General features: G+C 35.7%; 1 protein-coding gene across 1 annotated transcript; it reads right to left on the bottom strand.

Moving 5' to 3' along the window:
- Window positions 1–31,257: 31,257 nt before the first annotated feature.
- Window positions 31,258–33,966, bottom strand: LOC126668379 (uncharacterized). The gene is made up of 3 exons (XM_050361585.1): window positions 32,021–33,966; window positions 31,847–31,942; window positions 31,258–31,765 (listed from the first exon to the last, which is right to left on the bottom strand). Exons 1-3 carry the CDS (start codon window positions 33,964–33,966, stop codon window positions 31,258–31,260), a joined length of 2,550 nt encoding a protein of 849 aa, XP_050217542.1.
- Window positions 33,967–72,089: the final 38,123 nt, after the last annotated feature.

The raw sequence follows: 72,089 nt of genomic DNA, 5'->3' as shown, positions 1-72,089 counted from the left end.
AATTCAAACATTTTCCCATTTCAGCGATTTAAGCCAAACGTTTACAAACGTTACGAAACAAATCCAAATGTTTCCCCTTTTTTGCGATTGAAGCCAAACGTTTACAAACACTGCGAAACAAATCCAAATGTTTTCCCTTTTTAGCGATTTAAGCCAAAAATTTACAAACATTACGAAACAAATCCACGCGTTTCCCAAACGTTTCACCTTTTTAGCGATGTAAGTCAAACATTTACAAAAGTTACGAAATAAATCCAAATGTTTCCCTATTTTAGCGGTTTAAGCCAAACGTTTAACCTTTTTAGCGATATAAGCCAAACGTTTACAAATGTTATGAGACAAATCCAAACCTTTCACCTTTTTAGCGATTGAAGCCAAATGTTTACAAATGTTACGACACAAATCCAAGCGTTACACCTTTTTAGCAATTTAAGCCAAAGGTTTAGAAACGTTACAAAACAAATCCAAACGTTTCACCTTTTTAGCGATTTAAGCCAAACGTTTACAAACGTTGCGAAACAAAACCAAACGTTCAAAACGTTACAAAATAAATCCAAACGTTTCACATTTTTAGCGATTCAAGCCAAACGTTTACTAACATTACGAAACAAAACCAATTGTTTACAAACGTTACGGAACAAATCCAAATGTATCACCTTTTTAGCAATTTAAGCTAAACATTTACAAACGTTATGGAACAAATCCAAACGTTTCCCATTTTTGGCGATTTAAGCCAAACGTTTACAAACGTTACAAAAGAAATTCAAACATTTCACCCTTTTAGCGATATAAGCCAAACGTTTACTAACATTGCGAAACAAAACCAAACGTTTCATCTTTTTAGCGATTTAAGCCAAACGTTTACAACGTTACGAAACAAATCCAAACGTTACGGAACAAAAACAAACTTTTTAAATTTTTAGCAATTTAAGCCAAACGTTTACAAACGTTACGAAACAAATCCAAATGTTTCACCCTTTTAGCGATTGAAGCCAAACGTTAACAAATATTAAGAAAAAAGCCAAACCTTTCCCCATTTTAGCGATTTAAGCCAAATGTTTACAAACATTACGAAACAAATCCAATTGTTTGCAAAAGTTACGAAACAAATTTAAACATTTCCCCATTTTTGAGATTTAAGCCAAACATTTACAAAGTTAAGAAACAAATCCAAACGTTTGACCTTTTTAGCAATTTAAGCCAAACATTTACAAACATTACGAAACAAATCCAAATGTTTCCCCTTTTCTGCGATTGAAGCCAAATGTTTACAAACATTACGAAACAAATCCAAACGTTTCCCCTTTTTAGCGATTTAAGCCAAACGTTTACAAACATTACGAAACAAATCCATGCGTTTCCCAAACGTTTCACCTTTTTAGCGATGTAAGTCAAACATTTACAAAAGTTACGAAACAAATCCAAATGTTTCCCCATTTTAGCGATTTAAGCCAAACATTTCACCTTCTTAGTGATATAAGCCAAACGTTTACAAATGTTATGAGACAAATCCAAACGTTTCACCTTTTGAGCGATTGAAGCCAAACGTTTACAAATGTTACGACACAAATCCAAACGTTTCACCTTTTTAGCAATTTAAGCCAAAGGTTTAGAAACGTTACGAAAAAAATCCAAACGTTTCATCTTTTTAGCGATTTAAGCCACGCGTTTAAAAACGTTACGAAACAAAACCAAACGTTTAAAATGTTACAAAACAAATCCAAACGTTTCACATTTTTAGCGGTTCAAGCCAAACGTTTACTAACATTACGAAACAAAACTAATTGTTTACAAACGTTGTGAAACAAATCCAAATGTATCACCTTTTTAGCAATTTAAGCCAAACATTTACAAACGTTACGAAACAAATCCAAATTTTTCCCTTTTTTAGCGATTTAAGCCAAACGTTTACAAAAGTTACAAAAGTGATAAACAGATAAACGAACCAAGGACAGCAAAGGCCAATCCACAGCACATCTCGGACCCACCGAGATATGTCAAACATAACGTGATAAACAGATAAACGAACCGAGGACAGCAAAGGCCGACTCACAGCATATCTCGGACTCACCAAGATACATCAAACACAACTAATAAGGATAAACCGGAACAAGCCAACATCACAAACCGATCAGAGCGACAACCTAAAATGAGCATATCTCGGAAGTCACCTAGCACAACCAATCCGAACACACGGGACAAATCTGTCAGAACGTACCCTGACATTCCAGACAAAACATCTGCACAGACAAAGAGAATGAAGTCAGACCTGTCGGCCCAGACAAAGAGAAACAAAAACATTAGTATAAAAGGCAAAAGGAAAATAGGTAAAAAGGTTAATTCTCTTTTTCTCTCAACTCATAACTACCTTTCACTTCTTATTCTTTCTCTCACTAAGAAAGTTACTGATTAGACCGTCGGAGTGGTTTGCCGGAATCCCCTTCCGGCATCCTTTTCACGGTTGTTTTGTACTTTGTAGGTACGGCCTTGAAGTATCCATCGTAGCTGAGCACCACTTGAGATCACAAGTTATCATTTGGCGCCGTCTGTGGGAAGGAAAATAAGAAAGCTTCCCCCTTTCTATCCTTCTGGAAACTAATAGGATGAGCAGAGTAGAAGGAGATGATCCCGCAATCGGAGACAATAACACGCAAAGCAGTAGAACGGGAGAGGGGCTCAACGCTCCGCCGAGAAGAGCTACCGGCGAAAGCTCGTTTTGCCCGGTCACTACATCGAGGGAAGGTATTCACCCGGGCCCTATGTCAGGGGTTACCACTCATTACCCGTGGGGAATGCCATCGTCGGGTAACATTCCCCCAACATCATACTCCACCCCTACGCACCAAACCACTCAAAAAATTTTAAGACCGGGCGTAACCCCCATCAACCTCGCATTCACCCCAAGCACCACCCCCGCACCCAGACAAACCACCACAGAAATCCAAAATCCTACGCCAGCACAAATCCAAGAATACATCGAGTTTCATACTCGGCAACTAGCTTTCCTTCAACAGGTACAACAGGTCCATACTCGGCCAACAGCCCCAACTGCAACTCAGGATAACACTACCACTCCACCATACATACCGACCGCACCACCTTACCCACAGGAATTCTACCAAGGCCAAACAACACCTGAGGAAGCAAACCGCGAGAAAAATCCACGAGAACAAAACCCAGAGCCGGCGCAGACCGGACATAAAACTCCAGAGGGACATAAAAAGACACCAAAACGGGTTGAGATCGAAGAGAGCGTGCACAGCTCGGGTGCTGATTCACCAAAGAAAAAGAACCTGGAGCAAGAAATCACCGAAAGGGTCAGAACCGAGATGGAAAAATGTAGAAGGAAAGAGCCAAGAAACACAAGCTTCCTGAACATCGGAAACCCACTGTCGGCCGAAATACGAGAAGAACCCTTCCCTTTAAACTACAAAACACCGCAGTTAGACGATTACAATGGAACAGGGGACCCGATCACACACTTGAGTTGTTTCCAAGTGGTCATGATGGTACAATGTTTGTCCGAGGCGGCCGTCTGCAAACTCTTCCCAACTACCCTAAAAGGACCAGCTGCCATATGGTATCAAAGCCTAAAAGAAGGCTCTATTCGAAGCTTCGACGAGCTGGCAAGAGCTTTCCGAACACATTTCCCACCAAGCATACAACGGAAGAAAAAGTCCAGTGACTTAAAACTTTGCTACCAGAAACCAGGAGAAAGTCTGCAGAGTTATATCGGCCGATTCAATGCAGAAGCGGTCGAAGTGGGAAATTTGAATGATGATACTGTGATAGATGCAATGAAAGACAACACAACAATGATGGCCTTCCGGGATAACCTGATAACAAACCCAGTACAAACTTACTCGCAGCTTATGGACCGAGCCTGGAACTATATAAATTTGGACGAAGAACAACGGCGAAAAGCCACACAAACTACAGCACCGTTCCGCACACCGAGGCCCAACTTCGATCAAAGTGCCAGGCACGACAGATTCGGACCAAGAAACCAACAACAAGTCGGTCCACAGCGAGCAGACCCACATCGACTAGTAAAAGTAGAAGACCAAGCCTTCATTCCACTCAATACACCGAGATCACACATCCAAACTACAATATGAGGGAGACAGAAAAAATATTGTCAGTTCCACGACGGCCATGGCCATGTCACCGACGAATGCGGAAGTCTGAAGAAAGAAATCGACCGTTTGGTACAAGTCGGTCGGTTAAAAGACTTTGTGGCACAGAGCAAAAATTACAACTCAGGAGGAAGAAACCAAAGGGATAACAATGGAAAAAGAGAGGAAGCACCGCCACCAAAAAGACAAAACGTGTCAGGAATAATTAACACCGTAGCACGCGGAATGACGGACCCAGAATACAAGCGAGGAAGACGCAAAAGGCAGAAGATGGTGATGAACATATCAATGGCTAAAGCTATACCAGAAGTAAAGTTCGGCACAACTGACGGGGAAGGAATAGATTTTCCCCACCAGGATCCGCTGGTAATCTCGGGTTTGATAGAAAATTTCTGGGTAATGAGATAGCTGGTAGACGAAGGAAGCTCAGTTAACCTCATCACGAAACAGGCATATCTCGGAATCGGCTGCTCAATACTGAACCTTAAACCAGTCAAAACCCCCCTAGTTGGCCTAGGGGGAACACCGGTACAAACCGAAGGAGTAGCGGAATTAATGGTAGAGCTGGGGAAAGAAAACGGATCCACAGAAGGAGGCCTGGTCGGTATCACTAAGAAATTTAAAACACTGTTCATGGTTGTTGATATGCCGCTTGCTTACAACGTCATACTCGGCAGACCTATGTTATATAGTACGGGAGCTGTCACATGCATTAAATACTTGTGCATGAAAATACCAACCGAGGAAGGAGTGGTAACAGTTAGGGGAAGACAAGACATAGCCAAGCAGTGCTACCTGGTATCAATGAGAGCAGTATCAGAAACCCTAGCCATTGAAACAATGGAGATACCAGACTCGGATGAAGGCAAGCTCGAACCACACGGAAAGATGGAAAGAGTCAGTCTGGCAGGTATAACACCAAGATTGGTCCAGATAAGCGCAGAACTACCTAAACCAATAAAACATGAGATAACCGACATGCTGATCAGAAACGAAGTTGAATTCGTTAATACCCCAGGCGAAATAGAAGGGGTCGACCCGGCAATAATATCACATAAACTCAATGTCGACCCAAAACACAAACCAGTCAAACAAAAGAAAAGAGCCTTCGCAATAGACAGACAGATCGCCATCAAAACCGAGGTAGACAAACTACTAGCAGCAGGCTTCATCAGAAGAGTATATTACCCTGAGTGGCTATCCAATGTCGTGCTCATAAAAAAGCCGAATGGAAAGTGGAGACTGTGCATAGATTTCACAGACCTAAACCGAGCATGCCCCAAAGACAGCTATCCCTTGCCAAGCATTGACCAGCTGGTCGACTCAACCAGCGGCTACGAAGTCTACTCGTTCGTAGACGCAGCCCACGGATACCACCAAATTCCAATGCACAAAGATGATGAAGAAAAAACAAGCTTTGTAACCGAAAATGGCACATACTGCTACAAACAAATGCCATTCGGACTAAAAAATGCAGGGGCAACATATCAGCGTCTAATGAATTTCGTGTTCAAAGACCAGATTGGTCGTAACATGGAAGTCTATGTAGACGACATCATCGTCAAGTCCAAAAAAGTAGAAGATCATGCGAGAGACTTGGAAGAAGTCTTCACAAAGCTAAAAAAATACAAACTCAAGCTAAATCCGGACAAGTGCGCATTCGGAGTCCCAGCAGGAAAATTCCTAGGATACCTCATCTCCCAAAAAGGTATCGAGGTAAATCCGGAAAAAACAAAGGCAATTCTAGATATGAAGGCGCCAAAATCAGCTAAAGAAGTTCAGAAGCTAAATGGAAGAATCACGGCCCTTGGTCGATTCGTGTCCAACTCGGCCAAAAGGTGTCTCCCATTCTTTAAAACATTGAGAAATGTGAAAAAATTCGAGTGGACCGAGGAATGTCAACAATCTTTCGAAGAACTCAAGAAATTCCTGAGTTCACCACCATTGCTCGGAAGACCTGAAACCGGAGAAGTATTATACCTATACCTAAGTGTCACAAATGAAACAGTGGCATCGGTACTGGTGAAGGAGGAATTGACCGAGCAAAAGCCGGTATATTACACAAGCAAGGTGTTAAAAGGTCCTGAGATCCGATACAGCAAAATTGAGAAATTTGCACTCGCATTGGTCTTAACAGTGGAAAATCTAAAAAGATACTTTCAGGCTCACACCGTTATAGTCCGAACAAACCAACCCCTACGAAAAGCACTGGCAAGACCGGAAACATCAGGACGGCTAATCAACTGGTCAGTCATGATAGGATCATACGACATCAAATATGAGCCGCGAACAGCAATGAAAGCCCAGATCCTAGCCGACTTTGTAGCAGAAACAACAACACACGACCAACCCACCGAAGTAGACAAGGGTCTGTTTAGCTGGACACTGCAAGTCGATGGGGCATCAAATATAACCGGGGCAGGAGCGGGCATAATACTAAGAGGACCACACAAAATCAAAATGCAACACTCGATCCACCTAAATTTTCCAGCAACCAACAATGCAGCAGAGTATGAGGCTTTGATAAATGGATTAAGGATGGCAACGGTAGTCAAGACTGAATATGTCAAAATCCAGAGTGACTCTCAGCTAGTGGTTAATCAGGTACTTGGGTTATACGAAGTAAAGGACCCGGAAATGAAAAAATACGTAGACCGAGTGAAAGAGCTACTTGCAAAAATTACCGAAGAAGGTGGGAAATGGGAGTTAGAGCAAATCCCCAGAGAAGAAAACACAGAAGCAGACACACTAGCAAAGGCAGGGGCATCCAGAGAAACAATGTCGAGCACACCATGCTCAGTTCAAAATTTCAGTAGTATCCAGAATCCCGAAGTCACATTCCTCATCAACCCTTTAGACCAGTGGATGGAACACATCATTTCATACATCGAGAATGGGAGTCTGCCCGAGGACAACAAAGAAGCAAAGAAAGTAAAACGCCGAGCACCACACTTCTCATACCGAGACGGGATTCTATACAAAAAAGCCTTCTCACACCCCTGGTCCAGATGCCCCACAGTGGAAGAAGGGAAATATGTATTGGCCGAGATACACGAAGGTGTATGTGGAAGTCACATCTCACATCTAGCTCTCTACCGAAAAGCTGTTTTACAAGGATACTACTGGCCGACACTGGCACAAGACGCAGCAAATCTGGTGCAAAAATGTGAAAAATGTCAATACCACCAAAACGTCCACCATCAGCCAACAGCGGAACAAAACCCAATAGTAAGCCCTTGGCCATTTAGCATGTGGGGAATAGACATTGTCGGGCCTTTTCCAACTGCAAGTAAGCAGCGAAAATTCCTGATAGTAGCAGTCGACCACTTCTCAAAATGGGTAGAAGCCGAAGCTGTGTCCACCATAACAGAAGCGCGAGTTCGAAGCTTCGTCCGAAGAGAAATAATTTGTCGTTTTGGGATCCCAAAAACCATCATAACCGACAATGGAAAGCAATTCGACAACAAAAACTTCAGAGAATTCTGCATTGAAAAAGGAATTGACCTAAGGTTCACTTCGGTCACCCACCCACATAGCAACGGAATGACAGAAGTCACCAATCGGACCATTGTTAATGGCCTGAAAAAGAGCCTCGACGAAGCTAAGGGTCGATGGGCTGATGAGCTACATAACGTACTATGGTCATACAGAACCACTCCAAAAGCTGGCACAGGAAGAACACCATACAGCTTGACCTATGGGTGCGAAGCAATGGTGCCAGTCGAAATCGGCATGCCCACCATCAGAGTACAATACTTCGACGAACAACAAAACGAAGAAAACACCAAAATTTGCCTCGATTTACTAGAAGAGAGAAGAGATCAAGCATTAATGCACATCGAAGCATACAAACAAAGGATGGCAACATATCATAACAAACGAGTCAAACCCAGAGTTCTCAAAAGATTCTACCAGTAGACAACATTCAGGTTATCGAGTCTGTCAGGGGTTTTTTCACTTGCATTTAGTCCAAAGTCGGCTGTAGGCCCAAAATGCAAGTTTTTCCCCTATCAATAAAAGAAAAAGAAAAAACAAAAACGAGGTGTGCAACACCATAGCTTAAAAAAGACTTAAAGCAATCGCTTTATCCGAACAAAGCAATAGCTTAAACAGATCTAAAGCAATCGCTTTATCCGAACAAAGCAATAGCTTAAAAAAGACTTAAAGCAATCGCTTTATCCGAATAAAGCAATAGCTTAAACAGATCTAAAGCAATCGCTTTATCCGAATAAAGCAATAGCTTAAAAAAGACTAAAAGCAATCGCTTTATCCGAACAAAGCAATAGCTTAAACAGATCTAAAGCAATCGCTTAATCCGAACAAAGCAATAGCTTAAACAGATCTAAAGCAATCGCTTTATCCGAACAAAGCAATAGCTTAAAAAAGACTTAAAGCAATCGCTTTATCCGAACAAAGCAATAGCTTAAACAGATCTAAAGCAATCGCTTTATCCGAACAAAGCAATAGCTTAAACAGATCTAAAGCAATCGCTTTATCCGAACAAAGCAATAGCTTAAAACGATTTATAGCAATAGCTTAAAACGACTTAAAGCAATCGCTTTCTCCGAACAAACCCATAACCTAAAACAATATAGAAACACAGAAAAAATATATAACCAAGCGAAAACCGAGCACAAAGATAAAACAAAAAGGAAGGAAATATATATATATATATATAACACTGGGAATAATCCGAACAAAAAGTTGATTTATTACAAGGCCTAATCTATTACAGCCCGAGAAATATCATCGGGCAACTGCACACCATTTCCAGACAAAGAACCACCACCCTCGCTCAATCCAGCTTCTTCATAATGACTCACATCAAGCTGGCCGAGCACCGAAGGAGCAATAGTTGTCTGACCAGTCCTCTGATCACTAGCAACTTGGGCGTTCTCTTGATCTATCCGATCAAAATCCTTGCTCAGCTCGGCTATCATTTCAGTAGCCGCATCAGACACTTCGGCCTTCTTACGCATCAACACCTCATACATAGCGGTTACGTCCAGATAAAGACATTCCGGATCAGCATCAGGAAGCAACAGAGGCCCCACTCTCTCTTTCAAGTCATCCTCCAGAAGGTCAGTCAATTGACCGAACTCAGCAGTAACCTCGGTGCGAACAGCCTTCATAGCTTTCTCAAGCTCCTCCGAAGATAACCGCTTCTGCTCAGCCAAAACCGTATCATGCTGCTCTCTTTGCTTGATAAGCTCCAACTCATGTTTTTGTTTTAGTTCAACTCGAGCCTCGGTCAAACTAGCCACTTCTTTCTTCAGATCGGCAATCTGCGCATTATACTCATTGATATGATTATCAAGCACAGATTTAACGTTGGCTCGAGCAATCTGCTCAGACTCCAAAGCAGCAGCAGCAGACTCAGCTTTCTCCCGATCAGCGGATGCCTGATTGACTAAATCGTCCTGAACCGAACGAGCACCGAGCAGGTGGTTGATCAACTGTCAAAAATAAAAACCACGATCAGCACAAACCGCATAAAAATATATATAAATAAAGACAAAAATTTATACCTGAAAGGCCAAAGAACAACCCCCATCAATGAAGTCCCGAGGATGAACAATCTTCATACCATCCACGTCTTTCGGAAGAGAACAAAGACGGGCCAAGGAAAGAGCGGTGGGATAATTCTCAACAGTGTCTGCCGACGTCTTCCTCTTCAAATACCGAGCAATGACAGAAGAAGTCAAAGTCGGGTCAGCTATAGTCTCGGCAGGGACTTCAACGGGATCCACAGCCTTACCTTTCCCCTTCCGAGACAGACCTTTATCAGCCAGCGATAAATCAGCATCAAAAACCGGGACAGATACTGACTCGACTCCCGGTCCAGCAGCCGCCACACCAGCATTAAAAGCTAAAACAACAGGTTCATTCGGCCTCTCGTCACCAGACGCATCCTGAAAAGCGTCAATCTCGGCGGATAACGGGTCAACACCCTGATCAGAAGGCCTTTTGCCAACGGTCTTCCCCCTCTTTCGTTTCTTCTCAGCAAGAGGAGGCACCGCGTCTAAGTTTACACCGAGACCGCCAGCCTTAAGAACATCAGCCATCTTCGGCTGAGAGGCATCCACAGCTCGGGACGTCTGCCCCTTAGTTGGTCTAGCTCGCCTCCCGGCAGTAAAAGCAGCCATATCCATCGCTACAAAAACAAATAAAAAAATAAAATAAAACCACCGATGAATAACATAACGACATACGTATACTTAATCAAATACAGCAGACAAACAAAAAATACAAAAATAAAAACTGAGAACAACCTTTGCGATTAGGATTAAACTTTACAATCCTCAACCGAGGAATGAGCTCCTCGGTATTCACAGGGCCGATCTGCCCCAATAAAACCTGAAGACGAGCATGTGCTGTTTCTCAGATCTTATCCCTCCTAATGAAAGTATGCTCCGGAGATACACATGACCAGCAACGAGGCAGTTCGGTAAAAGCCGAGGGATGCCTAAGTCTAAACCAGTCCACCCTAAAACGTTTAAGGGACGTGGTAACATTCTCAACTATTCGCCTAGGCTCTGACATAAGAATTTTAAAATAAGCAAAGTCAAACTCGCCATTAAAAACTAGACCGTACATACTAGCAAAAAATTTAACCGAGAAAGGTATCTTATTTTTTAAACAAAGAGCCCGAACGGTAAAGAAATGCCTAATACCGTTCGGATGAAATTGACTCAAAGGCATCTGATACCACCGAAGCAGATCAACAAGGTCGGTCTGAAAGGGAATCCTAACACCGGAGTGAAGATGCTCCACACAAACAATTACATACCCCGGGTCAACAGGGGCGTTTATGGTTATACCCGGAGGAGCAACTCTAAAGTGTAACCGTCCGGAATCCTAAGTTTCGATCCTAAATAGTCCAAATAGTGTTGGGTAAGCTCGGCAAACGTAGTCTCCATCATCACCCTCCTAACAGCCGCAGTTTTTGACTTCCTAGGTCTAACACGCCTAGGCCGAGCATAAGAAGTCGCTTCCGAGCATACCAGATCATCTAACCTATTTTCACCAACAATACCATCTTCGGTATCCTCGACAGGATCACTATCACTACTACTAAGGTCCTCATCAATATTCATATCTAGGTCTCGCTCGGACAGGTTCTGAGAATCTTCTTCGCCCGACATTTATTCACTAAAGGCAAAAAAGAAAAACAGATAATCAAAAGAAATAAACCCTAAGTATACAAAGAACAACGAACAAACAAACAAAAACAGAGACAAACAAAGGCACAAACTAAAAACAGATCAAACGGAACAAAAGTGGGAAAACTTACAATTAAATCTTGAAGAACAGCAAGAACAGCAAGAACAGCAAGAAAAGCAAAGAACGGTGAGAAGAGACAAAGGGGAGAGCAAAAGAAAAACAAGAGGAAAGAAAATAAGCGAATAAACAAAGAAAGGTTTTTATAGAAACCGAACAAGGGCAACTGAAGAGTCACCTCAAAAAACGAACCAAATCCAAAGGACACATCAATAAATGTGCTAGTGGGGGACAACATCTGTGGCACAAACAGCAAAAAAGACAACACGTGTAACAAAAGCGCCGGCAATAAATACATGCAATAAAAGCAAAACACACACGGACATAAATTTTTTGGACATAAATATCCAACACGCCAGGGGGGGACTTGTGATAAACAGATAAACGGACCAAGGACAGCAAAGGCCAATCCACAGCACATCTCGGACCCACTGAGATATGTCAAACATAACGTGATAAACAGATAAACGAACCGAGGACAGCAAAGGCCGACTCACAGCATATCTCGGACTCACCAAGATACATCAAACACAACTAATAAGGATAAACCGGAACAAGCCAACATCACAAACCGATCAGAGCAACAACCTAAAATGAGCATATCTCGGAAGTCACCTAGCACAACCAATCCGAACACACGGGACAAATCTGTCAGAACGTACCCTGACATTCCAGACAAAACATCTGCACAGACAAAGAGAATGAAGTCAGACCTGTCGGCCCAGACAAAGAGAAACAAAGACATTAGTATAAAAGGCAAAAGGAAAATAGGTAAAAAGGTTAATTCTCTTTTTCTCTCAACTCATAACTACCTTTCACTTCTTATTCTTTCTCTCACTAAGAAAGTTACTGATTAGACCGTCGGAGTGGTTTGCCGGAATCCCCTTCCGGCATCCTTTTCACGGTTGTTTTGTACTTTGTAGGTACGGCGTTGAAGTATCCATCGGAGCTGAGCACCACTTGAGATCCCAAGTTATCAAAAACAAATCCAAACATTTCACCCTTTTAGCGATATAAGCCAAACGTTTACTAACATTGCGAAACAAAACCAAACGTTTCATCTTTTTGGCGATTTAAGCCAAACGTTACAAAAGAAATTCAAACGTTTCACCTTTTTAGCGATATAAGCCAAATGTTTACAAAAGTTGCGAAACAAAACGAAACGTTTCCCCTTTTTGGTGATTTAAGCCAAACGTTTATAGACGTTACGAAACAAATCCAAAGGTTTCACCTTTTTAGCGATTTAAGCTAAACGTTTACAAACGCTACGAAACAAATCCAAACGTTTCAGCTTTTTAGCGATTTAAGCCAAAAGTTACAAACGCTACAAAACAAATACAAGAGTTTCACCTTTTTAGCGATAAGCCAAATGTTTAAAAACGTTACGAAACAAATCCAAACGTTTCACCTTTTTGGCGATTTAAGCCACGGTTACAAACGTTACAAAACGAATCCAAACATTTCATCTTTTTAGAGATTTAAGCCAAACATTTACAAACGTTACGAAACAAAATAGAATGTTTCACCTTTTTTGTGATTTAAATCAAATGTTTACAAACATTACGAAAAAACAAAACGTTTAATACGTTATGAAACAAATCCAAGCGTTTCACATTTTTAGCAATTTAAGTGAAACGTTTATAAACGTTGCAATACAAATCCAAACGTTTCACCTTTTTAGCGATTTAAGCCAAACGTTTACAAACGTTGCGAAATAAATCCAAACGTTTCACCTTTTTAGCGATTTAAGCCAAATATTACAAATGTTAGGAAACAAATCCAAACATTATGAAACAAACCAAACGATTACAAACGTTACGAAACAAATCCAAGCGTTTCATCTATTGAGCAATTTAAGCCAAACGTTTACAAATGTTACGAAACAAATCCAAGTGTTTAATATTTTAAGCAATTTAAGCAAAACGTTTACAAACGCTACCAAATAAAACCAAACGTTTCACCTTTTTAGCGATTTAAGCCAAACATTTACAAACGCCTCGAAACAAATCCAAACGTTTCCCCATTTTAGCGATTTAAGCCAAAACAAATCCAAACGTTTACGAACGTTACGAAACAAATCCAAATGATTCACATTTTTAGCGATTGAGGCCAAACGTTTACCATATATAGCAATTTAAGACAAACATTACGAAACAAAACCAAGCGTTTCATCTTTTTTGCGATTTACGGCAAACGTTTAAAAACGTTACGAAACAAATCCAAACGTTCAACCTTTTTAGGGATTGAAGCCAAACGTTTACGAACGGTACAAACAAATCCAAACGTTTCATATTTTTAGCGATTTAAGCCGAACATTTACAAACGCTACGAAACAAATCCAAACCTCTCACCTTTTTAGCGATTTATGCCAAACGTTTACAAACGTTACGAACAAATCAAAACTTTTACAAACATTACGGAACAAAAAAATAAATTTAACATTTTTAGCAACTTAAGCCAAACGTTTGCAAACGATACGAAACAAATCCAAACGTTAACCCTTTTTAGCGATTTACGGCAGACGTTTATAAACGTTGCGAAACGAAACCAAACGATTGCAAACGTTGCGAAACAAATCCAAAAGTTTACAAAGGTTACGAAACAAATCAAAACGTTTCCCCATTTTAGCGATTTATGCCAAACGTTTACAGACGTTACGAAACAAAACCAAATGTTTCCCCTTTTTAGCGATTTAAGGTAAACGTTTACAAACGTTATGAAACAAATCAAAACGTTTTCCCAGTTTATCGATTTAAGCCAAACGTTTAAAAACATTATGAAACAAATCCAAGCGTTTCCCTTTTTTTGCGATTGAAGCCAAACGTTTACAAACGTTACGAAACAAATCCAAACGTTTCACCCTTTTAGCGATATAAGTCAAACGTTTACAGACGTTACGAAACAAATCCAAATATTTTCCCATTTTAGCGATTTAAGACAAACGTTTAAAACGTTACGAAACAATTCCAAACGTTTCACCTTTTTAGCGATTTATGCCAAACGTTTACAAACTTTACGAAACAAATCCAAATGTTTCACCTTTTTAGCGATTGAAGCCAAACGTTTACAAATGTTACGAAACAAATCCAAACATTTCACCTTTTTAGCAATTTAAGCCAAGGGTTTACAAACGTTACGAAACAAATCCAAACATTTCACCTGTTCAGCGATTTAAGCCAAACGTTTACAAACGTTGCGAAACAAAGCCAAAGGTTTAAAACGTAACAAAACAAATCCAAACGTTTCCAATTTTTAGAGATCTAAGCCAAACGTTTACAAACGTTACGAAACAAAACCAAACGTTTCACCTTTTTTGCTATTTAAGCCGAACGTTTACAAACGTTACGAAAAAAAAACCAAACATTTCACATTTTTAGTGATTTAAGCCGAACGTTTACAAACGGTACGAAACAAATCCAAACGTTTCGCCTTTTTAGAGATTCAAGCCAAATGTTTACAAACGCTACGAACCAAATCCAAGCGTTTCACCTTTTTAGCAATTGAAACCAAACGTTTACAAACGTTACGAAACAAAACCAAATGTTTCACCTTTTTAGCGATTTAAGCCAAACGTTTACATACGTTATAAAAAAAATCTAAACGTTTCCCCTTTTTAGCGATTTAAGCCAAACTTTTACAAACGTTACGAAACAAATCAAACGTTTTACCTTTTTAGCAATTTAAATCCATACGTTTCACCTCTTTAGCGATTTAAGAAAAACGTTTACAAACGTTACGTAACAAATCCAAACGGTTCACCTTTTTAGCGATTTAAGCCAAACGTTTTAACTTTTTAGAGATTTAAGCTAAACCTTTACAAACGTTACGAAACAAATCCAAATGTTTCACCTTTTTAGCGATTTTAGCCAAACGTTTACAAACGTTACGAAACTAATCCTAATGTTTAAAACGTTACGAAACCCTTTTTAGAAATTTAAGCCAAACGTTTACAAACGTTACGAAACAAATCCAAACGTTTCACCTTGTTAGCGATTTAAAACAAACGTTTACAAATGTTACGAAACAAATCCAAACGTTTCACTTTTTTAGCGATATAAGCCAAACATTTACAAACATTAAGAAACAAAACCAAACGTTTCACATTTTCATCGATTTAAGCCAAACGTTAATAGACTATACGAAACAAATCCAAATGTTTCACAATTTTAGCAATTTAAGCAAAAATTTTACAAACATTACGAAATAAATTCAAACTTTTCACCTTTTTAGCGATTTAAGCCAAAAGTTACAAACGTTACGAAACAAATCCAAGCGTTTCACCTTTTTAGTGATATAAGCCAAACGTTTAAAAATGTTACGAAACAAATCCAAACGTTAAACTTTTTTTGGCGATTTAAGCCAAACGTTTACAAACGTTACGAAACAAATCCAAACGTTTCACCTTTTTAGCGATTTAAGCCAAACGTTTACAAACGTTACGAAACAAAACAGGACGTTTCACCTCTTTTGCAATTTAATTCTACGAAACAAATCCAAACGTTTCACCTAGTTAGCAATTTAAGCCAAACGTTTATAAACGTTGCGAAACAAATCCAAACATTTCACCTTTTTAGCGATTTAAGCCAAATGTTTACAACATTACGAAGCAAATCCAAACGTTTCACCTTTTTAGCGATTTAAGCCAAACGTTTAAAAACGTTACGAAACAAATTCACACATAAGGAAACAAAACCAAAAGATTACGAACGTTACGAAACAAATCCAAGCATTTCACCTTTTTAGCAATTTCAGCCAAACGTTTACAAACGTTACAAAACAAATCCAAGCGTTTCAGCTTTTTACCAATTTAAACCAAACGTTTAGAAATGTTACGAAACAAAACCAAACGTTTCACCTTTTTAGCGATTGAAGCCAAACGTTTACAAACCTTACAAAACCAATCTAATCGTTTCACCTTTTTAGCGATATAAGCCAAACGTTTACAAACTTTACGAAACAATTACAAACGTTTCACCCTTTTTAGCAATTTAAATCCAAATGTTTCACCTCTTTAATGATTTAAGCCAAACGTTTACAAACGTTACGTAACAAATCCAAATGTTTCACCTATTTAGCGATTTAAGCCAAACGTTTACAAACGTTACGAAACTAATCCAAACGTTTAAAACGTTACGAAACCCTTTTTACCAATTTAAGCCAAACGTTTACAAACGTTACGAAACAAATCCAAATGTTTCACCTTTTTAGCGATTTAAAACAAATGTTTACAAATGTTACGAAATAAATCCAAATGTTTCACCTTTTTAGTGATATAAGCCAAACGTTTACAAACATTACGAAACAAAACCAAACGTTTCCCCTTTTTACCCATTTAAGCCAAACATTTATAGATTATTCGAAATAAATCCAAAGGTTTCACCTTTTTAGCGATTTAAGCCAAACTTTTACAAACGTTACGAAACAAATCCAAACGTTTCACCTTTTGGCGATTTAAGCCAAAAGTTACGAACGTTACGAAACAAATCCAAGCGTTTCACCTTTATTGCAATTTAAGCCAAACATTTAAAAACGTTAGGAAACAAATCCAAATATTTCACCTTTTTTGGAAATTCAAGCCACACGTTTACAAACGTTACGGAACAAATCCAAATGTTTCAGCTTTTTAGCGATTTAAGCCAAACGTTTACAAACGTTATGAAACAAAATAGGACGTTTCACCTTTTTTGCGATTTAAGGCAAACGTTTACAAACATTACGAAACAAAACCAAATGTTTAAAACGTTATGAAACAAATCCAAGCTTTTCATCTTTTTAGCAATTTAAGCCAAATGTTTATAAACGTTGCGAAATAAATCCAAATATTTCACCTTTTTAGCCATTTAAGCCAAACTTTTACAACGTTACGAAACAAATCCAAACGTTTCACCTTTTTAGCGATTTAAGACAAACACTTACAAAGGTTACGAAATAAATCCAAACGTTACGAAACAAAACCAAAAGCTAATGTCACGAACAAATCCAAGCATTTCACCTTTTAAGCAATTTAAGCCAAAGGTTTACAAACGTTACGAAACAAATCCGAATGTTTCCCCATTTTAACGATTTAAGCCAAACGTTCAAAATGTTACGAAACAAATCCAAACGTTTCACCCCTTTAGCGATTTAAGCCAAATGTTTACAAACGTTACAAAAAAATTCCAAACGTTTCACATTTTTAGCGATTAAAGCCAAACGTTTCAAACGTTACGAAACAAATCCAAACAAAACTAGGAGTTTCAACTTTTTAGCGATTTAAGCCAAACGTGTACAAACTATACGAAACAAATCCGAACGTTTCACCTTTTTAGCGATTTAAGCCAAACGCTTACAAACAGTACGAAACAAATCCAATTGTTTCACCTTTTTAGCGATTTAATCCAAACGCTTACAAACGATACGAAACAAATCCAAACGTTTCGCCTTTTTAGCGATTAAAGCCAAACATTTACAAACGTTTATTAATGTAATGAAACAAATCCAAACGGTTACAAACATTACGGAACAAAAACAAAGTTTTCACATTTTTAGAAATTTAAGTAAAACGTTTACAAACGTTACGAAACAAATCTAAACGTTTCACCTTTTTAGTATTTGAAGCCAAACGTTTACAAACGTTAAGAAAACAAATCCAAACGTTTCCCCATTTTAGTGATTTAAGCCAGACATTTATAAACGTTACGAAACAAAACCAAACATTTACAAACGTTAAGAAAAAAATCCAAGTGTTACAAACGTTACGAAACAAATCCAAACGTTTCCCCATTTTAGCGATTTAAGCCAAACGTTAACAAACGTTATGAAACAAATCCAAACGTTTCACCTTTTTAGCGATTTAAGCCAAACGTTTACAAACGTTGTGAAACAAATCCAAAAGTTTCCCTATTTTAGCTTAGCCAAACGTTTACAAACGTTATGAAACAAATCCAAATGTTTCCCCTTTTTTGCGATTGAAGCCAAACATTTAAAAACACTACGAAATAAATCCAAACGTTTCACCTTTTTTAGCGATTTAAGCCAAACGTTTACAAACGTTACGAAACAAATCCAACCGTTTCAATGTTTAAGCAATATAAGCCAAACGTGTACAAACGTAACGAAACAAATCCAAACGTTTTACCTTTTTAGATATTTAAGTCAAATGTTTACAAACGTTACGAAACAAATCCAAGTGTTTCCCCATTATAGAAATTTAAGCAAAAAGTTTAAAAGGTTACGAAACAAATCCAAACGTTTCACGTTTTTTGCGATTTAAGCCAAACGCTTACAAACGTTATGAAACAAATCCAAACGATTCACCTTTTTAGCGATTGAAGCCAAACGTTTACAAATATTACGAAACAAATCCAAACGTTTCACCTTTTAAGCAATTAAAGCCAAAGGTTTACAAACGTTACAAAGCAAATCCAAATGTTTCACATTTTTAGTGATTTAAGCCAAACGTTTAAAAAAATTACGAAACAAAACCAATCGTTTACAAACGTTATGAAACAAATCCAAACGTTTCCCCTTTTTAGCAATTTAAGCCAAACATTTACAAACTATACGGAACAAATCCAGACGTTTTTCCTTTTTAGCGATTTAAGCCGAACTTTTACAAACGTTACGAAACAAAACCAAATATTTCACCCTTTTAGATATTTAAGCTGAACATTTACAAACGTTACGAAAAAAACCAAACGTTTAACCTTTTTAGAGATTTAAGCTGAATGTTTACAAACGTTAAGAAATAAATCCAAATGTTTCACATTTTAAGCGATTCAAGCCAAATGTTTACAAACGCTACGAAATAAATCCAAGCGTTTCACCTTTTTAGTAATTTAAACAAAACGTTTACAAACGTTACAAAACAAAACCAAATGTTTCACCTTTTTAGCGATTTAAGCCAAACGTTTACAAACATTTGAAAACAAATCTAAACGTTTCACCTTTTTAGCTATTTAAGCCAAACGTTTACAAACGTTACGAAACAAATCCAAACATTTCACCTTTTTAGCAATTTAATTCCAGACGTTTCACCTCTTTAGCGATTTAAGGCAAACGTTTACAAACGTTTCGTAACAAATCCAAACGTTTACAAACGTTTCGTAACAAATCCAAACGTTTCAACTTTTTAGCGATTTAAGCCAAACTTTTCACCCTTTTAGCGATTTAAGCCAAACGTTTGCCAACGTTACGAAACAAATCCAAATATTTAACCTTATCAGCGATTTAAGCCAAACGTTTACAAACGTTACGAAACTAATCCAAACGCTTATAACATTATGAAACCTTTTTTAGCAATTTAAGCGAAACGTTTATAAATGTTACAAAACAAATCAAAACGTTTCACCTTTTTATCGATTTAAAACAAACGTTACGAATAATATCCAAACGTTTCACCTTTTTAGCGATTTAAGCCAAAAGTTTACAAACGTTACGAAACAAAACCAAATGTTTCACCTTTTTAGCAATTTAAGCTAAACGTTTACAGACGTTACATAACAAATCCAAACATATCACCTTATTAGCGATTTAACCAAAATGTTTACAAACGTTACGAAGCAAATTCAAACGTTTCACCTTTTTAGCGATTTAAGTAAAAAGTTTACAAACGTTACGAAACAAATCCAAGCGTTTCACATTTTTAGTGATTCAAGCCAAACGTTTAAAAACCTTACGAAACAAATCCAAACGTTTCACCTTTTTAGCAATTTAAGCCCAAGGTTTAGAAACGTTATGAAACAAATCCAACATTTCACCTTTTTAGCGATTTAAGCCAAATGATTACAAACTTTGCGAAACAAATCCAAACATTTCACCTTTGTTTGTGATATAAGCCAAACAGTTACAAACACTATGAATCAAATCCAAGTGTTTAACCTTTTTAGCAATTTAGGCCATACGTGTATAAACGTTGCGAACAAATCCAAACGTTTTCCCTTTTTAGCGATTTAAGCCAAACGTTACGAAACAAATCCAAACGTTTCACCTTTTTAGCAATTTAAGCCAAACGTTTACAAACATTTCTGAAAAAAATTCATGTGTTTCACCTTTTTAGCAATTTAAGCAAAACGTTTACAAACGTTACGAAAAAAAAACAAATGTTTCACCTTTTTAGCGATTTAAGCCAAACATTTACAAACGTCACGAAACAAATCCAAACGTTTCCCCATTTTAGCCATATTAGGCAAACGTTTAAAACGTTACGAAACAAATCCAAACGTTTCACCTTTTCAACGATTTAAGCCAAACGTTTACAAACATTACGAAACAAATCCAAACATTTCACCTTTTTTAGCGATTGAAGCCAAACGTTTGTAAACATTACAAAACAAATCCAAACGTTTCCCATATTTAGCGATTGAAGCCAAACGCTTACAAACGTTACGAAACAAATCCAAACGTTTCCAATATTTAGCAATTTAAGCCAAACGTTTACAAATGTTACGAAACAAAGCCAAGCTTTTCACCTTTTTAGCAATTTAAGCCAAATGTTTATAAATATTACGAAACAAATCCAAACGATTCACCTTCTTAGCGATTTAAGCCAAACGTTTACAAACGCTACGAAATAAATCCAAACGTTTCCTCTTTTTAGCGATTTAAGCCAAACGTTTACAAACGTTGCGAAACAAATCCAAACGCTTCCCCTTATTAGCGAGTTAAGCCAAATAATTGCAAAGGTTACGAAACAAATCCAAACGTTTCACCTTTTTAGCGATTTAAGCCAAACGTTTACAAACGTTATGAAACAAAACCAAACATTTGAAACGTTATGAAACAAATTCAAACGTTTCACATTTTTAGCGACTTAAGCCAAACCTTTACAAATGTTACGAAACAAAACCAAGCGTTTCAAGTTTTTAGCAATTTAAGCCAAACCTTTACAGACATTACAAAACAAATCCAAGCGTTTCACCTTTTTAGCAATTTAAGCTAGACGTTTACAAACGTTACGAAACAAATTTAAGCGATTGACCTTGTTTAGCTATTTAAGCCAAATGTTTACAAACAGTACGAAACAAATCCAAAAGTTTCGCCTTTTTAGCGATTTAAGTCAAACGTTTACAAAAGTTACGAAACAAATCCAAATGTTTCACCTTGTTAGCGATTTAACCTAAGCGTCTACAAATGTTACAGAACAAATCCAAACGTTTCACCTTTTTAGCGAATTAAACCAAACGTTACGAAATAAAACAAAACGTTGAACCTCATAAGCGATTAAAGCCAAACATTTACAAATGTTACGAAACAAATCCAAACGTTTCACCTTTTTCGCGATTTAAGCCAAACGTTGACAAACGTTACGAAACAAAACCAAACATTTAAAACGTTACGAAACAAATTCAAACGTTTCACATTTTTAGCGATTTAAGCCAAACGTTTACAAACGTTACGAAACAAAAAAAAACGTTTCACCTTTTTAGCGATTTAAGCCAAACGTTTACAAACGTTACGAAACAAATCCAAATGTTTCCCCATTTTAGCGATATTAGGCAAACGTTTAAAACTTTACGAAATAAATCCAAACGTTTCACCTTTTTAACAATTTAAGCCAAACGTTTGAAAACGTTACAAAACAAATCCAAACGTTTCACATTTTTAGCGATTGACGCCAAATGTTTACAAACGTTACAAAACAAATCCAAATGTTTTCCATATTTTGCGATTGAAGCCAAACGCTTACAAACGTTACGAAACAAGTCCAAACGTTTCCCATATTTAGAAATTTAAGCCAAACGTTTACAAACGTTACGAAACAAAACCAAGCTTTTTACCTTTTTAGCAATTTAATCCAAACGTTTACAAATATTACGAAACAAATCCAAACGTTTCACCTTTTTAGCGATTTAAGCCAAACATTTACAAACGCTACGAAATAAATTCAAACGTTTTTTTAGCGATTTAAGCCAAACGTTTACGAACGTTACGAAACAAATCCAAACGTTTCACCTTATTAGCTATTTAAGCCAAATGTTTGCAAATGTTGCGAAACAAATACAAATGTTTCACCTTTTTAGCGATTTAAGCCAAATGTTTGCAAACATTACGAAACAAATCCAAACGTTTCACCTTTTTGGCGATTTAAGCCAAACGTTTACAAATGTTACAAAATAAATCCAAACGTTTCACCTTTTTAGCGATTTAAGCCAAACATTTACAAACGTTACAAAACCAGTCCAAACGTTTCACCTTTTTAGCGATTTAAGCTAAACGTTTACAAACGTTACGAAACAAAACCAAACATTTAAAACGTTACGAAGCAAATTCAAACGTTTCACATTTTTAGCGATTTAGGCCAAACATTTACAAACGTTATGAAAGAAAACCAAGCGTTTCAACTTTTTAGCAATTTAAGCCAAACGTTTACAAACATTACAAAACAAATCCAAGAGTTTCACCTTTTTTGCAATTTAAGCAGACGTTTACAAACATTACAAAACAAATCCAAGCGTTTGACCTTTTTAGCGATTTAAGCCAAACATTTACAAACATTACGAAACAAATTTAAACCTTTCACCTTTTTAGCGATTTAAGCCAAACGTTTACAAACGTTACTAAACGAATCCAAACGTTTTACCTTTTTAGTGAATTAAGCCAAACGTTTACAAATGTCACAAAACAAATCCAAACGTTTCACCTTTTTAGCGAATTAAGCCAAACGTTTACAAACATTACGAAACAAAACAAAACGTTGAACCTCATAAGGATTTAAGCCAAACGTTTACAAATTTTACGAAACAAATCCAAATGTTTCGTCTTTTTAGCATTTAATCCAATCCAAACGTTTCACCTTTTTAGCGATTTAAGCCAAACGTTTACAAACGCTACGATACAAAATCAAACGTTTAAAACGTTATGAAACAAATCCAAACGTTTCATAATTTTAGCGATTTAAGCCAAACCTTTACAAATTTTACGAAACAAAAGCAAGTGTTTAACCTTTTTAGAAATTTATGACAAACGTATACTAACGTTACGAAACAAATCCAAGTGTTTCACCTTTTTAGCAATTTAAGCCAAATGTTTACCAACGTTCCAAAAGAAATCCAAATGTTTCACCTTTTAAACAATTGAAGCAAAACGTTTACAAACGTTACGAAACAAATCCAAAGGCTTCACCTTTTTAGCGATTTTAGCCAAACATTTACAAACGTTACGAAACAAATCCAAATGTTTTACCTTTTTAGCGATTTAAGCAAAACGTTTACAAACATTACGAAAAAATCCAAGTGTTTCACCTTTTTAGCAATTTAAGCCAAAGGTTTAGAAACGTCACAAAACAAATATAAACGTTTCACCTTTTTAGCGATTTAAGCCAAACGTTTACAAACGTTGCTAAACAAAAATAAGCCTTTCATCTTTTTAGCAATTTAAGCCAAACGTTTACAAACGTTTACAAACATTACGAAACAAATCCAAACGTTTCAACTTTTTAGCGATTTAAGCCAAACTCTTACAAACGTTACGAAACAAATCCAAACGTTTCACCTTTTTAGCGATTTAAGCCAAACGTTTACAAACGTTATAAAACAAAACCAAACATTTAAAACGTTACGAAACAAATTCAAGCGTTTCACATTTTTAGCGATTTAAGCCAAACGTTTACAAACGTTATGAAACAAAACAAAGTGTTTGACCTTTTTAGCAATTTAACCCAAACGTTTACAAACGTTACAAAACAAATCTAAACGTTTAAAACGTTACGAAACAAATCTAAATGTTTCATATTTTTAGCTATTTAAGCCACACCATTACAAATATTACGAAACAAAACCAAGTGTTGCACCTTTTTAGAAATTTATGACAAGCGTTTACAAACGTTTTTTTATCAATTTAAGCCAAACGTTTACAAATGTTCCGAAACAAATTCAAGTGTTTCACCTTTTTAGAAATTTAAGCAAAACGTTAACAAACGTTATGAAACAAATTCAAAGGTTTCACCTTTTTAGAGATTTTAGCCAAATGTTTACAATCGTTACGAAATAAATCCAAACTTCTCACCATTTTAGCGACTTAAGCCAAACATTTACAAATATTACGAAACGAATCCAAACGTTTCTGTAATAACTTTGAAAATGTTAGAGCATTGGATCGTGCCACGGATCCTGAAATTTTGAAATTTGGAGTAAGTAGGTCGGGATTGGACACCGACATAAGAATTTTTAAGGATATGTTAAGAAATAATAATAATTTAAAAGAGAAATTATTATTATTAAGAACAAGTAAGGACTTGTCGGATAAAGTAAGGACTTGTCGGATAAAGATTTAACTCATTTATGTGTTTAGTGGTAAGATGGCAAAAGGATAAGGGCTTAAGAGGAGTTTTTCACATCTACCTTATATGTATTAAGATAGCTAAAGGTTAAAACAAAAATAAAATAAAAGAAAGCAAAAATACCTTACCCTTTCTTCCTCTCCAATACGTGTATCACCATCACCATCATCATCAAGTTTCAAGCTCTTAACCTCCATCTGTTTGCTTGAATTAACATCAAAAGACCTAGGTGAACTCTTTTCCTCTATTAATTTCAAAGTTCGTTGGATGTTTTTGAAGTTTTGATGATGAACAAACTTCGGTCTTTGATGATGTTTTGGGGGTATGAGCTTTAAGTTGAATTCTAGTATGGTTTAGATGTATAATTTGAGTATGAATTGCTTAGGAGTGGTTCAGCCATGGACAAAGCTTTGATTAAACTTGATAATTATGGCTTAGGCATTAACTTGATGATGATAGAGCTGTAAATAAGTTATTTATGATGAGTTTTTGGATTGAATAAGTTGTTTGAAGGTTGCTGGAAATCTTGCGTGCAGAACAGGGGTATTGCGAAGGCGATATCTCGAGCTACAAAGCTCCGAATTACGTTCCATTTAATGGTACCGAAACCTAAGGGTGTTAGCTAAAACTTTCCAGTTTTGAGATTCTGTTGATTCGGCCTCCAAGTGGCTTAAATAAATCGAACCATTTTATTGCGCGTAGCAGTTTTACGTATGGACAGCTTAAGTTTAAAAGGTTTTCAAAATGATTTTAAAGGTTTTCAATGATGGTTTTGAGATATGGAAAATGTGTCGATAATAAGTTTTGAAAGCCGAATGGAGTTTGGTTATTTTATGTTTGTAAAATGATTTAAAGAAGTACAAAAAACAAGGTTTAAGTAAAACGTTTTGAATATGAGTTTGTTATGTTTTGAAATGAGGTTTCTCATAAGGGTTTGATATATGGTTTTTTAATACGGAAAGTGTATAAAAGATACATTTGGATAGCAATATGATATTGCTATAGAGATAAGCTATATCGAGTTAGTTTGATATTCGTGTTAGATACGACTAGTATAGCAAGTCGAATTCGTGCCTTGTTTGAATATGGTATCTATCGAGTTAAGTATTAACTCGATATCTTTGTGATAGGTTTATCAGATTAATCTGTTAGCAGACAAGGAGTTCAGGGAGCTTACGCTATTAGTAAAGTTCTTGAATTAGCATTGTGAGTTGCACTTTACTTTCGTTTATTATATATTAAAGTTATTTTATATATGTATATCGTTATATGCATCGCATTATATATGATTGATTGAAATATTATATATTTTATTAAGTTTTTATATATGAGAGACTAGTATGAGATTCGAAAAATCTAGCTACCTATTGGGTATCAATAGGCTGTGTGATCACCAGTATCGAGTCAGTCTAGTGTGTTTGCATATGAGATATGAACATGAATATGTATATGAATTTCGAAGTTGGACAATGAATTCGATACGAGCGAGCACTCGGTTACAGTGTAACCTGGAGTCCCCGTATCTAGTGAGTTAGACACACACTTTGAGGTTAAGAGATTGGTCGCGATCGACGTGGCAGAGTGCGAACACTCCCGGGTCGGACCAGATCTATCAGTATGATTTGAATATTTGTAAGTTGTGTCATATTTTAGAATATTTGTTTCAAATGCATCAAGTAATTGCTTATATATATATATATATATATATATATATATATATATTCATATTATAACTTGATTTGAGATGCGATCTTATGTTTTTACAATACCGTTAGCAACTTGCAAGCTCACTCAGTATTTTCCCAAATACTGACCCCTCACTATTGTGTTTCAAGAAATCGGAATCGGATCAGACAGACCATCTCCTTTGTGTCGGAAGTCTATTGACTTGCACGAAGTACAAGTCCTTAGGGTTGCAGTAGTCAGTAGGTGTCGAAGTAAGATTAATGAATTGAATTCAAACGGTATTTTGTATAATAAACTCTGATATAATCTTATAAATAAGTTGTTAATAAAGATGAAGTGTTATCCGTTTGAAGTTAGTACCAATTGCTTTGAGAGGAATTGGCTATGACTATGACTAAAAACAGGGCTGTGCTGGATATGAGATATCGCTCAGTAAGACCCTGGTTTCTAAGAATTGTTTCGCAAACGTTTTCAGAAAAGGAATACGATATTTTTGATATTTGAATTATATTACTTGATACGGGTCAAACTACAATGGTCGCCCGTATTGTTTTCATGCACAAGTAGCAAATGTAAGCTCAAAGGACCTCAGGCTGGTTCAGCCTGGAAGCCACTCCAATGCATAAGTCAATGAGGGTTTTTTGGTAAGTAGATGAATGTTGATGTATTTAAGTTTGATTTGTGCGTACCTCTATCAGAATTCCGTGGTTTCTATTTATAATGAACTTATGGCGGTTGCTGCCTGGTAGTTCGTGGGTTTATCCCACGAACTCTGATAATGGTTAGGGCACGTTTCCCGATTATTCCGGGTAGTGGGTGTGAGAGGCCAGAGTGGATGAGGTCAGCTTAACAGCTGAGTTGGAGAAGTCTGATCAAGACAGTATGGGCGATTCTTGTATTGCCTCGGGCGAAGAGTCTTTCGGAGATTCGGTGGGCGAGCTTAGCATTCTCTAGGCGATGCTTGGAGTTCGGATATTCGTAGGTCGGTATCAGATGTCCCCCCCAGGTGATCTTGTTAAGTCAAAGACATGAAGCGCCAATTTTCAAAATTCAAATTTCCAAAATTTTTCAAAATGGTTTGAATTTCAAACGTTTTTCAACGGTTACGAATTTTAAGCGTCTCAATTCATATAAATGGACGCGACCCTTGGATTTTCCCATTAATTGATTGATTGTTTCGAGGAGTTTTCTGCCACTAGGTAATTGAGTGCCCTATATCTGACTTGACATATTAAAGAGGTAATGTTTTTCAATTTTTCATTCTTGCTCTCTTTTTTCACTTTGCTAGTTTAATCCTTTTTGTCAATTGTCTTTTCCAGCCAGGCCTTCTTCAAGTAATTTAGTTCCAGACATTCCTCTGTCATCAGTAAGTAACTTAGTTGTTTTTGTTTGTCTTCTTGTACTCCTTTTCCTTCATTTTTTTTTGCTCCAGTCTCGTTTAGTGTTTAAGGATGTCTCCTTTGAAGGTTTCTTCGTCCACTTCTTCTTCTTCTTCTTCTTCTTCTTCTTCTTCTTCTTCTGAGAGTTCTTCTAGTGATTCCACCTATCCTGCTCTTCTTGCAATCCTGGTTGACTTGGTTTCTAACGAGGAAGGGTTATCCCAAAGGGTGGTTCCTGACAGCGAGGAGGGTGTGTCCGTTGCGGAGGATATTGACAAGTTATTGGGGGTTAATAATAGAGAACCTGAAGGCGAGGTTCTTTTAGAAGGTGATGACGATGGCGAAATGGGCGATGATGAAGAGGATGATGAGGATTTTGTTTTCAAAAAACGTAAATCATCTTTTGGGACGTCCTCTAATAAGAAAAAGCCTTTGTTCGAATGGACTGTCGACTTGGGCCAGAGAGCCCTTGTATGGATTAGGGCGAGGTACGAGATTCCTTCTTCTATCGGGCTTTGGATTCCATCTGAAGGTTCTGCTGTTGACTAGATCCTGGATGATGACGAACAATTGATCTTTATTGAAGATCTTGAGGTAGGCTTAAGGCTACCACTTGATGGCTTCACACAGATGGTGTTTGACAATTTTAAGATCCCTTTAGGTCAGCTTCATTCTAATGCCCATCACCATTTGACAGGGATTTTCATTTGTGGGCTCCATTTGAAGAGGGAGGTCGGTTATGATATCGTTCGGTCTATTTATTCTCTTGGAAGGAAGAAAAGCGATGAGTTCTTCTATCTACAACCTGGCTGATCTCTCTTTAGTGGTCTTCCCAATTCTATGAAGCGGTGGAAAGGTTGCTTTGTTATTGCCAAGAACAAAGGGGGTTGGGGCTCCATTCCAAATGTATTTTTGGAAGGGCCAAGGAAGCCGGAGAAGGTGAAGTTGAGCGAGGCTGATCAAGAGACGTTGCTTCTGCTTCGAAGTCGTGCTAAGGTGCATGTGGTGAACTTGATTGCCTCCTATTTTGGCTGGGATAAAGGTGTTTCTTCCAAGAGAAATAAGAGAGTAAAGGGTGAAAATAAGGGGAAGAGGAAGAAGAAGAATAATGATAAAAAGGAGACTTCGCCTAGTTGTGAAGACGAGTTCTATGACGGAGGCGAACCACCTCTTTCTTCTCCCCTTATTAATTCTTCTATGCCTTCTAGTTCTTCTGGTACCTTTTTTGTGCCATGAAGTCTCTATTTTTCTTAAATTTCGATTTTTATTTCCTAATCTTCGTTTGTTTTCTTTGCTTTCTCCGTGTCGGACTTTAAGGAACTTCAACAGAAGGTCATGGATGGCAGAAGAGCTCGGAGAGAAAAAGAGGCTTGAGAAAAGGAGGCCGCTGCCCAAGCTGTCCTTGTAAAACCCTCCGATGCTAAGAGGGAGGCTGTCAAGAAGGTGGGCGAAGCTCCCTCTAAGGCCGGAGATAAGCCACCTTCTTCTAGGAAGGATGATGGTTCCGCCGTAGTTCCTCCTACTTCTTCCAGGGTAGTGCTTCCTGGTTTCAAGATTAAAGATCCTCCTCCTCCTCCTTCTCTTACCTCTTATACGGGCAAGGAAAAGGATAAAATGGTGGATGTTCCCCCAAAGGAGAAGCAGTCTAAGGCTACTCCTCCTCCTCAAGGTGTCTTGACCGCCTCCTCAGGTTCAAAGAGGCGAGCTCCTTCATCCGGGGGTGACGATGCTGTTGAGGAGGGTCCTTCTATGAAGAAGCCTCGGAGGGACATAATGGTTACTCAGGTCGACCTACTCCTTCAGAAATATGGGATAAATGCAACCATATGTTGTCCTTCCGTGGCTACTGACATTTTTAGGGGCTCCTGTTGTCCTTCTGATGTTGGTTATTATTTAAAGAGGCTAGACAACGTGTTGATTGATGACTGTTTCACTGGCCTGCTGAGGGTGATTATTTCCTCTTTTCTCTGTTTTTTTTTAAACTTAATTTTTATTTTTAGACTGCTTTAGCCCTCCGTCAATATCGTTCCAACCGTCTTAACGATGATGAGATGCAAGTGAAGATAAAGACGGAGTACAAGATTTTGAAGGGGAAGTATGACTCCCTTCATACTGAGCATGGCACATGCGCCCTCAAGCAAAGCTCTCTTCTTGCTGATGTGGATAGACTGTCCAAGGAGAGGGAGGATGCCGTTAAACAGCAACTGGCTCTTACAGAAGTGGTCGCCCGTTTAAAAAAGAAAAATACCAGTTTGGCGGCAGAGGTGATGGTGTAGGGGACTGATTATAACGATCTGAAAAAAGAGTTCGACACCACCGTTTCGGCTCTTACCGAGAAGCTGTCTCGTTGCTGAGAGGAAGCTTTACTTAAAGCAAGGCAGACTGGCTCGTGAGAAGGAGAGGCTTCGCCGAAACACAAACCAGCTTGCTAATGATCTGACTGACTTCACTGAAGCTATTGTGGAGACATATTTAGAGCGTCATCCTGAAGGTGACGCCAACTTTTTGTATGGCTTTCCCTCCGGGGTCAACAGTGAAAGTGAGCCAGACTCTCCTGAAGATTTGTTTGTTTCCTTCAAGGCGGAGAAAGGCGATACTGCTGCTGTGGGATCTGCTGATGTTGGCGAGCAGCCAGTTAAAGCTGCTTATGAGTCTATTCAGGTCGATGAGAAGCCACTCCCTTTGTCTTCTGTTCTTGGTTTGGGTGGGAGTCCTGAAGAGAAAGACTTCGGTTTGATTATCTCTTCTGAGCGTCCTTTTGCTGCTCTGGATCTGCTCGATCGTCCCTTTGACATAGACTCTATTCCTCCTGGGACTGATCCACTTAGTCTTGCCGGTATCCCTTTCTCCCACCCGTTCTGGCAATCTTGTCACTATTGTTTCTTCTTCAGCCAGGCGGAGTTCGCAGGAGGGATTATCTGATCCGGCTGCTTTCGAAAAGGATAAGGAGACTAACCAGGAAAAGATTGAGCAGGAGACCAAGCTTTAGGCCTTTCTTTTATTATGTATTATATATTTCTTTTGTACATGAACTTTGTTTTTCCTTGTAATATTTCTGGGGGCGTATTTTACCCTCTCTTTAATATACGTTTCTCGTTGTTATGCTTGTTTTGCATTCGTTATTTTGAGAAATGCTTGTTTGTTATTTGCTTCGGATTTTGTTGAATCCTTTTTGTTTGGTGCCGGTCTGTACTTTGTAGGGGTAGAACTCGTCAGTTCTCCCTCTTGGAAAAATCTGTTTTTTTTCTTCTCTTTTTTTTATATATCAATGATAATTATGACGAGGAGACAATATTTGTGAATCTTCCTTGTTCAAGAAAGGGTAAGTTAAAATACTTGGTGATGGGATATCACTTGGCGAAATTCAAATACAATACTGTGATGAAGTATCACTTGGAGAAATTCAAATACACACATTGTGATGAAGTATCACTTAGGGAATTTTTAAATACGTGCTCTTAAAGAAAATGAAATTTAGGAAATAATAGCTAACATGTTAGGTGACAAATTAACTTTGCTAGATTTTCCTTAGATTGTTGGCGTTCCATGTCCTGGGTATGATCCTTCCCATAGAGTTGGTGAGCTTGAACGTCCCTTCCTTAATAACCTCGCTGATGGTGTAAGGTCCTTCCCAGTTTTGTTGTAGCTTCCCGCTCCCTGCTTCTCCTTTCTTGACTTCGGTCTTCCTCATGACTAGATCGCCTAGTCTGAATTTTCTTTTCTTCACATGGCAGTTGAAATGTTTGGCCATCTTTTGTCTGTAAGCTTCCATCCTGATATCTGATTTGTTGATCTTTTCGACTAAGAGGTCCAGATTGTTCCTGAGTTCGGCTTCATTTTCTTCTAAGCTCAGCTGACTGTCTTCGGTTCTTGGTGTAGGTGCGCCTATCTCTACCGGAATTACAGCCTCCGTTCTATAGGCTAGGGCGAATGGAGTTTCACCCGTTGATTCTCTTGGGGTGGTACAATAGTTCCATAGGACACTGTAGAGTTCTTCTACCCATCTTACTTGGTATTCATCTAGCCTTCTTTTCAATCCAGCCAGTAAGATTCTGTTGGCCACTTCGATTTGCCCATTTTATTGTGGATAGTAAACTGAAGTGAACCTTAAGTCGATCTGATATTCTGCACAGAACTTCCTGAATTTTGCTGAGTCGAACTGCTTTCCGTTGTCTGTGATCAGCACCTTTGGTATTCCGAACCTGCACAAGATAGATCTAAAGAAAAAGTTAGTTATTCTTTGTTGGGTGATTTTTGCCAGAGGTTCTGCTTTTATTCACTTAGTGAAGTGGTCGATTGCCACCACTAGGAACTTTCTCTGTCCCGTGGCTGGAGGGAGAGGTCCCAAGATATCCATTCCCCACTGGGCGAATGGCCATGCACTGCCGATTGGCTTCATTTCTGATGCTTGTTTTCTGGGCACCAAAGCATGTTGTTGGCAAGGCCAGCACCCTTTTACAAGTGTTGTTGCTTGTTCTTTCATTATAGGCCAGTAATAGCCTTGTAACAGGGCCTTCCTGACCAGAGTTGATGCTCCGTCGTGTGCTCCGCAGGTCCCCTCGTGTAGTTCTTTCATGATGTACTCTCCATCTTCTTTGTTAACACACTTCAGACAAGGATGGGTGGATGACCGTTTATAGAGCTGGCCATTGTCTATGCCGAATTTGGATGACAGTATCACTATCTTTCTGGCGTCTTTTCTGTCTTCGGGGAGTACTCCATTAGCCAAGTATGCCGTGATGGGAGTCATCCGGGTTTCTTCTCCATCCACCATTAGCACTTCTCCTTCTTCCCTTTCCTCTTGAAAGCTGGGTTGTCGCTTGATTTCGTGGGGGATGTTCTTCATTGATTCGTAATTCTTTGTTGCGGCCCATTTCGCCAATTCATCTGCTCTTCCATTCATTGCCCTGGGTATTTGTTGTAGCGACCAGGATCGCCCATTGTTGACGAAGAAAGTTTTGGCTTGCTTGGCGTACTTCTTCAGTGTCCTTTCTTTTACTTCAAAACTCCCTGAGACTTGGTTCATGACCAGCTGTGAATCACTGTATATCTGAGCTTCTGAAATATTGAGTTCTTCACATAATTGCAATCCTTTCATGAGTGCCTCATATTCTGCGACGTTGTTGGAAGCTGGGAATTCGAGCCTAGCAGAGTATTCCATTTGGACCCTCCCTAGTCCTTTTAGTACGACTTTGATCCCTGCTCCTTCTCCACACACTGCTCCGTCGACATGTTTTTCCCAGAGGTTCTTCTTGCTTTCTATTGGTTCTGTAAACGTTAACTCTGCGAAGAAGTCGGATAGTGCCTGAGCCTTTAGGGCTTTTCGGGCTTCGTAGATAACGCCCAAGCTTCCTATCTTGACAGCCCACTCTACTATACATCCGCTTGTTTCTGCCTTCCGGAGGATTTTTCGTAATGGTTGGTCAGTTCGTACGATGACCTGGTTCCCCTCAAAGTAATGCCGGAGTTTAATTGTGGTGGTGTATACACATAACGCCAGTTTCTCCGACTTTGGGTATCTTAACTCTGCATTCCTAAGCACCTTGCTAATGTAGTAGATCGGGAATTGTTCCCCTTCTTTCTCAAATACTAGTACTCCCGCTATTGTTTCATCAGAACAAGAGATATATAAATATAATACGTCGCCCGGATCTAGTCTCGCCAAAAGTGGAGGTGACGAAAGGAAGCTTTTCAATTCATCAAACGTCGTCTGGCATTCTGCTGTCCATGTAAAGTTCTTGATCTGTTTCAGCGTCTTGAAGAAAGGTAGGCATCGCTTCGCTGAGCAGGACATGAATCGACCTAGGGCGGTGATTCGCCCGTTGAGTTTCTTTGCTTCGTGTATGCTCCGGGGCGGTGTCATTTTTAGGACTGCTTCGATTTTGTCTGGGTTGGCTTCGATCCCGCGTTGAGAGACCATATATCCCAAAAACTTGCCCGCTGGTACTCCGAATACACACTTCTCCGGATTTATCTTTAATTGGTACCTTTGTAGTGTCTCTAGGACTACCTTCACATCTGCCGGATGATCTTCTGTCCTGACGCTCTTAATAATCATGTCGTCCACGTAAACCTCCATGTGCTTTCCGATCTGATCTTTGAATATGGAGTTCACCAGTCGCTGATATGTGGCTCCTGCATTTTTTAAGCCGAATGGCATCATTCTATAACAAAATAATCCCTGCTCTGTTACAAAAGCCGTTTTTTCCTGATCTTCTGATGCCATGGGTATTTGATGATATCATGCTTTGGCGTCTAGGAACGCATATAGGGCGTGGCCTACTGTGGAGTCCACTAGTTGATCGATGCTTGGCAGCGGGAAGCTATCCTTGGGACATGCCTTGTTAAGATCTGTGAAGTCTACACACATTCGATAAGTGCCATTGGACTTTTTCACCATTACTACGTTTGCCACCCATTTGGGATAATATGCATCTTTGATCAGGTTTGCTTCTTTTAACTTAACGATTTCTTCTGCAATAGCTAGCTGTTTTTTGGGTGAGTTTCTTCTCTTCTTTTGTACCACGGGTTTTGAATCGGGAGTGATGTTTAATCGATGGCATATGACATCTGGGTTTACCCCGATCAGTTCGTCTGTGGTCGTGGCAAAGGAATCTCCAAGTGCTCTGAGATTTTCTGTCAGAGATCGTTTGATTCCTGCCTCTAGCTCGTCTCCTACCACTATCTCTTTTCCTGGGGACAGTTCTATCTTCGAGGTTAGTCCATAATGTTCCGCCCTCTCTGTCTTTTCTGGAGGTTCCACTGTTAACACTGGCAAAGTTACGTGAACCTTTCTGAGAGCCGTGAAGTATGCCTGCTCCATTACATGCAAATGGATGCACAGGTGTCATGTAAAAGCGGCCTTCCGAGAATCGCGTTATAGGCGAAGTCCATATTGACTATCATGAATTCCGGTCAGACTTCTTTATAGACATCTCCATCCCCCAGTTGGATATTTATTTCCAATGATCCTTCCACGTGTAAAGATTTGCCGCCGAGTCCCACCAGTGGAGTGGATACGCGTGTCAAATTATCCCTTTTTAGTCCGATTCTATTAAATTACACCTTCATCGTGATCATGTTTACCGAGCTTCCAGTGTCTACAAGCATCCGGGATACTTCGAAATTATTGAGCCGCCCCTTTACCATTAGGGCGTCCTCATGGGGGAGTGATAAGCCATAGCTGCCACCTTCTGAAAAAGATACGCTTCCGAACTTCTTTATGTCTGGTGCACCTGGGCTGACAGAGTAGACCGTTCTAGCTGCTTTCTTTCTGGTAGTATTGCTGTCTCCTCCAGTGTATCCACCCATTATTACGTTAACCACGCCTGCCGGCTCCGGCCTGGGCCTTCTGGTAGTTTCTTCCTTTCGTTCCTTCTTTCTTTCTACTTCGGCCTCTTTGGCTTCGGTATCCCTTTTCACGAACTGGGAAAGGGACCCCTTTTCTATTAGCTTTTCTATCTCCTCCTTCAGATGCCAACATTCGTCTGTGGTGTGGCCGTTGTCTCTGTGGAATTTGCAGTATTTGCTGTTGTCTCTTTTGCTGGCTGATGCAACATTCATTTTCCTTGGCCATCTGACTTTCACCCGGTTGTCTTTCACCCAAAATAATACGTTGGTTCTGGTAGTGTTTAGGGGGGTGTAACGCCTATCTTCGTCCGTTTTTCTCTTGTTTCTGAAACGGTCGTTGCCTTTCTCTCCGAATCTTCTTCCGTTGGGCGATCTATCTTCATTCCTTTTTTCTGAAAATGATCGTTCTTCTACCCGTCCTCCGTGTCGGCTTTCTATCTCTCTCTGGCCGTCATCCACTCTAATTTGAGTATGTGCGATGGTCATTAGTGTAGTGAATGATCTTGGTGATTTGGCCAGCAGTTCTTTCCGCATATCGGAATTGGTTGTTCCGTTGAGTAACGTTGTATAGGCGATCTCTTGGCTCAGGTCTTCTATTTGCATGGCCTCCTTGTTGAACCTCTCTACATATTTCCTTAGTGTCTCTCCGTCTCCCTGCATGATAGCTAGCAGATCTGCGTACAACTTCTTCTGAGGGATGCATGCTACGAATCTAGCCTGAAATAGTCCTGAGAATTGTTTGAATGTTAGCACCGATCATGGCTTTAAGATTTGGTAACATTCCTGCGCCAGACCTTTCAGGGTAGTAGGAAAAAGCTTGCAGAATACATGATTCAGGTTTGTCTAAACGTTGATTACTGCTTAGAATTTATGAACATGGCTTTTGGGGCAGCCAGTCCCGTCATAGGATTCAAGATTTGGAGGATATTTGAATTTTGCAGGGAATTCGTGAGAGATGATGAAATCCGCAAGGGGTGAGTCACTTCGAAGAGAAATGTCTACGTCTTCACATCTTATTCCGAGCCTGCTCATGACTTGACGGACTTTTTCCTCTAGATGTTCTTCTCTATCTTTGGGGGTGCGTTGTTCGTCCATCCAGTGTTCATCATCCAAGATTGTTATGGGGGCGCTTTGTTTCTTTATGGAATTTTCTGGCGCTTCTTCTTGCCGCATTGTTCCTTCCCCTTATCTATGGGCGATGTCGACTTCTGTGCTGATAATTTCCCCGATTCCGGCCCTTGCGATTGTTGCGATACTGTCTGTTTGATGTTGTTGAGTAGACTGGTGATATCTAGGAAAGCTTTGAACATCGCCTGATTGCTGACTGGTTCTTCATTAGGTGTTCCTGTAATCGGCGCGTCTGTCTTACCGCCTGCGGGTCACTAGTTTCTCCTTCTTCACTGCCAGAAGGGAACAGATTTAAGGCAGGCAGCTCCATTTCCCCGTCTCCTCTGTTGGTGACCGGTGGGGCATTATCTCCCGGAGGATCCATTCTTGAAAAGAAAACTATAAAAATATCAATAAGGAACGACAAAACTAGTAAGTTCCACGTTCACCGCACCAAATGATACAGGTCAAACTACAAAGGTCGCCCGTATTGTTTTCCTGCACAAGTAGCAAATGTAAGCTCAAAGGACCTCAGGCTGGTTCTGCATGGAAGCCATTCCGATACTTAAGTCAATGAGGGTTTTTTGGTAAGTAGATGAGTGTTGATGTATTTAAGTCTGATTTGTGCGTACCTCTATCAGCATTCTGTGGCTTCTATTTATAATGAACTTATGGCGGTTGCTGCCTGGTAGTTCGTGGGTTTATCCCACGAACTCTGATAATAGTTAGGGCACGTTTCCCGATTATTTCGGGTAGTGGGTGTGAGAGGCCAGAGTGGATGAGGTCAGCTTAACAGCTGAGTGGGAGAAGTCTGATCAAGACAGTATGGGCGATTCTTGTATTGCCTTGGGCGAAGAGTCTTTCCGAGATTCAGTGGGCGAGCTTAGCATTCTCTAGACGATGCTTGGAGTTCGGATATTCGTAGGTCGGTATCATTACTTAAAGAAGATTTCTGATAATGTATTATATCTATACTATATATTAAAGCACGGATGGGGGTGAGGGAACAGGCAAATTTATAAATTAATCCTTTTCAGTTTACTACTAAATAAAGGTTTTATAGTCATTAACTAATTAGTTATTTGATTAATAACTATTGTAATTAAAGTCCTAATTAGAATATGTAGCTAAATAATCTCAAATTTAGTTTTTAGTATGTAAAAAATAACTAAATTGTCTCCAAATTAGTAGGAATACCTATCTTTTAGTTTGGTTGAACTACAAAATTAAAATACTCTATTTGGTTAATATAATATTATTTAAATTTCTATCTTATTATTTTTAAAGATATTATTAATAAAATTAAGTTAATTATTTAATTATGGTTATTATAACACCAAAAGAAGAATAAATTCAGTATGTAAAAAAATTTAATAACTGAATATATTATATTTACTTTTACAAAAATTCTTAACTAATTTAATATTAATTATAAATAAAAATTGATATAACTATAATAAATTTACTAATATGTTCATCGATGGGTTACGTTACGAGCTACGTGCATAGCACGTAATGCGAAACTAGTATATTAATATATTCTAAACGCGAACAATTTTTAGTGGTTTAGGCTTGATACGGGATTTGGAGCTACCACTCCCATTGCCTAGTGCCGGTCGCGACTTAATAATTTGGGTCGTGACAATTGTGGTATCAGAGTAGTTGGTCTAGTTACCTCTGCAAATATGTATTTTGTCAGTTAAGTGATCTAGGAACTACTGCAGCTATAGAGTTTAGTTCTGTCTAATCCAAGTAGTTTGCATTGCTGTTCTGTTATAAGTACTATGGATTGGTTTGTTAAGTGCTTGTTTGTTTGTTTTGACACACGTATATGAGATACACGCGTATATTTTGTTTTCGATAAGATATGCATACGTGATATGCATATCCAGATGGAACCCCGAGGAGATGAGATTCTACGATAAGGCAGTTCATGCTTCGGCATGTCTAGACCAGATATTATCGCAACAATCGATTGAAACGCCAGGAGTCGGATGAAGAAGAGGTAGGAAGCTATAGAAGTGGAAGAACTTACGGGGTACAGAGTTTAAAGGTCTGGAGAGCTTACAAAACTTGAAGTTTATAACTTGTTAAAGTTGTTTATCTAAACGATTTTAAAAGCATAATTGTGCCTAGACCCGCGATAGACATTGATAATTGCCACGACATTGATAGAAATGCATCACTACATACATCAATACATGCATTAACAGGACATGCATCATATGCATTATGCTCAGACAAAAAGGTAAGATGTGGCAACACTTTGGGGATGAGATACGTCATCACCCTAGTGCACAATTTTGCTAAGGTTTAAATGAAATTTTGAATTAAATTTCAAAATGAGTCGTTTTGTTTGGAAGAGTTTTTAAGAAATTTTGTTTTTATGTAAGTATACCAAGACCAGAACTCTGTGACGGAAGTGAAGTGCTCCCGAGCAAACTGCAATCAAGGCCACGAGGCGAATAAATACGGATAATTGCGAGAACATAGAGATGCACTAGGATGTTTGCAAACCTAGATGCATAGTGTGAGATACCTTTAGATAAGGAACTCAACATAGAGAATACACATTAAACAAACATATTGAAAGAGTTCGACATACTCTACAAAATGTCCAATATCCCCCGATAACCTAAGCTATGCCCTTGCCATAGCTTGATAGCATATGATAGCATGATAAGGAACCGGAATAATGTACATCAATATTAATTATATGAAGCCATAATAAAGAAAGGTTGAAAGTCACATAGGATTCCGGTCAGAGTTAGCTTATGATGTTTGCGAAATAAACCATGTTGAGATTTCTTTTGAAAGTATAATTGTGCGCAGGCATAGCATATAGTATGCAGTAGGAAGCATGAGATGCATGTTTTAAAACACATTGTAGTATCACTTATGTATGAGCATTTTGATTTTTAAAAACCCTCCTTTATACAATGGTTGATACGAGCAATGAACGAAATTTAAAATAGCAACTCTTTAGTGATGAGAGGTGTCATCACTCTGATGCGCAATTATACTAAAGATTTTGAAAATAGATGATAGAAATGGTTTTTTTTATTCGATTTGATACAGAAAACATTTGAAAGTGCTGACGGGCAAATTCAAATGGATTTAAAACATAAGTAGATAAGATGGAAATTCTTGTGACACCAATAATGAATAAACAATGTAGTATTAAGATAGGATGATAGTGAGTATAGCTCATATCTCCTAGGTAAAGCTTACAAAGTTAAGCATTGTATGAGACGAGCAGTATGAGTAAGTCACTTTAAGAATAGAAGGTGCAGTGATGATCAAAGATACCAGGGATGGTATTTGATTAGTGATACTATTTGATCAGTGATGGTATTTGACCAGTTATGGTATATAATCAAAAGCATCAACACTAGAATGTGTGGTCGATATGTGTAGACATCAAGATGATGTGACTTTGCAAGAAAGCGAATAAGTAAGATACGAGTAAGACTTGAGGAAATATAAGGATGGATCTAAGGAAGGGTGGATAAAACTTAGAGAAAGCGAGATGTAAGTAAGTAAACCCTAAGAAAGGCATAGATGTAGATCCACAACGCTTAGAAGAAGTGAATGAGTGAATGTTAGATAAGGCTTACTAGCCTAGGCCTATAAGCTTTATAAACATCGAAAGATGCAACGAGATAAGAAGGAAAGACTCAACAAAGGAGTTGAGCTACAACACGAAAGTGTTAGTAGATGGATGGGAATAAGAGACGATAAGAAAGGATACCTCCTATAAGTAAAGTACTTGGATGAAAAAAGTACAGATATTGGAACGAGATACCTACACCAAGCCACTCAAGTACAAGGAAGCATAAGGAGCAAAGATAAGTAAGAAATGCGAGGAGATCGACTAGGATAGTCGATATAAAGAAAGTCTAAGCGACTTAAATATAATGGATAGTACTCAACAAGAGTATTCTAGGAAGGAGATATGTGTTATTTGGGAAGTAACACAGAGATAAGAAGTAAGCTCTATGTAGTCGTGGACATATAGAATCAATGGAACTAGAATTGGCAAGAGTATAAGACCAATATTCTGATGGGTTAAATGTCAGTGCGAATAGGATATGTTGGTGTGCACTTAATTGAAAGTGCAATGTTGGAAAGTTTGAGAATGACAACTCTCAACCTTTTATGAGTATAAGGTTGGAGATATTGGAATCATGAGAAGTAAAAGGTAATCCATAAGTGTGACACAAACAAGAATAAAGATTACCTTGAATATGGGTAGAAGGATGCTACCAGTGCGATATAGGGTAATCAAGGTTAAAGGAGTCAAGGATGAGAGTGTATCATGGGGAAAGGACCCGATACATATCAAGTAATGCTAAGTAAGCGTTCAACTTCATGAGATTCAAAATCCATGAACTTTAAGGCTAAGTAGTTAAGGAAAACGCATTCCAAACTACTATACGATATGCGTACGGCCATTAGACGTAAGGCTAGTATAAGGAATGAGTATTCCTGAATACCATAAAGGCCTGAAAAGGAAGTTTAGTGAAAGGTGGTATAAGCTCACTGTAAAGACTACAGTGATAAGTAAGGAAGTGATCAAAGTGTCGTAGTGGAAGCGAGAGAGATAAAGATAATCACTTATGTGATTTGATACGAAGAAAACGGAACATGATTATGATTGGATACAAGGTAGGGATAAGGAACATGTGTTAAGGAATAACACATCATGAGGCTAGAATTCTACAGATGAATAAGCAACGAGATAAGGTAATGATTGACCTTATACTCTATAAAAGGGAAAAGTGCATACCACACTTAAGAAGGTTAGGAAGGTGTCGAATGAAGTTCAACCCATAATGAAAGTTGTAGGCAAGAGACAAAACTATAAGAATCGGGATAGAAATTCAGATAAAGACAATCTGAATTCTTAGTTCATAGGTCTTGATGGCAGTCTATATAAGTTATGGGTGACAGCTCGAAGGAAAAAAAACAACTTCGAGGCTAGTTTTCGATACTTTCGGGTTTCAATCTCAACCCAAAGTATAAAGAGAAGTTGTAAAGGATGTTGTCAACTATACGAATACCAATTTTGTATAGTTTACAAACGCTTCTAAATAATTAACTCGGACAGCCAACGTGAGCTAGAAGAGTAGTTTTCGGTCAAATTTGAGATAACTTGAATCAGCAAGTTACTCGAGTGAATTGGTTTACTTAATCAAATACAGTTATTTGATTAGTACCAAAAGGCTTGGAAGTAAAGTTCGAAGTTGGTATCAAAGATAATTTTATCTTTAAGATACAATGGAACAAACGATGGGTACGAGTTTAGAGAATACGAATGATTAAGAGTGTAGGGGTACAAACCTATTAAGGTAAGCGATCAGTAGAGGACGAGGTTAAAATCCCAACGTGACAACAATTGTTGTCCCATTATTATAAGGATGGTATACGAGACAGCTAAGCACAAACTAAGAAATCTCGTATACTAAGGAAAGTATGACAAAGGTAAAATAAAGGTGCGTATCATACTAAGGAGGGTATGATCAAGGAAGGTGGTATCAACGAAAGTCATAAAAGGAGTCGGAAACTTGATAACAAGGATAGTTATTCAAGTACGATAATAAGAAGGAAAAGAGAAGTACACCTAGGAAAGGTGTAGTGTGATGGAAGTAACCAAGAAAGTTACTCCCAAGGTATGGTAATTCATATGAGAAGGTGGAAAGGATAGATAGAAGTTGAAAGTTGAAGTAAAATTTCGCTTCTATGAATCAACCACATGTGATAGAAAAGGGTGTGAGTAAGAGTTCGAAGTTGAGATCACACTTCTCTTTTGTGATTCAAACAGAAACAGTAGCAGTAAAGAAAGAAAGGAGTAATACGATAAAAGATCGTTAAGAGTAATCACTCTAGGAAAGAGTGTAAGAATAAGCGGACGTCAATATAAGATAAAGACACGCATATTAGTTTGATTAAGGAAGTTGCAAAGTTCCGAATTTGAGGACGAATTCATCATAAGGTGGGGTGAATGTAATAACTCTGATCATGCCACAGATCCTGAAATTTTGAAATTTGGAATAAGTAGGTCGGGATTGGACACCGACATAAGAATTTTTAAGGATATGTTAAGAAATAATTATAATTTAAACGAGAAATTATTATTATTAATTAAGAACAAGTAAGGACTTGTCGGATAAAGATTTCCAAAGTCATTTTGATAATTAAGTACGTCAGTTTGTGTTTGAGTTAAATTGGATATTTAACTCATTTATGTGTTTATTGGTAAGATGGCAAAAGGATAAAGGCTTAAGAGGAGTTTTTCACATCTACCTTATATGTATTAAGATAGCTCAAGGTTAAAACAAAAAATAAAATAAAATAAAGCAAAAATATCTTACCATTTCTTCCTCTTCATGCCGTGTATCACCATCATCATCAAGTTTCAAGCTCTAAACCTCCATCGTTTTGCTTGAATTAACATCAAAAGACCTAGGTAAACTCTTTTCCTCTATTAATTTCAAAGTTTTTTGGTGTTTTTGAAGTTTTGATGATGATTAGAGTTAGGTCTTTGATGATTAGAGTTAAAAAACAAAACAAAACATTGAACCTCATAAGGATTTAAGCCAAACGTTTACAAACTTTCGAAACAAATCTAAATGTTTCGTCTTTTTAGCATTTAATCCAAACGTTCACAAACGTTAGAAAACAAATCCAAACGTTTCATCTTTTTAGCGATTTAAGCCAAACGTTTACAAACGCTACGATACAAAACCAAACGTTTAAAACGCTACGATACAAAACCAAACGTTTAAAACGTTACGAAACAAATCCAAACGTTTCACAATTTTAGCGATTTAAGCCAAACCTTTACAAATGTTACGAAACAAAACCAAGTGTTTCACCTTTTTAGAAATTTATGACAAACGTATACTAACGTTACGAAACAAATCCAAGCGTTTCACCTTTTTAGCAATTTAAGCCAAATGTTTACAAACGTTCCGAAAAAAATCCAAGCGTTTCACCTTTTAAACAATTGAAGCAAAACGTTTACAAACGTTACGAAACAAATCCAAAGGCTTCACCTTTTTAGCGATTTTAGCCAAACGTTTACAAACGTTACGAAACAAATCCAAACGTTTTACCTTTTTAGCATTTTAAGCCTAACGTTTACAAACATTATGAAAAAATCCAAGCGTTTCACCTTTTTGGCAATTTAAGCCAATGGTTTAGAAACGTTACAAAACAAATCCAAACGTTTCACCTTTTAAGCGATTTAAGCTAAACGTTTACAAACGTTGCTAAACAAAAACAAGCGTTTCACCTTTTTAGCAATTTAAGCCAACAGTTTACAAACGTTACGAAACAAATGCAAACGTTTAAATTTTTTTAGCGATTTAAGCCAAACTTTTACAAACGTTACGAAACAAATCCAAACGTTTCACCTTTTTAGCAATTTAAGCCAATTGTTTACAAACGTTACGAAACAAAACCAAACATTTAAAACGCTACGAAACAAATTCAAGCGTTTCACATTTTTAGCGATTTAAGCCAAACGTTTACAAACGTTATGAAACAAAACCAAGTGTTTGACCTTTTTAGCAATTTAACCCAAACGTTTACATACGTTACTAAACAAATCTAAACGTTTAAAACGTTACGAAACAAATCCAAACATTTCATATTTTTAGCGATTTAAGCCACACCATTACAAATGTTACAAAACAAAACCAAGTGTTTCACCTTTTTATAAATTTATGACAAACATTTACAAACGTTACGAAACAAATCCAAGCGTTTCACCTTTTTATCAATTTAAGTCAAACGTTTACAAACGTTCCGAAACAAATTCAAGCGTTTCGCCTTTTTAGCAATTTGAGCAAAACATTTACAAACGTTATGAAACAAAGCCAAAGGTTCACCTTTTTAGAGATTTTAGCCAAACGTTTACAAACGTTACGAAATAAATCCAAACTTTTCACCTTTTCACCGATTTAAGCCAAACATTACGAAACGAATCCAAACGTTTCTGTAATACTTAGAAAATGTAAAAGCATTGGATCGTGCCACAGATCCTGGAATTTTGAAATTTGGAGTAAGTAGGTCGGGATTGGACACCGACATAAGAATTTTTAAGGATATGTTAAGAAATAATAATAATTTAAAAGATAAATTATTATTATTAAGAACAAGTAAGGACTTGTCGGATAAAGTAAGGACTTGTCGGATAAAGATTTAACTCATTTATGTGTTTAGTGGTAAGATGGCAAAAGGATAAGGGCTTAAGAGGAGTTTTTCACATCTACCTTATATGTATTAAGATAGCTAAAGGATAAAACAAAAAATAAAATAAAAGAAAGCAAAAATACCTTACCCTTTCTTCCTCTCCATGCCGTGTATCACCATCACCATCATCATCAAGTTTCAAGCTCTTAACCTCCATCTTTTTGCTTGAATTAACATCAAAAGACCTAGGTAAACTCTTTTCCTCTATTAATTTCAAAGTTTGTTGGATGTTTTTGAAGTTTTGATGATGAACATACCTAGTATTTTGATGATGTTTTGGGGATATTGATTGGCATGATTTGTATGAGCTTTAAGTTTAATTCTAGTATGGTTTGGATGTATAATTTGAGTATGAATTGCTTAGGAGTGGTTCGGCCATAGACAAAGCTTTGATTAAGCTTGATAACTATGGCTTGGGCATTAACTTGATGATGATAGAGCTGTAAATAAGTTATTTATGATGAGTTTTTGGATTGAATAAGTTGTTTGAAGGTTTATGGAAATCTTGCGTGCAGAACAGTGGTATTGCGAAGGCGATATCTCGAGCTATATAGCTCCAAATTAGGCTACGTTTGTTGGTACCGAAACTTAAGGGTGTTAACAGTTTTGAGATTCTGTTGATTCGGCCTCTAAGTGGCTTAAATAAATCGAACCATTTTGTTGCGCGTAGCAGTTTTACGTATGGACAGCTTAAGTTTAAAAGGTTTTAAAAATGATTTTAAAGGTTTTAAATGATGGTTTTGAGATATGGAAAATGTGTCGATAATAAGTTTTGAAAGCCAAATGGAGTTTGGTTATTTGATGTTTGTAAAATGATTTAAAGAAGTACAAAAAACGAGGTTTAAGTAAAACGTTTCGAATATGAGTTTGTTATGTTTTGAAATGAGGTTTGTCAAGTTTCGATATATGGTTTTTTAATACGGAAAGTGTGTCAAGGATACATTTGGATAGCAATATGATATTGCTATAGAGATAAGCTATATCGAGTTAGATTGATCTTCGTGTTAGATTCGACTAGTATAGCAAGTCGAATTCGTGCCTTGTTTGAATATGGTATCTATCGAGTTAAGTATCAACTCCATATCTATGTGATAGGTTTGTCAGATTAATCTAGGAGCTCAGGAAGCTTACGCTATTAACAAAGATTTTGGATTAGCATTGTGAGTTACACTTTGCTTTCGTGTATTATATATTAAAGTTATTTTATATATGTATATCGTTATATGCATCGCATTATATATGATTGATTGAAATGTTATATATTTTATTACGTTTTTATAGACGAGAGACTAGTATGAGATCCGAAGAAACTAACTACCTATTGGGTGTCAATAGGCTGTGTGATCACCAGTATCAAGTCAGTCTAGTGTGTTTGCATATGAGATATGAACATGAATATGAATATGAGTTTCGAAGTTGGACAATGAATTCGATACGAGCGAGCACTCGGTTACGGTGTAACATGGAGTCCCCGTATCTAGTGAGTTGGACTCACACTTTGAGGTTAAGCGATTGGTCGCGATCGACGTGGCAGAACATGAATATGAATATGAGTTTCGAAGTTGGACAATGAATTCGATACGAGCGAGCACTCGGTTACGGTGTAACATGGAGTCCCCGTATCTAGTGTGTTGGACTCACACTTTGATGTTAAGCGATTGGTCGCGATCGACGTGGCAGAGTGTGAACACTCCCGGGTCGGACCAGATCTATCAGTATGATTTGAATATTCGTAAGTTGTGTCAAATTTTAGGATATTGGTTTCGAATGGATCAAGTACTTGATTATATATATATTTTCATATTATTACTTGATTTGAGATGCGATCTTATGTTTTTACAATACCGTTAGTAACTTGCAAGCTCACTCAGTATTTTCCCATATACTAACCCCTCACTGTTGTGTTTCAGGAAATCGGAATCAGATCAGACAGACCATCTCCTTTATGTCGGAAGTCTATTGACTTGCACAAAGTACAAGTCCTTAGAGCTGCAGTAGTCAGTAGGTGTCGAAGTAAGATTAATGAATTTGATTCAAACGGTATTTTGTATAATAAACTCTGATATAATTTTATAAATAAGTTGTTTATAAAGATGAAGTGTTATTCGTTTGAAGTTAGTACCAATTGCTTTGAGAGGAATTGGCTATGACTATGACTAAAAACAGGGCGAAGCTGGATATGAGATATCGCTCAGTAAGACCCTGGTTTTTAAGAATTGTTTCGCAAACGTTTTCAGAAAAGGAATACGATATTTTTGATATTTGAATTATATTACTTAAAGAAGATTTATGATAACGTATTATAGATATTAATATGTTTTAAACGCGAAAAATTTATAGTGTTTAGGCTTGCTACGGGATTTGGAGCTACCACTACCATTCCCTAGCGCCGGTCGTGGCTCAATAATTTGGGTCATGACAGTTTCGCCTTTTTAGTAATTTAAGCAAAACGTTTACAAAGTTACGAAACAAATCCAAACGTTTCCCATTTTCAGCGATATAATCCAAACCTTTACAAACGTTACGAAACAAAAACAAGCGTTTCACCTTTTAAGCAAATTAAGCCGAACGTTTACAAACGTTCTGAAAAAAATCCAAGCGTTTCACCTTTTAGCAATATAAGCAAAACGTTTACAAGCGTTCCAAAACAAATCCAAGAGTTTCACATTTTAAGGAATTTAAGCCAAACTTTTGCAAACGTTACAAAACAAATCCAAGAGTTTCATCTTTTTAGCAATTTAAGCCAAACGTTTACAAACGTTAAGAAACAAATCCAAACGTCTTACCTTTTTAGCGATTTAAGCCGAACGTTTATAAACGTTACGAAACAAAACCAAACGCTTCACCTTTTTAGCAATTTAAGCCAAACGTTTACAAACGTTATGAAACAAATCCAAACGTTCACCCTTTTTAGCGATTTAAGCTAAACGTATAAAACGTTATGAAACAAATCCAAACGTTTCACTTTTTTAGCGATTTATGCCAAACGTTTACAAACGTTACGAAACAAATCCAACCGTTTCACCTTTTTATTGATTGAAGCCAAACGTTTACAAACGTTACGTAACAAATCCAAACGTTTCCCCTTTTTAGCGATTGAAGCCAAACGTTTACAAACGTTACGAAACAAATCCAAACGTTTCCCATTTTTAGCAATTTAAGCCAAACGTTTACAAACGTTACGAAACAAAAACCATGTGTTTCACCTTTTTAGCAATTTAAGCCAAATGTTTACAAAAGTAACAAAATTAATCCAAGCGTTTCACCTTTTTAGACATTTAAGCCAAAAGTTTACAAATGTTACGAAACAAATCCCAGCATTTCACCTTTTTAGCAATTTAAGCCAAACGTTTATAAACGTTGCGAAACAAATCCAAACGTTTCACCTTTTTAGCAATTTAAGCCAAATGTTTAAAACGTTACGAAACAAATCCAAGCGTTTCGCCTTATTAGTAATTTAAGCCAAACGTTTATAAACGTTGCGAAACAAATCCAAATATTTCACCTTTTTAGAGATATAAGCCAAATGCTTACAACTTCACGAAACAAATCCAAACGTTTCACCTTTTTAGCGATTTAAGCCGAACGTTTACAAATATTACGAAATAAATCCAAACATTACAAAACAAAACCAAAAGTTTACAAACGTTACGAACAAATCCAAGCATTTAACCTTTTTAATAATTTAAACCAAACATTTACAAACGTTACGAAACAAATCCAAGTGTTCATCTTTTAAGCAATTTAAGCAAAAAAATTACAAACTTTACGAAACAAAACCAAACGTTTCACCTTTTTAGCGATTTAAGCCAAACATTTACAAATGTTACGAAACAAATCCAAACGTTTGCCTATTTTAGCGATTTAAGCCAAACGTTTAAAATGTTACGAAACAAATACAAATGTTTACAAACGTTACGTAATAAATCCAAACATTTCACATTTTTTGCGATTGAAGCCAAACATTTACAAACGTTACGAGACAAATCCAAACGTTTCCCATATTTAGCAATTTAAGCCAAACGTTTACAAAAATTACGAAACAAAACCAAGAGTTTCACCTTTTTATCGATTTAAGCCAAACGTTTACACACGTTACGAAACAAATCCGAAAGTTTCATAATTTTAGCGAATTAAGCCAAACGCTTAAAAATGGTACGAAACAAATCCAAATGTTTCACCAATCGCTTACAAACGATAGGAAACAAATCCAAACTTTTGCCTTTTTAGCGATTTAAGCCAAACATTTACAAACGTTTACAGACGTAACGAAACAAATCCAAACGTTTACAAACATTACGGAACAAAAACAAACTTTTCACATTTTTAGCAATTTTATTCAAACGTTTAGAAACGTTACGAAACAAATCCAAACGTTTCACCTTTTTAGCGATTGAAGCCAAACGTTTACAAACGTTAAGGGAATAAAATCCAAACGTTTCCACATTTTAGCGATTTAAGCCAAACATTTATAAGCGTTACGAATTAAAACCAAATGTTTACAAACGTTACGAAAAAAATCCAAGTGTTACAAACGTTACGAAACAAATCCAAACGTTTTCCCATTTTAGCGAGTTAAACCAAACTTTTACAAAAGTTACGAAACAAATCCAAACGTTTCACCTTTTTAGCGATTTTAGCCAAACATCTACAAACGCTATGAAACAAATCCAAACGTTTCCACATTTTAGCTACTTAAGCCAAACGTTTACAAATGTTACGAAACAAATCCAAACGTTTCCCCTTTTTTGCGATTGAAGCCAAATATTTACAAACATTACGAAACAAATCCAAACGTTTCACCTTTTTAGCGATTTAAGCCAAACGTTTTCAAACGTTACGAAACAAATCAAAGCGTTTCACCATTTTAGCAATATAAACCAAACGTGTATAAACGTAACGAAACAAATCCAAACATTTCACCTTTTTAGCTATTTAAGTCAAATGTTTACAAACGTTACGAAACAAATCCAAACGTTTAACGTTTTTAGCGATTTAAGCCAAACGTTTACAAACGTTACGATACAAATCCAAACGCTTCACCTTTTTAGGGATTGAAGCCAAACGTTTACAATTGTTACGAAACAAATCCAAACGTTTCTCCTTTTTAGCAATTTAAGCCAAAGGTTTACAAACGTTATGAAACAAATCCAAACGTTTCACCTGTTTAGTGATTTAAGCAAAACGTTTACAAACGTTACGAAACAAAACCAAACGTATCAAACGTTATAAAACAAATTCAAACGTTTCACATTTGTAGCGATTTAAGAAAAACATTTACAAACATTACGAAACAAAACCAATCGTTTACAAACGTTATGAAACAAATCCAAACGTTTCCCCTGTTTAGCAATTTAAGCCAAACATTTACAAACTTTACGGAACAAATCCAGACGTTTCCCCTTTTTAGCGATTTAAGCCGAACGTTTACAAACGTTATGAAACAAAACCAAACATTTCACCTTTTTAACTATATAAGCCAAACGTTTACAAACGTTACGAAAAAAACCAAACGTTTCACCTTTTTAGCGATTTAAGCCGAATGTTTACAAACGTTACGAAACAAATCCAAATGTTTCACCTTTTTAGCGATTCAAGCCAAATGTTTACAAACGCTACGAAACAAATCCAAGCATTTCACCTTTTTAGCAATTTAAACCAAACGTTTACGTTACGAAACAAAACCAAATGTTTCACCTTTTTAGTGATTTAAGCCAAACGTTTACAAACGTTTCAAAACAAATCTAAACGTTTCACCTTTTTAACGATTTAAGCCAAACGTTTACAAACGTTATGAAACAAATCCAAACATTTCACCTTTTTAGCAATTTAGATCCAAACGTTTAACCTCTTTAGCGATATAAGCCAAACGTTTACAAACGTTTCGTAACTAATCCAACACCTTTTTAGCGATTTAAGCCAAACGTTTCATCTATTTATCGATTTAAGCCAAACGTTTAGAAATGTTACGAAACAAATCCAAATGTTTCACCTTATTAGCGATTTAAGCCAAACATTTACAAACGGTACGCAACTAATCCAAACGTTTAAAACGTTACGATACCCTTTTTAGCAATTTAAGCCAAACGTTTACAAATGTTACGAAACAAATCAAAACGTTTCACCTTTTTATCGATTAAAAACAAACGTTACGAAACAAATCCAAACGTTTCACCTTTTTAGCGATTTAAGCCAAACGTATACAAAAGCTAAGAAACAAAACCAAACGTTTCACCTTTTTAGCGATTTAAAGCAAACGTTTACAGACGTTACGAAACAAATTCAAACGTTTCACCTTTTTAGTGATTTAACCCAAATGTTTACAAACGTTACGAAACAAATTCAAATGTTTCACCTATTTACCGATTTAAGCCAAAAGTTTACAACGTTACGAAACAAATCTAAGCGTTTCACATTTTTAGCGATTTAAGCCAAACATTTAAAAACGTTACGAAACAAATGCAAACGTTTCACCTTTTTAGCAATTAAAGCTAAATGTTTAGAAACGTTAAGAAACAAATCCAAACGTTTCACCTTTTTAGTGATTTAAGCCAAATGTTTACAAACGTTACGAAACAAATCCAAAAGGTTCACCTTTTTTTGCGATTTAAGCCAAGCATTTACAAACATTACGAAACAAATCCAAGGGTTTCACCTTTTTAGCAATTTAAGCTAAACGTTTATAAACACAGCGAAACAAATCCAAATGTTTCCCCTTTTTAGCGATTTAAGCCGAACATTACGAAAAAAATCCAAACGTTTCACCTTTTTAGCGATTTAAGCCAAACGTTTACAAAAGTTATGAAACAAATCCAAGCGTTTCACCATTTTAGCAATTTAAGCCAAACGTTTTCAAACGTTACGAAATAAATCCAAGCATTTCACCTTTTTAGCAATTGAAGTAAAACGTTTACAAACGTTGCGAAACAAAAACAAACGTTTCACCTTTTTAGCCATTTAAGCCAAACGTTTACAAACGTTACGAAACAAATCCAAGCGTTTCCCAATTTTAGCGATTTTAGGAAAACGTTTAAAATATTACAAAACAAATCCCAACGTTTAACCTTTTTAACGATTTAAGCCAAACGTTTACAAACGTTACGATACAAATCCAAACGTTTCACATTTTTAGCGATTGAAGCCAAACGTTTGCAAACGTTGCAAAATAAATCCAAATGTTTCCCATATTTAGCGATTGAAGCCAAACGCTTACAAACATTACGAAACAAATCCAAACATTTCCCCTATTCAGCAATTTAAGCCAAACATTTACAAACGTTACGAAACAAAACCAAGCTTTTCACCTTTTAAGCAATTTAAGCCAAACGTTTACAAATATTACGAAACAAATCCAAACGTTTCCCCTTTTTAGCGATTTTAGCAAAACGTTTACAAATGCTACAAAACAAATCCAAACGTTTCCCCTTTTTAGGAAATTAAGCCAAACGTTTACAAATGTTACGAAACAAATCCAAACGTTTCACCTTATTAGAGATATAAGCCAAATGTGTGCAAATGTTACAAAACAATTCCAAACGTTTCGCCTTTTTAGCAATTTAAGACAAACGTTTCCAAACGTTACGAAACAAATCCAAACGTTTCCCTTTTTTAGCAATTTAAGCCAAACATTTACAAATGTTACGAAACAAATCCTAATGTTTTACCTTTTTAGCGATTTAAGCCAAACATTTACAGACGTTACGAAACAAAACCAAACATTTAAAAACGTTACGAAACAAATTCAAAATGTTTTACATTTTTAGCGATTTAAGCCAAACGTTTACAAACGTTACGAAACAAAACCAAGCGTTTCAACTTATTAGCAATTTAAGCCAAACGTTTACAAACATTAGAAAACAAATCAAAGCGTTTTACCTTTTTATCAATTTAAGCCAGAAGTTTACAAACGTTACGGGACAAATCCGAGCGTTTGACCTTTTTAGCGATTTAAGCCAAACGTTTACAATTGTTACGAAACAAAACAAAACGTTGAATCTCATAAGGGGTTTAAGCCAAACGTTTACAAACATTACGAAACAAATCCAAACGTTTCGCATTTTTAGCGATTTAAGCAAAACGTTTACAAACGTCATGAAACAAATCCAAACGTTTCCCCTTTTTAGAGATTTAAGCTAAACGTTTACAAATGTAACATAACAAATCCAAACGTTTCACCTTTTTAGCGAATTAAGCCAAACATTTACAAACGTTACTAAACAAATCCAAACGTTTCACCTTTTTAGCGATTTAAGCCAAACGTTTACAAACATTACGAAACAAATTCAAACGTTTCAACTTTTTGCAATTTAAGCCAAACCTTTACAAACGTTACGAAACAAATCCAAACGTTTGACCTTTTTAGCGATTTAAGCCAAACGTTTACAAACGTTACGAAACAAAACAAAACGTTGAATCTCGTAAGGGATTTAAGCCAAACGTTTACAAACGTTACGAAACAAATCCAAATGTTTCTCCTTTTTAGCATTTAACCCAAACGTTTACAAACGTTAGAAAACAAATCCAAACGTTTCACCTTTTTAGCGATTTAAGCCAAACGTTTACAAACACTAAAAAACAAAACAAATCCAAACGTTTCACATTTTTAGCTATTTTAGCAAAACCTTTACAAATGTTAAGAACTAAAACCAAGTGTTTCACCTTTTTAGAAATTTATGACAAACGTATACTAACGCTACGAAACAAATCCAAGCGTTTCACCTTTTTTAGTAATTTAGGCCAAATGTTTACATATGTTCCGAAAAAAATCCATATGTTTCACCTTTTTAGCAATATAAGCAAAACGTTTACAAACGTTACGAAACAAATCCAAAGACTTAACCTTTTTAACGATTTTAGCCAAACGTTTACAAACGTTACGAAACAAATTCAAACGTTTCACATTTTTAGCTATTTAAGCCAAACCTTTATAAATGTTACGAAACAAAAACAAGTGTTTCACCTTTTTAGCAATTTAAGCCAAACGTTTACAAACAATCCAAACCTTTCATCTTTTTAGCGATTTAAGCCAAAGTTTTACAAACGTTACGAAACAAATCCAAACGTTTCACCTTTTTAGTGATTTAAGCCAAACGTTTAAAAACATTACGAAACAAAACCAAACATTTAAAACGTTCCGAAAAAAATTCAAACATTCACTTTTTTAGCGATTCAAGCCAAACGTTTACAAACGTTATGAAACAAAACCAAGCGTTTGACCTTTTTTGCAATTTAATCCAAACGTTACAAAACAAATCCAAACGTTTCACCTTTTTAGCAATTTAAGCCAGACGTTTACAAACAATACGAAACAAGACCAAACGTTTAAAACGTTAATAAACAAATCCAAACGTTTCACATTTTTAGCGATTTAAGCCAAACCATTACAAATGATACGAAATAAAACCAAGTGTTTAACCTTTTTAGAAATTTATGACAAATGTTTACAAACGTTATGAAACAAATCCAAGCGTGTAACCTTTTTATCAATTTAAGCTAAACGTTTACAAACATTATGAAAGCAATCCAAGCGTTTCACCTTTTTAACAATTTAAGCAAAACGTTTACAAACGTTACGAAACAAATACAAAGCGTTTCACCGTTTTAGCAATATAAGCCAAACGTTTACAAACGTAATGAAACAAATCCAAATGTTTCACCTTTTTAGCGATTTAAATCAAATGTTTACAAACGTTATGAAACAAATCCAACTGTTTACCCATTTTAGCGATTTAAGCCAAAAGTTTAAAACGTTAAGAAACAAATCCAAACGTTTCATGTTTTTAGCGATTTAAGCCAAACGTTTACAAACGTTACGAAACAAATCCAAACGCTTCACCTTTTTAGCGATTGAAGCCAAACGTTTCCAAATGTTACGAAATAAATCCAAACGTTTCACCTTTTTAGCAATTTAAGCCAAAGGTTTACAAACGATACGAAACAAATCCAAACGTTTCACCTGTTTAGCGATTTAAGCCAAACGTTTACAAATGTTACGAAACAAAACCAAACGTTTAAAACGTTATAAAACAAATCCAAACGTTTCACATTTGTAGCGATTTAAGAAAAACGTTTACAAACATTACGAAACAAAACCAATCCTTTACAAACGTCATGAAAAAATCCAAACGTTTCCCCGTTTTAGCAATTTAAGACAAACATTTACAAACATTACAAAACAAATCCAGACGTTTCCCCTTTTAACTATTTAAAACCAAACGTTTCACCTTTTTAGCAATATAAGCCGAACGTTTACAAACGTTACGAAAAAAACCAAACGTTTCACCTTTTTAGCGATTTAAGCCTAACGTTTACAAACGTTACGAAACGAATCCAAACGTTTCACCTTTTTAGCGATTCAAGCCAATTGATTGGAAACGCTACGAAACAAATCCAAGCGTTTCACCTTTTTAGCAATTTAAACCAAACGTTTACAAACGTTACGAAACAAAACCAAATATTTCACCTTTTTAGCGATTTAAGCCAAACGTTTACAAACGTTTCAAAACAAATCTAAACGTTTCACCTTTTTAGCAATTTAAGCCAAACCTTTACAAACGTTACGAAACGAATCCAAACATTTCACCTTTTTAACAATTTAAATCCAAACGTTTCATCTCTTTAGCTATTAAAGCCAAACGTTTACAAACATTTGTAACAAATCCAAACGTTTCACCTTTTTAGCGATTAAGCGAAACGTTTCACCTTTTTAGCGATTTAAGCCAAACGTTTACAAACGTTACGAAACTAATCCAAACGTTTAAAACGTTACAAAACCCTTTTTAGCAATTTAAGCCAAACGTTTACAAATGTTACGAAATAAATCAAAACGTTTTACCTTTTTATCGATTTAAAACAAACGTTACAAAACAGATCCAAACGTTTCACCTTTTTAGCGATTTAGGCCAAAAGTTTACAAACGTTATGAAACAAAACCAAACTTTTCAACTTTTAAGCGATTTAAGCCAAACGTCAACAGACGTTACGAAACAAATCCAAACGTTTCACCTTTTTAGCGATTTAACCCAAATGTTTACAAACGTTACGAAACAAATTCAAACGTTTCACCTTTTTAGCGATTCAAGCCAAAAGTTTACAACTTTACGAAACAAATCCCAGCGTTTAACCTTTCTAGCGATTTAAGCCAAGCGTTTAAAAACGTTACGAAACAAATCCAAATGTTTCACCTTCTTAGCAATTTAAGCCAAATGTTAAGAAAAGTTATCAAACAAATACAAATGTTTCACCTTTTTAGCGATTCAAGCCAAACGTTTACAAACGTTACGAAACAAATCCTAACGTTTCACCTTTTTTTGCGGTTTAAACCAAACAGTTACAAACATTACGAAACAAATCCAAGCGTTTCACCTTTTTAGTAATTTAAGCCAAATGTTTATAAATATTGCGAAACAAATCCAAACGTTTCACCTTTTTAGCGATATAAGTCGAACGTTACGAAACAAATCCAAACGTTTCACCTTTTTAGTGATTTAAGCCAAACGTTTACAAACGTTGAGAAACAAATCCATGAGTATCACTTATTAGAAATTTAAACCAAACGTTTACAAATGTTACGAAACAAATCCAAGCGATTCACCGTTTTAGCAATTTAAGAAAAACGTTTAAAAACGTTACGACACAAAAACAAGCGTTTCTTCATTTTCGCAATTTTAGGAAAACATTTAAAACGTTACGAAACAAATCCAAACGCTTCACCTTGTTAACGATTTAAGCCAAACGTTTACAAACGTTACGAAACAAATCCAAACGATTCACATTTTTAGCGATTTAAGCCAAACGTTTACAAACGTTACGAAACAAATCCAAACGTTTCCCCATTTTATCGACTTAAGTCAAAAGTTTACAAACCTGACGAAACAAATCCAAATGTTTCTCCTTTTTTGCGATTGAAGCCAAACATTTACAAACATTACGAAACAAATCCAAATGTTTCACCTTTTTAGGGATTTAAGCAAAAAGTTTACAAACTTAACGAAGCAAATCCAAGCGTTTCACCTTTTTAGCGATTTAAGCCAAACGTTTACAAACGTATTGAAATAAATCCAAATGTTTTACCTTTTTAGCGATTTAAGTAAAATATTTACAAACGTTATGAAACAAATCCAAATGTGTCCCCATTTTACCGATTTCAGCCAAAAGTTTAAAACGTTATGAAACAAATCAAAACGTTTCACATTTTTAGCGATTTAAGCCAAAGGTTTTCAAATGTTACGAAACAAATCCAAGCGCTTCACCTTTTTTAGCGATTGAAGCCAAACGTTTACAAATGTTATGAAACAAATCCAAATGTTTCACCTTTTTAGCAATATAAGCCAAAGGTTTACAAATGTTACGAAACAAATCCAAACGTTTCCCCTGTTTAGCGATTTAGGCCAAACGTTTACAAAGGTTACGAAACAAAACCAAACGTTTAAAACTTTACAAAACAAATCCAAACGTTTCACATTTTTAGCGATTTAAGTCATACGTTTACAAACATTACGAAACAAAACCAATTGTTTACAAATGTTATAAAACAAATCAAAACGTTTCCCCTTTTTCGCAATTTAAGCCAAACATTTACAAAATTTACGGAACAAATCCAGACGTATCCCCTTTTTAGCGATTTAAGCCGAACGTTTACAAACGTTACGAAACAAAACCAAACGTTTCACCTTTTTAGCGATTTAAGCCGAACGTTTACAAACGTTACGAAACAAATCCAAACGTTTCACCTATTTAGCTATTCAAGCCAAATGTTTACAAACGCTACGAAACAAATCTAAGTGTTTAACCTTTTTAGCAATTTAAAGCAAACGTTACAAAAAAAAACCAAATTTTTCACCTTTTTAGCAATTGAAGCCAAACGTTTACAAACGTAACGAAACTAATCCAAGCGTTTCACCTTTTTAGCAATTTAAGCCAAACGTTTTCAAATGTTACGAAACAAATCCAAGCGTTTCAGCTTTTTAGCGATTTAAGCCAAATATTTACAAACGGTAAGAAAAAAATCCAAACGTTTCACCTTTTTAGCGATATAAGCTAAATGTTTACAAACGCTATGTTTAAAACGTTACGAATCAAATCCAAGCGTTTCACCTTTTTAGCAATTTAAGCACAATGTAAAAAACATTACAAAACAAATTCAAGCGTTTCAACTTTTTAGCACTTTAAGCCAAACGTTTATAAACGTTGCGGAACAAATCCAAATATTTAACCTTTTTAATGATTTAAGCCAAATGTTTATAAACATTACGAAATAAATCTAAATGTTATGAAACACAACCAAAAGTTTACAAGCGTTATGAACAAACCCAAGCATTTCACCTTTTTAGCAATTGAAGCAAAACGTTTACAAACGTTACGAAACAAATCAAAGCGTTTCATCTTTTAAGCAATTTAAGCAAAAAGTTTACAAACGTTGCGAAACAAAACCAAATGATTCGCCTTTTTAGCGATTTAGGCCAAACATTTACAAAAGTTACGAAACAAATCCAAACAAATCCAAACTTTTCACCTTTTTAGCGATTTTAGCCAAACGTTTACAAATGTTACGAAACAAATCCAAACATTACGAAACAAAACCAAAAGTTTACAAACGTTACGAACAAATCCAAGCATTACACCTTTTTAGGTATTTAAGCCAAACGTTTACAAACGTTACGAAACAAATCCAAGCGTTTCATCTTTCAAGCAATTTATGCAAAAACATTTACAAACGTTTCACCTTTTTAGCGATTTAAGCCAAACATTTACAAACATTACAAAACAAATACAAATGTTTCCCCATTTTAGTGATTTAAGCCAAACGTTTAAAATATTACGAAACAAATCCAAACGTTTCCCAAATTTAGCAATTTAAGCCAAATGTTTACAAACGTTACGAAAAAAATACAAACGTTTCACATTTTTAGTGATTGAAGCAAAACGTTTACAAACGTTACGAAACAAATCCAAACGTTTCCCATATTTAGCAATTTAAGCCAAACGTCGACAAACATTACGAAACAAAACCAAGAGTTTCACCTTTTTAGCGATTTTAGCCAAACGTTTACAAACGTTACGAAACAAATCCGAACGTTTCACCTTTTTAGCGATTAAAGCCAAACGCTTACAAACGGTACGAAACAAATCAAAACATTTCACCTTTTCAGCGATTTAATCCAAACGCTTACAAAGGATACAAAACAAATCCAAACGTTTTGCCTTTTTAGCGATTTAAGCCAAACATTTACAAACATAACGAAACAAATCCAAATGTTTACAAACATTACAGAACAAAAACTATTTTTTCAGATTTTTAGCAATTTAATTCAAACGTTTACAAACGTTACGAAACAAATCCAAACGTTTCACCTTTTTAGCGATTGAAGCCAAACGTTTACAAACTTTAAGAAAAAAATCCAAACGTTTCCCCATTTTAGTGATTTAAGCCAAACATTTATAAACGTTATGAAATAAAATCAAAGGTTTACAAATGTTACGGAAAAATCCAAGTGTTATAAACGTTACAAAACAAATCCAACCGTTTTTCCATTTTAGCGATTTAAGCCAAACGTTTACAAACGTTACGAAACAAATCCAAACGTTTCACCTTATTAGCGATTTAAGCCAAACGTTTACAAACGTTACAAAAAAAATCCAAACGTTTCCCATTTTAACGACTTAAGCCAAACGTTTACAAACGTGACGAAACAAATCCAAATGTTTCCCCTTTTTTGCGATTGAATCCAAACATTTACAACCATTACGAAACAAATCCAAACGTTTCACCTTTTTAGCGATTTAAGCCAAACGTTTACAAACGTTACGAAACAAATCCAAGCGTTTCACCTTTTTAGCGATTTGAGCAAAATGTTTACAAACGTAACGAAACAAATCTAAACGTTTCACCTTTTTAGCGATTTAAGTCAAATGTTTACAAACATTAAGAAACGAATCCAAATGTTTCCCCATTTTAGCGATTTAAGCCAAAAGTTTAAAACGTTACGAAACAAATCCAAATGTTTCACGTTTTTAGCGATTTAAGCCAAGCATTATGAAACAAATCCAAACGCTGCACCTTTTTAGCGATTGAAGTCAAACGTCTACAAATGTTATGTAACAAATCCAAACGATTCACCTTTTTAGCAATTTAAGCCAAAAGGTTTACAAACACTAAGAAACAAATCCAAACGTTTCACCTGTTTAGCGATTGAAGCCAAACGTTTACAAACGTTACGAAACAAAACCAAACGCTTAAAACGTTACAAAACAAATCAAAACATTTCACATTTTTAGCGATTTAAGCCAAACGTTTACAAAAATTACGAAACAAACCAATCGTTTGCAAACGTTATGAAACAAATCAAAACGTTTCCCCTTTTTCGCAAATTAAGCCAAACATTTACAAATTTTACGGAACAAATCCATACGTATCCAAACATTTCACCTCTTTAGCTATTTAAGCCAAACGTTTACAAACATTACGAAACAAATCCAAATGTTTCACCTTTTTTTTGCGATTTAAGCCAAACTGTTACATACATTACGAAACAAATCCAAGTGTTTCACCTTATTAGAAATTTAAGCAAAACGTTAATAAAAGTTGCGAAACAAATCCAAACGTTTCAATATTTTTAGCGATATAAGCCGAACGTTACAAAACAAATCCAAACGTTTCACCTTTTTAGCGATTTAAGCCAAACGTTTACAAACATTATGAAACAAATCCAAGCAATTCTCCTTTTTAGCGATATAAGGCAAACGTTTACAAACATTATGAAACAAATCCAAACGTTTCACCTTTTTAACGATTTAAGCCAAACATTTAGAAACGTTACGAAACAAATCCAAACGTTTGCCTTTTTTAGCCATTGAAGCCAAACGTTTACAAACGTTACAAAACAAATCCAAACGTTTCCTATATTTAGCGATTGAAGCCAAACGCTTACAAACGTTACGATACAAAACCAAACGTTTCCCATATTTAGCAATTTAAGCCAAACGTTTACAAACGTTACAAAACAAAACAAAACTTTTCACCTTTTTAGCAATTTAAGCCAAACGTTTACAAATATTACGAAACAAATCCTAACGCTTCATCTTTTTAATGATTTAAGCCAAACGTTTACAAACGCTACGAAACAAATCCAAACTTTTTCCCCTCTTTAGCGATTTAAGCCAAACCTTTACAAACGTTACGAAACAAATCCAACCATTTTACCTTATTAGCGATTTAAGCCAAATGTTTTCAAATGTTACGAAACAAATCCAAATGTTTAACCTTTTTAGCGATTTAAGCCAAACGTTTACAAACGTTACGAAACAAATCCAAACGTTTCACCTTTTTAGCGATTTAAGCCAAATGTTTACAAACGTTACGAAACAAATCCAAATGTTTCACCTTTTTAGCGTTTTAAGCCAAACGTTTACAAACATTACGAAACAACACCAAACATATAAAATGTTATGAAACAAATTCAAACGTTTCACATTTTTAGTGATTTAAGGCAAACGTTTACAAACGTTACGAAACAAAACCAAGCGTTTCAACTTTTTTGCAATTTAAGCCAAACGTTTACAAACATTACAAAACAAATCCAAGCGTTTCACCTTTTTAGCGATTTAAGCCAAACGTTTACAAACGTTACGAAACAAATCCAAGCGTTTGACCTTTTTAGCGATTTAAGCCAAACGTTTACAAACATTACAAAACAAATCCGAACGTTTCGCCTTTTTAGAGATTTAAGCCAAACGTTTACAGACGTTACGAAATAAATCCAAACATTTCACCTTTTTAGCGATTTAAGCTAAACGTTTACAAATGTTACAAAACAAATCCAAATGTTTCACCTTTTTAGAAAATTAAGCAAAACGTTTATAAACCTTACTAAGCAAATCCAAACGTTTCATCTTTTTAGCGATTTAAGCCAAACGTTTACAAACATTACGAAACAAATCCAAACGTTTCAACTTTTAGCAATTTAAGCCAAACCTTTACAAATGTTACGAAACAAATCCAAACGTTTGACCTTTTTAGTGATTTAAGCCAAACGTTTACAAAGATTACGAAACAAAACAAAACGTTGAACCTCATAAGCGATTTAAGCCAAACGTTTGCAAACGTTACGAAAAAAATCCAAATGTTTCGCCTTTTTAGCATTTAACCCAAACGTTTAGAAACGTTAGAAAACAAATTCAAACGTTTCACCTTTTTAGCGATTTAAACCAAACGTTTACAAACGCTACAAAACAAAACCAAACGTTTAAAACATTACGAAATAAATCCAAACGTTTCACATTTTTAGCGATTTAAGCCAAACCTTTACAAATGTTACAAAACAAAACCAAGTGTTTCACCGTTTTAGAAATTTATGACAAACGTATACTAACGTTACGAAACAAATGCAAGCGTTTCACCTTTTTAGCAATTTAAGTCAAATGTTTACAAACGTTCCGAAAAAATCCAAGTGTTTCACCTTTTTAGAAATTTAAGCAAAACATTTACAAACGTTACGACACAAATCCAAAGGCTTCACCTTTTTGGCAATTTTAGTCAAACGTTTACAAACGTTACGAAACAAATCCAAACGTTTTACCTTTTTAGCGATTAAAGCCAAACGTTTACAAACATTACGAAAAAATCCAAACGTTTCGCCTTTTTAGCAATTTAAGTAAAACGTTTATAAACGTTACGAAACAAATCCAAACGCTTCACATTTTTAGCAATATAAGCCGAACCATTACAAATGTCATGAAACAAAACCAAGTGTTTCACCTTTTTAGAAATTTATGACAAACGTTTACAAAAGTTACGAAACAAATCCAAGCGTTTCACCTTTTTATCAATTTAAGCCAAATATTTACAAACGTTTCGAAACAAATACAAGCGTTCCACCTTTATAGCAATTTAAGCAAAACGTTAACAAACGTTACGAAACAAATACAAAAGTTTCACCTTTTTAGCGATTTTAGCTAAACATTTACCAACGTTACGAAACAAATCCAAACTTTTCACCTTTTTAGCGATTTAAGCCAAACATTTACAAACGTTACGAAACAAATCCAAATGTTTCACCTTTTTAGCGTTTTAAGCCAAACGTTTACAAACGTTACGAAACAACACCAAACATATAAAATGTTATGAAACAAATTCAAACGTTTCACATTTTTAGCGATTTAAGGCAAACGTTTACAAACGTTACAAAAAAACAACCAAGCGTTTCAACTTTTTTGCAATTTAAGCCAAACGTTTACAAACATTACAAAACAAATCCAAGCGTTTCACCTTTTTAGCAATTTAAGCCAAACGTTTATAAACGTTACGAAACAAATCCAAGCGTTTGACCTTTTTAGAGATTTAAGCCAAACGTTTACAAACATTAAGAAACAAATCCAAACGTTTCAACTTTTAGCAATTTAAGCCAAACCTTTACAAATGTTACGAAACAAATCCAAACGTTTGACCTTTTTAGTGATTTAAGCTAAACGTTTACAAAGGTTACGAAACAAAACAAAACGTTGAACCTCATAAGCGATTTAAGCCTAACGTTTGCAAACGTTACGAAACAAATCCAAATGTTTCGCCTTTTTAGCATTTAACCCAAACGTTTACAAACGTTAGAAAACAAATTCAAACGTTTCACCTTTTTAGCGATTTAATCCAAACGTTTACAAACGCTACAAAACAAAACCAAACGTTACGAAACAAATCCAAACGTTTCACATTTTTAGCGATTTAAGCCAAACCTTTACAAATGTTACGAAAGAAAACCAAGTGTTTCACCGTTTTAGAAATTTATGACAAATGTATACTAACGTTACGAAACAAATGCAAGCATTTCACCTTTTTAGAAATTTAAGTCAAATGTTTACAAACATTCCGAAAAAATCCAAGTGTTTCACCTTTTTAGAAATTTAAGCAAAACATTTACAAACGTTACGAAGCAAATCCAAAGGCTTCACCTTTTTGGCGATTTTAGTCAAACGTTTACAAATGTTACGAAACAAATCCAAACGTTTTACCTTTTTAGCGATTAAAGCCAAACGTTTACAAACATTACGAAAAAATCCAAACGTTTCGCCTTTTTAGCAATTTAAGTAAAACATTTATAAACGTTACGAAACAAATCCAAACGCTTCACATTTTTAGCAATATAAGCCAAACCGTTACAAATGTTATGAAACAAAACCAAGTGTTTCACCTTTTTAGAAATTTATGACAAACGTTTACAAAAGTTACGAAAGAAATCCAAGCGTTTCACCTTTTTATCAATTTAAGCCAAACATTTACAAACGTTTCGAAACAAATACAAGCGTTTCACCTTTATAGCAATTTAAGCAAAACGTTAACAAACGTTACGAAACAAATCCAAAAGTTTCACCTTTTTAGCGATTTTAGCTAAACGTTTACCAACGTTACGAAAAAAATCCAAACTTTTCACCTTTTTAGCGATTTATGCCAAACATTTACAAACGTTACGAAACAAAACCAAATGTTTCACCTTTTTAGCGTTTTAAGCCAAACGTTTACAAACGTTACGAAACAACACCAAACATAGAAAATGTTATGAAACAAATTCAGACGTTTCACATTTTTAGCGATTTAAGGCAAATGTTTACAAACGTTACGAAACAAAACCAAGCGTTTCAACTTTTTTGCAATTTAAGCCAAACTTTTACAAACATTACAAAACAAATCCAAGCGTTTCACCTTTTTAGCAATTTAAGCCAAACGTTTATAAACGTTACGAAACAAATCCAAGCGTTTGACCTTTTTAGTGATTTAAGCCAATTGTTTACAAACATTACAAAACAAATCCAAACGTTTCGCCTTTTTAGAGATTTAAGTCAAACGTTTACAAACGTTACAAAATAAATCCAAACGTTTCACCTTTTTAGCGATTTAAGCTAAACGTTTACAAATGTTACAAAACAAATCCAAACGTTTCACCTTTTTAGAAAATTAAGCAAAACGTTTATAAACCTTACTAAACAAATCCAAATGTTTCATCTTTTTAGCGATTTAAGCCAAACGTTTACAAACATTACGAAACAAATCCAAACGTTTCAACTTTTAGCAATTTAAGCCAAACCTTTACAAATGTTACGAAACAAATCCAAACGTTTGACCTTTTTAGTGATTTAAGCCAAACGTTTACAATGGTTACGAAACAAAACAAAACGTTGAACCTCATAAGCGATTTAAGCCAAGCGTTTGCAAACGTTACGAAACAAATCCAAATGTTTCACCTTTTTAGCATTTACCCAAACGTTTAAAAACGTTAGAAAACAAATTCAAACGTTTCACCTTGTTAGCGATTTAATCCAAACGTTTACAAACGCTACAAAACAAAACCAAATGTTTAAAACGTTACGAAACAAATCCAAACGTTTCACATTTTTAGCGATTTAAGCCAAACCTTTACAAATGTTACGAAACAAAACCAAGTGTTTCACAGTTTTAGAAATTTATGACAAATGTATACTAACGTTACGAAACAAATGCAAGCATTTCACCTTTTTAGAAATTTAAGTCAAATGTTTACAAACATTCTTAAAAAATCCAAGTGTTTCACCTTTTTAGAAATTTAAGCAAAACATTTACAAACGTTACGAAACAAATCCAAAGGCTTCACCTTTTTGGCGATTTTAGTCAAACGTTTACAAACGTTACGAAACAAATCCAAACGTTTTACCTTTTTAGCGATTAAAGCCAAACGTTTACAAACATTACGAAAAAATCCAAACGTTTCGCCTTTTTAGCAATTTAAGTAAAACGTTTATAAACGTTACGAAACAAATCCAAACGCTTCATATTTTTAGCAATATAAGCCAAACCATTACAAATGTTATGAAACAAAACCAAGCGTTTCACCTTTTTAGAAATTTATGACAAACGTTTACAAAAGTTACGAAACAAATCCAAGCGTTTCACCTTTTTATCAATTTAAACCAAACATTTACAAACGTTTCGAAACAAATACAAGCGTTTCACCTTTATAGCAATTTAAGCAAAACGTTAACAAACGTTACGAAACAAATCCAAAAGTTTCACCTTTTTAGCGATTTTAGCTAAACGTTTACCAACGTTACGAAACAAATCCAAACGTTTCACCTTTTTAGTGATTTAAGCCAAACATTTACAAACGTTATGAAACAAAACCAAATGTCTCACCTTTTTAGCGTTTTAAGCCAAACGTTTACAAACGTTACGAAACAACACCAAACATATAAAATGTTATGAAACAAATTCAAACGTTTCACATTTTTAGCGATTTAAGGCAAACGTTTACAAACGTTACGAAACAAAACGAAGTGTTTCAACTTTTTTGCAATTTAAGCCAAACGTTTACAAACATTACAAAACAAATCCAAGCGTTTCACCTTTTTAGCAATTTAAGCCAAACATTTACAAACGTTACGAAACAAATCCAAGCGTTTGACCTTTTTAGCGATTTAAGCCAAACGTTTACAAACATTACAAAACAAATCCAAACGTTTCGCCTTTTTAGAGATTTAAGCCAAACGTTTACAAACGTTACAAAATAAATCCAAACGTTTCACCTTTTTAGCGATTTAAGCTAAACGTTTACAAATTTTACAAAACAAATCCAAACGTTTCACCTTTTTAGAAAATTAAGCAAAACGTTTATAAACCTTACTAAACAAATCCAAATGTTTCATCTTTTTAGCGATTTAAGCCAAACGTTTACAAACATTACGAAACAAATCCAAACGTTTCAACTTTTAGCAATTTAAGCCAAACCTTTACAAATGTTACGAAACAAATCCAAACGTTCGACCTTTTTAGTGATTTAAGCCAAACGTTTACAAAGGTTACGAAACAAAACAAAACGTGGAACCTCATAAGCGATATAAGCCAAACGTTTGCAAACGTTACGAAACAAATCCAAATGTTTCACCTTTTTAGCATTTAACCCAAACGTTTACAAACGTTAGAAAACAAATTCAAACGTTTCACCTTTTTAGCGATTTAATCCAAACGTTTACAAACGCTACAAAACAAAACCAAACGTTACGAAACAAATCCAAACGTTTCACATTTTTAGCGATTTAAGCCAAACCTTTACAAATGTTACGAAACAAAACCAAGTGTTTCACCGTTTTAGAAATTTATGACAAATGTATACTAACGTTATGAAACAAATGCAAGCGTTTCACCTTTTTAGCAAATTAAGTCAAATGTTTACAAACATTCCGAAAAAATCCAAGTGTTTCACCTTTTTAGAAATTTAAGCAAAACATTTACAAACATTACGAAACAAATCCAAAGGCTTCACCTTTTTGGCGATTTTAGTCAAACGTTTACAAACGTTACGAAACAAATCCAAAAGTTTTACCTTTTTAGCGATTAAAGCCAAACGTTTACAAACATTACGAAAAAATCCAAACGTTTCGCCTTTTTAGCAATTTAAGTAAAACGTTTATAAACGTTACGAAACAAATCCAAATGCTTCACATTTTTAGCAATATAAGCCGAACCATTACAAATCTTATGAAACAAAACCAAGTGTTTCACCTTTTTAGAAATTTATGACAAACGTTTACAAAAGTTACGAAACAAATCCAAGCGTTTCACCTTTTTATCAATTTAAGCCAAATATTTACAAACGTTTCGAAACAAATACAAGCGTTTCACCTTTATAGCAATTTAAGCAAAACGTTAACAAACGTTACGAAACAAATCCAAAAGCTTCACCTTTTTAGCGATTTTAGCTAAACGTTTACCAACGTTACGAAACAAATCCAAACTTTTCACCTTTTTAGCGATTTAAGCCAAACATTTACAAACGTTACGAAACAAATCGAAATGTTTCACCTTTTTAGCGATTTAAGCCAAACGTTTACAAACGTTACGAAACAACACCAAACATATAAAATGTTATGAAACAAATTCAAACGTTTCACATTTTTGGCGATTTAAGGCAAACGTTTACAAACGTTACGAAACAAAACCAAGCGTTTCAACTTTTTTGCAATTTAAGCCAAACGTTTACAAACATTACAAAACAAATCCAAGCGTTTCACCTTTTTAGCAATTTAAGCCAAACGTTTATAAACGTTACGAAACAAATCCAAGCGTTTGACCTTTTTAGAGATTTATGCCAAACCTTTACAAACATTACGAAACAAATCCAAACGTTTCAACTTTTAGCAATTTAAGCCAAACCTTTACAAATGTTACGAAACAAATCCAAACATTTGACCTTTTTAGTGATTTAAGCCAAACGTTTACAAAGGTTACGAAACAAAACAAAATGTTGAACCTCATGCGCGATTTAAGCCAAACGTTTGCAAACGTTACGAAACAAATCCAAATGTTTCGCCTTTTTAGCATTTAAACCAAACGTTTTCAAACGTTAGAAAACAAATTCAAACGTTTCACCTTTTTAGCGATTTAATCCAAACGTTTACAAACGCTACAAAACAAAATTAAACGTTTAAAACGTTACGAAACAAATCCAAACGTTTCACATTTTTAGCGATTTAAGCCAAACCTTTACAAATGTTACGAAAGAAAACCAAGTGTTTCACAGTTTTAGAAATTTATGACAAATGTATACTAACGTTACGAAACAAATGCAAGCATTTCACCTTTTTAGAAATTTAAGTCAAATGTTTACAAACATTCCGAAAAAATCCAAGTGTTTCACCTTTTTAGAAATTTAAGCAAAACATTTACAAACGTTACGAAGCAAATCCAAAGGCTTCACCTTTTTGGCGATTTTAGTCAAACGTTTACAAATGTTACGAGACAAATCCAAACATTTTACCTTTTTAGCGATTAAAGCCAAACGTTTACAAACATTACGAAAAAATCCAAACGTTTCGCCTTTTTAGCAATTTAAGTAAAACGTTTATAAACGTTACGAAACAAATCTAAACGCTTCACATTTTTAGCAATATAAGCCAAACCATTACAAATGTTATGAAAAAAAACCAAGTGTTTCACCTTTTTAGAAATTTATGACAAACGTTTACAAAAGTTACGAAACAAATCCAAGCGTTTCACCTTTTAATCAATTTAAACCAAACATTTACAAACGTTTCGAAACAAATACAAGCGTTTCACCTTTATAGCAATTTAAGCAAAACGTTAACAAACGTTACGAAACAAATCCAAAAGTTTCACCTTTTTAGCGATTTTAGCTAAACGTTTACCAACGTTACGAAACAAATCCAAACGTTTCACCTTTTTAGTGATTTAAGCCAAACATTTACAAACGTTATGAAACAAAACCAAATGTCTCACCTTTTTAGCGTTTTCAGCCAAACGTTTACAAACGTTACGAAACAACACCAAACATATAAAATGTTATGAAACAAATTCAAACGTTTCACATTTTTAGCGAATTAAGGCAAACGTTTACAAACGTTACGAAACAAAACCAAGCGTTTCAACTTTTTTGCAATTTAAGCCAAACGTTTACAAACATTACAAAACAAATCCAAGCGTTTCACCTTTTTAGCAATTTAAGCCAAACGTTTATAAACGTTACGAAACAAATCCAAGCGTTTGACCTTTTTAGAGATTTAAGCCAAACCTTTACAAACATTACGAAACAAATCCAAACGTTTCAACTTTTAGCAATTTAAGCCAAACCTTTACAAATGTTACGAAACAAATCCAAACGTTTGACCTTTTTAGTGATTTAAGCCAAACGTTTACAAAGGTTACGAAACAAAACAAAATGTTGAACCTCATAAGCGATTTAAGCCAAACGTTTGCAAACGTTACGAAACAAATCCAAATGTTTCGCCTTTTCAGCATTTAACCCAAACGTTTACAAACGTTAGAAAACAAATTCAAACGTTTCACCTTTTTAGCGATTTAATCCAAACATTTACAAACGCTACAAAACAAAACCAAACGTTTAAAACGTTACGAAACAAATCCAAACGTTTCACATATTTAGCGATTTAAGCCAAACCTTTACAAATGTTACGAAACAAAACCAAGTGTTTCACCGTTTTAGAAATTTATGACAAATGTATACTAACGTTACGAAACAAATGCAAGCGTTTCACCTTTTTAGAAATTTAAGTCAAATGTTTACAAACATTCCGAAAAAATCCAAGTGTTTCACCTTTTTAGAAATTTAAGCAAAACATTTACAAACGTTACGAAGCAAATCCAAAGGCTTCACCTTTTTAGCGATTTTAGTCAAACGTTTACAAACGTTACGAAACAAATCCAAACGTTTTACCTTTTTAGCGATTAAAGCCAAACGTTTACAAACATTACGAAAAAATCCAAACGTTTCGCCTTTTTAGCAATTTAAGTAAAACGTTTATAAACGTTATGAAACAAATCCAAACGCTTCACATTTTTAGCAATATAAGCCAAACCATTACAAATGTTATGAAACAAAACCAAGTGTTTCACCTTTTTAGAAATTTATGACAAACGTTTACAAAAGTTACGAAATAAATCCAAGCGTTTCACCTTTTTATCAATTTAAGCCAAACATTTGCAAACGTTTCGAAACAAATACAAGCGTTTCACCTTTATAGCAATTTAAGCAAAACGTTAACAAACGTTACGAAACAAATCCAAAAGTTTCACCTTTATAGCGATTTTAGCTAAACGTTTACCAACGTTACGAAACAAATCCAAACTTTTCACCTTTTTAGCGATTTAAGCCAAACATTTACAAACGTTACGAAACAAAACCAAATGTTTCACCTTTTTAGCGTTTTAAGCCAAACGTTTACAAACGTTACGAAACAACACCAAACATATAAAATGTTATGAAACAAATTCAGACGTTTCACATTTTTAGCGAATTAAGGCAAATGTTTACAAACGTTACGAAACAAAACCAAGCGTTTCAACTTTTTTGCAATTTAAGCCAAACGTTTACAAACATTACAAAACAACTCCAAGCGTTTCACCTTTTTAGCAATTTAAGCCAAACGTTTATAAACGTTACGAAACAAATCCAAGCGTTTGACCTTTTTAGCGATTTAAGCCAAACGTTTACAAACATTACAAAACAAATCCAAATGTTTCGCCTTTTTAGAGATTTAAGTCAAACGTTTACAAACGTTACAAAATAAATCCAAACGTTTCACCTTTTTAGCGATTTAAGCTAAACGTTTACAAATGTTATAAAACAAATCCAAACGTTTCACCTTTTTAGAAAATTAAGCAAAACGTTTATAAACCTTACTAAACAAATCCAAATGTTTCATCTTTTTAGCGATTTAAGCCAAACGTTTACAAACATTACGAAACAAATCCAAACGTTTCAACTTTTAGCAATTTAAGCCAAACCTTTACAAATGTTACGAAACAAATCCAAACGTTTGACCTTTTTAGTGATTTAAGCCAAATGTTTACAAAGATTACGAAACAAAACAAAACGTTGAACCTCATAAGCGATTTAAGCCAAACGTTTGCAAACGTTTCGAAACAAATCCAAATGTTTCGCCTTTTTAGCATTTAACCCAAACGTTTACGAACGTTAGAAAACAAATTCAAACGTTTCACCTTTTTAGCGATTTAATCCAAACGTTTACAAACGCTACAAAACAAAACCAAACGTTTAAAACGTTACGAAACAAATCCAAACATTTCACATTTTTAGCGATTTAAGCCAAACCTTTACAAATGTTACGAAGCAAAACCAAGTGTTTCACCGTTTTAGAAATTTATGACAAATGTATACTAACGTTATGAAACAAATGCAAGCGTTTCACCTTTTTAGCAATTTAAGTCAAATCTTTACAAACATTCCGAAAAAATCCAAGTGTTTCACCTTTTTAGAAATTTAAGCAAAACATTTACAAACGTTACGAAACAAATCCAAAGGCTTCACCTTTTTGGCGATTTTAGTCAAACGTTTACAAACGTTACGAAACAAATCCAAACGTTTTACCTTTTTAGCGATTAAAGCCAAACGTTTACAAACATTACAAAAAAATCCAAACGTTTCGCCTTTTTAGCAATTTAAGTAAAACGTTTATAAACGTTACGAAACAAATCCAAACGCTTCACATTTTTAGCAATATAAGCCGAACCATTACAAATGTTATGAAACAAAACCAAGTGTTTCACCTTTTTAGAAATTTATGACAAACGTTTACAAAAGTTACGAAACAAATCCAAGCGTTTCACCTTTTTATCAATTTAAGCCAAATATTTACAAACGTTTCGAAACAAATACAAGCGTTTCACCTTTATAGCAATTTAAGCAAAACGTTAACAAACGTTACGAAACAAATCCAAAAGTTTCACCTTTTTAGCGATTTTAGCTAAACGTTTACCAACGTTACGAAACAAATCCAAACTTTTCACCTTTTTAGCGATTTAAGCCAAACATTTACAAACGTTACGAAACAAATCCAAATGTTTCACCTTTTTAGCGTTTTAAGCCAAACGTTTACAAACGTTACGAAACAACACCAAACATATAAAATGTTATGAAACAAATTCAAACGTTTCACATTTTTAGCGATTTAAGGCAAACGTTTACAAACGTTACGAAACAAAACCAAGCGTTTCAACTTTTTTGCAATTTAAGCCAAACGTTTACAAACATTACAAAACAAATCCAAGCGTTTCACCTTTTTAGCAATTTAAGCCAAACGTTTATAAACGTTACGAAACAAATCCAAGCGTTTAACCTT

Source organism: Mercurialis annua, linkage group LG2, assembly GCF_937616625.2.
Source record: "Mercurialis annua linkage group LG2, ddMerAnnu1.2, whole genome shotgun sequence".
Classification (NCBI taxonomy): domain Eukaryota; kingdom Viridiplantae; phylum Streptophyta; class Magnoliopsida; order Malpighiales; family Euphorbiaceae; genus Mercurialis; species Mercurialis annua.
Note: the sequence above shows the minus strand (reverse complement) of the source record. Positions and strands in the feature narration are given on the sequence as shown.

Coding starts and splice junctions, on each gene's coding strand:
- LOC126668379 (XM_050361585.1), bottom strand. CDS start 33,966: ATGGCATCAGAAGATCAGGAAAAAACGGCTTTTGTAACAGAGCAGGGA. Junction 31,943..32,020: donor GCAATCGACCACTTCACTAA/GTGAATAAAAGC, acceptor TATCTTGTGCAG/GTTCGGAATACCAAAGGTGC. Junction 31,766..31,846: donor GAATATCAGATCGACTTAAG/GTTCACTTCAGT, acceptor ATTGAAAAGAAG/GCTAGATGAATACCAAGTAA.